The sequence below is a fragment of the Lissotriton helveticus genome, chromosome 6 (assembly GCF_964261635.1).
Source record: "Lissotriton helveticus chromosome 6, aLisHel1.1, whole genome shotgun sequence".
NCBI lineage: Eukaryota > Metazoa > Chordata > Amphibia > Caudata > Salamandridae > Lissotriton > Lissotriton helveticus.
The window spans coordinates 1,011,488,442-1,011,560,530 of record NC_136067.1 but is presented as its reverse complement, the minus strand read 5'-3'; the positions used below and the strand labels follow the sequence as shown (position 1 = coordinate 1,011,560,530).

The following is a 72,089-nucleotide window of genomic DNA, read 5'->3' as shown; positions in this document are numbered from 1 at the left end:
TCCGATAGGGCTGCCAGATGTTTCTTGCTTTCTTTGGGGGAGGGAAGTGTTCTCTAGCCTGGCCAAGTGTTCAGAGACTTTTAGTGGCCACTTGGGCGCTAGACGATGGACTAAGTAATATTAAATAAATAAATAAATAAAAGTATGTGGCTTTATTTATTTATTAATTTAATATTACTTAGCCTGTCGTCTATTGAATTCCACCACCCCCATCTTGCCTCACTGCTCTTACCTGTGCGAACCACCACTGGGGAAAACTACTTTGGTTGTTTTTAATCACCAAGGCACATAAAACAACTTTTATATTGTCCCTACCTTTTATAACTATGCACACTACCCTTAGGGCTCCTTGGTCTGATCTTAGGGGTGATTTATAAGTAATAAAAATAGAGTTTCGAGCTTTGGACGTGCTTTTAATTCCAAAGTCGAATGTGGACACAGTTTTATTTTAAATCCAGCCTCCTATGAAGTCCTGGCTTTAAAATGACATCAGACATCAGACATCACATTGTCCAAATTGTACACAAAGCTGGAAATAACAGGAAGGTGTTGATAAATTCTTTGATACGGGAGAACACATTACAAAATGTATCGAAGACTATATGCAGGGGACACACTGTTTTTAGTGTAACCAGGCGCTTTATAATTTTTTTTTTTTTATTATGATGAAACTTTGAAATCAAGAAAATATGATATAAACTGGTTCAAACTTAGTTGTAATAAAGATACATAGTTTCAATCATTACTAGAACTCTAAGCAGAGAGCAAGTTGGGATATATTTTTACCTAAACCCTTGAAACATGCTTAATGGTTGTAGACCACAGAAAATTGATAATCAGTATTTATGTTCCCACTCTCACTGTTCGAATAAAAAATTAATGAGTGTTTTGAGCTGCGCTAAAATTCAAACGTTGTTTGAAAATTAATACACTTTCACAGTTTTCCCATGGCTCGGAAGGTCAAGCATATCAAAATATAGTGTTTCATAAATTGAAATAGGAGGTATTACCACACATGGGAAATAGTATTTACCGCATGTAGTGATACATCACCTAATTCCAATAAACCGCCAAGGAGGCCGTAACAGTCAATGTTTAGTAGGCACTCCTTCAGTAGAATCAATTTGGTTTATCTGTCCACCATCCAAGGGCTCTCCACCCAGGACAGAACTTGTGTTTTTAAATTTTAGATTATTTCTCTGTATTGCACCATAGTGCAAGGGTGCCCGCGTTGCAGGGAATGATTGTTTATGTGCAGGACAGTGTTCCTTGACACATATAAAAAATTAATAATGGCGATTTGCTTTTTCTATGTGTGCTGCAGAATGCAGCATACGTAGGAAAAGCAAAAACAAGAATAAATCAAAGTATTTCTCCTCGTTGCGCCATTCTAATGCCTGCTATTGCATGGTGCTAGTTTTTGGCGCTGTCTCAGATATACACAGATTTACACAGCAACACCCATTGCATTCCCCTTTCACGTAAAGTGATGTGTGTAAAGGGGCCGAATTTTCAAGGTGGTATTAAGCCAATCAAAGTGGCTTAGCGCCACTTTGTAAATATGGAGATGGGCATAATGACACTAGAACGTCACTAAAAGTGACATTCTGGTGGCTCTATCCCCATGTAAATATACCCCGCGGACTCCAGTGATGGGCGAACAAAGATATTGACAAAAAAAAACTCACTTCACCATCTGGGAATAAGGCATGGTAGCATACATTATCAAAGCACACAAACACTGAGCCAGACACAAAAACGGATGAGAACAACAAAATGCACCAATACCCAAACACAATTAGCAGTTTTTCATGCAGAGCGTGAGGGAAGCATGCAGTGCGAAAGGGACAAATCAGCAGTAAAACAGTCAATAAAGTACGAAAGAAGCTGAGAGGGAAAGGCACAATTCACATAGAATGCCAGGAGGCCGTGGCGAATAGCCGAATGGGGGATGCAAAGCAGACAATGGGTAGAAAAGACGGCAGGTGTCAATTATGGTAATAAACAATTTGTTCAGAAATCATGCTTGAACTATGCTGCAATCCTTGAACGCGAGCTGAAAGTGCACAGTACGTGTCTGCAATGTAAACAGAAATACAATAAAAGTACAACAATATTTATTTTCATAAACGAGCACTTTAATGGCATGCTGGTCAATCAATAAGCCAAGGAGAGAAGACATGACATCACACATTCTTTGTCACAGGGTTGCCAACTTGCCAATTTTTTATTGGCTTGCCAGTGTTTTAATATTAAGAGACGTAAAAAAAAAAAAATAAGAGACCACTTACTTTTCTCATTTGAAATGCAAATTTAACGCTGCAAATGCACGAAGAAATAATTTCATAAGTATTTAAGAGCTGTCTTTGCCGTTCCTAAATGATTATTACAGCAAATCTCTCAAAAAGCTGTAGACCCTACTCTTTGACAACAAATGACATACCACAACCGACTCCCTGTTCCACCCCTCACCAGGCTCATGTTTGTTGCGAAGGAGGAAGGGTTGGTGCGAGGAGTAGAAACTAGAAAGTGTAAATATTGCTTTTAGAGCCTGTTTACTTTCTATTCTGCTGCCGCCGTCATCTCTCCCGAGTTCAGGGGTAGTAAAGACAGTGACAGGTACAAAATACCAAGTCAAGGGTACCTGCTGCTACCCTTCGCTATTAACCACATCGCTGCGGCGGCTATTCCGCCGCAGCGCTAAGGGGGCGGGGCGGCTGCGAGGCGGGCACATGCTGGTGACGGAACCGCTTCGTCACCAGCCGCGGTTGGGCTGTGCTCATGACGGAGCGGTTCCGTCATGGCCCCGCCCGCTCAATGGAACGCCCAGCGCAGGCGCGAATCCGCGTCGCGCAGGCGCGGCGAGCGGGCCATGACGGAACCACTCCGTCATCAGCACAGCGCCACCGCAGCTGATGACGGAGCGGTTCCGTCATCAGCATCGAAAGAGTTAATAGTTGAAGTCCATGACTTCAAGGGGAGTGAAATATATAAATAAATTGAAAAAACACCCTGTCCTAATGGTGGCGTGTTGGTTGCCTTCTACAATAGGTCCAACATCGAAATTTTTCCTGTGGACCAAAATTATTTGTGGAAGTTCACCAAATGCCGCACTAATTGTGCAATATCTCAAAGATGAAACAAGCTCGGAAAAACATCTTACTTAGTCACATGAATGTGAAACCTTTTTACATACATGCAAACATAGGGGCATATTTACAAGGGGATTGCCCCACAGGAATGTCACTTTTAAAGACCTTCCTGTGGCGCAATGCCCTGCTCCATATTTACAAAGTGGTGTTAAACCACTTTTTGTGGCTTTACAAGGCTTTCTAAATATGGTACCCTTTCACGCAGGCATCTGCATGAATAGGGCGTGCAACGGGTTTTGCTGTGGGTGTTCCACTGCAACATCGATAGTTTTTTACGCTGCCCCAGATTTACGAGGAGAAATTCTTTTATTTCTCCTTGTTTCTGCTTTTTCTATGTGTGCTGCATTCTGCAAAACAGAAAGAGCAAAAGCCATTTATGATTGTTCATGTGCAGGAAGGTGTCGCTTCTTGCACATAAACAATCATTAAATAATGACGATGAGCTACTACTATGTGTACTGCATTATGCAGCACACATAGAAGTAACAGATCGCCATTATGGATTGTTTATGTACAGAAAGGGACACCTTCCTGCATATAAACAATCATTCCCCGCAACACAGGCACCCTTGCACTATGGTGAAAGAGTGCATGTGTTGTCGTTAGGCAGCTAATTGTAGCGCCTTTGCTAGGGAAAACGCAGGGGTACACCATTTTGCTATAAATATGGCGCATCCCTGCGTTTTAAAATTTCTAGGCACTGCCAAATTTGGCGCAGCCCGTGCTCCAACATTTCCTTATACGGATGCCCGAAAGTGTTTTAGACCTTACTTAAACAAAACAAAAATCAATTTGAGGGGGTTTTGGAACGCTGCCACCTAGAGACGTTTTAGGAGTTTAGTGTCCCCTTATTCTGCAGCATACATAGGAAGAGGAAAAAGCCTCTTGTGATTGTTTTGTGCAGGAAGTTTTCCCTTCCTGCACAAAAACAATCATCTCCGCAACACAGGCACCCTTGAACCATGGTGCAAAGTCACCTGAGTTAAAGCATGGCAACCCATTGTGTGCGAAAGCAGGGGAAAAGGACAGGACTGCACCATATCTGAGAGACACGGCGCATTCCTGCCCTTTTCTTTTGCTGCAGGGCAGCACGCAAGAATGCCAACGGTGCTGCCAAAGTTATGTGATTAAGGCCCAAAGTCTATTTTCTCTTTCATTGCTGGACAAGATGTGGCAAATATGTATCCACATGTACACATAATCTGCATACCCCTTACTGGGAAACAAGGCTGACTTACCCTGAATTCTGCAATTGGGCTTAAAAGGAACCAAAACTTGAGAATTTTATAAGACGATTGGTGAGTCAGAGAGTCTGTCAAATAATCTTGTTGGCCCACCTGTTTGAAAGATGCAAAATAATCTTAATGTTTCTTAAAGAAGAATCTGTGATATATGCCCTTGAAGTTTCCACCATTTGCTTTTCTATAGCTTTGATAAAGGCAATAATATACCCTGGAACCAAATGAGATCCTGTCCATGTACGTGCACAGCAGTTTTTATAGTTCTTCCCATAAGTGGAAGGAAAGAGAACCAGTGGCAGAAAACCCTAGTTAGTAGCATACCTTTACCAAGGCAACCTGAACTGCTAAAGGTTGCCTTACCAAGCTGAATTCCATGCTCAGTTGTGACCAGCAGAAGGAATTCAGCAAATGAAACACTTTTCTACATACCTGACATTGAAATATGTCCAAACAATTACCATTTTGTCTCTCATATGTCACATAACCATTTGGCATGGTGGGTAAATAGCCCAGTTCGAATGGTTTGCAACAACCAATGTAGAGAGGTCTAGCTGTCTACTGCAAAATTGCTGTTACGCAAACATGAGAACTGCAGCTTTATTCTTCAGTTCTTCAAAATGTAATGTATGAGGGATTTGCAGAGCTTTGACTATTTACACTCAGACAGATTCCCAAGTAATTGTAATTCAAAATCACATTGATACTGTTAGCTTCAACATACCACCTACATTTGTCTTGATGCCCTTCCTAACGATCTTCTCTTTGGTTTGCTGAAATTCGCAAGGAGATTTGTTTTCTGTTATACTTATCTAACCTTGTCAATTCCATCATCAGTCCAATCCTGGTTAGACAGATTGTCACCAGATCATCTGTGTATTATATTAAATGTTTTGGAATTTGGCTTACTGGTTGAGGGGGATGAAACCGTACATTGGCAGAAACCACAATGTTTGTCAGGAAGAAAAATAATAAACTTCAAATTAACCTGTGCTTAACCCTCTAGTAGTTTGGCACAAACAGTCAGGCTTAACCTAGAGGCCACGTGTAAAGAATGTATGCAGTACTTCAAGCAGCGTAAGTTACAACACAGCACAAAAAAAATCCCACGCCGATTTTGAAAAACAGAGTATATGTTAATACATCATTTAAGACAAGAATTCCACAAATCCAATCAGTGGAACTGGAGATATGCAACTTTGAATATTTAAGTGAAAACAGTGATTTGAAGCACAAAGCAGCAACTATGGTTATCTGGTCGGGACGGATATCGGGACCCAATTAGGCCTGCTGAACAAAGTACCTTAAACCCTGGTTGCAGGGCATTGCAAGATCCCACATGGACAATATGTAGTGCAGCGATAGTTCCAATGGGCTGCGGTCAGACATGTGAGTTTCTGCATAAGGATGAGTCATGCATCGGCAGTTCTGAGGCGTTGCAGAGCAGCAATGCAAAGTCCTGTGTTGAGGATGCTTCATCCAGCGATGGTTCCGAAGAGCTGAGGGGTTCTGCGTTGGGGATGCATCACCCAGTGGCAGATCCAATGTGTGGCTGTTAGGTATTGCGTTGCACTGTGCCGGTTCTGCTTGGATGACAGCTGGCTGGCAGAGCACCTTTAGGCCCACTTCCAAGGGTCCAAGAGTGGGGCGGCCCCACTTGGGGAGTGTGAATCACAGCAGACAGATTCCATGTGATAGGTTCATCATCAGGAGGCCGGTCAACTAGCAAGATATCGGTCCAGTCCTTCTCACTCAGGTAGCAGGGCAGTATGGCGGCAGGGTAGCAGAGTAGCAGTGCTGCTTGCAGAGCAGCATAGCAGTCTTTCTAAGTCTTCCAAAGGTCCATAGGTATACTGAAGAATTGTTTTTGAAGGCCCATTATTTATACTTGATGCCTACTTCTAAGTAGGAGAAGCTTCTAGAGGCTTCCTCCCCCAGAACGTCATGTAGTTCCTAAAAATACATAGGATCTGCACGTTTGTAGGTACTATAAACAGAGGGATTGGTGTCTAGACTGATTCCGGACACCCCCAAAGCAAATGTCAACTATAGTCCAGCTAGCTAGTACTGCCACCATAAGCCCCCTTAACTTACCAAGGAACAAATAGTTTCTATCAACTATCGAACATGACAACCCTTGATCGTTCATGGATCGCGGCTACATTACAGTAGTTTTCGCTCAGTCAATCGTACTCATCAGGTCTCAGAGAGATACACAAAATAAATGTTGGATAAGTTTCTAATAAGTATTTATTGAACCAACATAATTCTAGTATAAAACATATTTGCTGCAACAATCAGACAGAAGCAAATGTAAAAGATTACAAGCACCCACAGAATAAATAAAAGGTAGAATTCTACCATGGTCCTAAAACAGTGAATATATGCAAGCATTTAAACATGACAGTAATCAAGCGTACTCCTTTGAGGCAAACCCTACCTACGTGAACCTAGCATTTATATGGGTGTAAAGTCAAGAATCCCCTAGCAAAGAGCCAACTCCTGGGAGAGAATGAAGGACCCCATCTTGGTGTTGAGATGGACACCACGCAAGGGATGTCAGACCGCTGCATGCTGGAGCTTCTGCGTGCAGGGACCTCAGTGTCAGTGTGGAAGCTTCTCCTCTAGTGAAGGTATGGTTCTTTTCTACCATAAAGATAGCCTCAAGTTTCATACCACAATCAGTATGTTGTGAGTATGATTATGTAAATTAGCCTAAATCAATACCTACAATTATGCAACGTAGTTCTATCTCCCTAGGATGAAGATGACCATGACATGTATACAGAGTATGTTAATCCTGTTATGTACATCATGTGCAGGGAACTTTTCTTAAGAATCCATATGCATAATAAATGAGGCGAGTTCCAAGGAAACCGATCGACATTTATTCAGCACGTAACTGGGTAAAAGGTCAGTGCTAGAACAGTTATACAGAGCAAGGTCATTTACTACTTAGGCCTAGTTTGGGGTACATAAAAAGAGGTGCATGGAATGTACTGCTTCCCTGGCCTGACCCCAGCTTGTCTTGGGACACAAGACTAGTGTCAAATCATTTATGAGTGTGCTCAGGCATATCCATTGTGGTGAGCAAGTGTGGTAGGTGGCACAACTGCCCCCTGTCACGGCAGGGTAGGACTATCCTGCCAACTCCTATTCCCCCTTTGTCTCACTGTCTGGGAGCAAGACGCGAAGACCAACTGCCAGCTACACCTTGCCATGTGACCCAGAATCCAGGCTGCAGACACCAAATGGGACAAGAAAGTGCCAACTATCTAAAAGCGGAATTTTAAGAATTGTGACTTAAAATCTACCTTCAATTTTAAAGAGGGTTTTAAGTTGGATCTTGATACCTTACAAATCTCTGAATCTTTCTGCTCCCCAACATTACACTCACCTCCACATGGTCGCTGCAGATGTTGGTCGCCTGTAGGTTCATGGCCAGGCTCTCTCACATGCCACATCAGGTAATAGACACCTCATTCCCCCTGCAGGGTTTTTCCTGCTTCTTTGCCACGGACTCGAGGGCCTGGCACAAGCGATCTTTGGCTACAGTAACTGACCTCTTCACAGATATCCACCTTCTCACTCTTGACCAGCTCATCTCAGACCGTGCTGTACAGTTCCCCACCTATAGACAGCTGCTCCACACATGCCATGTTCTCTTACCCACTAATGACGAGGAACCCACTCTGTCATGCAGATGTTTCTCCAATGGGCACAGAGGACATCTGATAACCTTGCTTTATCAGGCAATTTGGGAACACACTGGGCCCCCAGCGATTGTCTAGGAGTGCTTGCTTTAAGAGCATACAGTTTCCCATCCTCCACTGTGCCTTTCAGACCCCAGGATAGCTAAATGGTTTTTACCTACGGCACACCTTTGCTTCTCCCTCTGTCAGGAGGCCTTGTCGAACTTACAGATTGTGTTGTAGTTCTTTCCGGGCCTGTCTTCTTATTGGCACTCTATCCACGACACGCTGCAGGATGTCACAGATCTTACTGACATCCATGCCTGGGAGGCCTGTGCCCTGGCATTTTTCAGCACAGGAAGCAGCATAGGGTTGCATTGGATGCACTTTTCTGGTATGGCTCTTCTGCTCGCTAAGAAGGTGCTCACTTTGCATTGGCAATTCATGCAGGCCCCTCCTGCGGCTACGTGGTAAATAGGGTAGAGCCGAGGGGAAAGCTCTGCACTACGAAGAGGGTTGGCACCTCCGTAATATCCCATATCTGCTGCCTGGAATGCTCTCATTGACAACTTCCTACAATATATGCACAGCGACAAATAACCCCCTGACACCCGATGAGGCCTCTACAAGATTTCACTCTACACTAACTACTCCCCAGGTAACCCGTCCCTATCACCCGGCGGGTGGACCTCTGAGCCCCGTACGCCCACTTGCATGCCTGGTGCTCATCCATAGCAAAACCCCACCCTCAGTTTTGTATGAGTTTTACCCCTGACGATCCCAGCACTTCGCTTGGTTGCAATCCCTCTAGCCTCCAGGCCAGATCACATTTTTCCTTCCCAGTTTTTAGAGTTATACCCCAGTTGGGTGGTCGACTCATCGGCACGCAGCAGTACCACAAACCTCCACGTAGACCCTTACATAGGGAGAATATAATGACTGCCCCTCCACTGCATAACCTAGTGAGTTTGATACAGCTCTATGACTACTTGCACTGTGCTCATCCACGGTTACTGTACTTTAGCATGTTCATGTAATGCTGTCACTGTACGCGAATGAAAATCCAAATAAAAACAGGTTAAAAAGAGGGCTTTAAATTGCAATTCTATAGACATCAAGCTCTATATTTCTATCTGCTCCCAATTAAAAGTTATCACTTATTACATGTAATAAGGTAACCCAATGTTCTCATATGGGAAAGGCAGGGCTTGTAGTAGTGAAAAACAAATTTAAGAGTTTTTCACTACCAGGACATTTAAAAGTTAAAAATGCTTGTCCAGTTTTCTAAATACCATCAACTTTGCACAATGGTCTATTTAGAGACTACCCTAGGGGGTGACTTATATATATGAAAAAGGAAGGGTTAGGCCTGGCAAAAGGTTTATTAGGCCATGTTGAAATGGCAGTTTTAAAACTGCACACATAGACTGCATTGTCAGGCCTGAGACATGTGTCAAAGGCTACTTAAGCGAGTGGCATAATTAGTGCTGCATGCCTACAAGTAGCATTTGATTTACAGGCCCTGTGTGCATGTAGTACCACTTCACTAGGTACTTACTCAAGTAAATGTGCCAATTGGTTGTAAAACAATTTTATCATGTTTAAAGGAGAGAGCACAGGCACTTTAGCACTAGTTAGTGGTGAAAAGGTGAGCAGAGTCCTAAAAGCCAACAAAAACAGGTTCAGAAAACAGGAAGGTGAAGGCAAAAGGTTTGGGAAAGACCATGCAATAAGGACGAAGTCCAACAACAACTCCTCCAGCCAAGAGCCAGGTTTGACTAATCAATAGCTTAATGGGATTCCCTGCACAAGTGATAGAACATGGACGAAGGCCCTGCTATTGTAGAGTTATAAACAGAGTGTTGTGTCCTGGAGACAGAATGTTATTCCAGAGTGACATCATATTGAATGTGGAGGTAAAGAAAGTCAGTTGAAAAATCAGTACAAGCAGGTCTGTTGGCGATCTCATGCTGGGGATGTTGATGAAATGAAGTAGTTTTGTAAGGACATTGTGGTCAAGATTCGGACAGCTAAATTCATCAACCAAAATTGCGATTGCAATAGTTGCGAACCAGCTATTGCGATCGCAATTTATGTACCCGCAATTCATGAATGAAAAACCAACCAAATTGCAAATTCGCAAAAAATATATTGCGAGTTCGCAATTAAATTCACAGAATAAACGTGGAACCCCTTTGCAATTCTGTAATAGCGATGTTCCACTGATTCTGTGAATTATTTAGCGAACTCGCAAATAAATCGCAAATTCAATTCATCAAAAATCGCAAATTGCGAAAAAAAACAAAATCGCTATTAGCGAGGCGCAAATTAAGGAGAAGTCAAACCAGGTGGTAACCATGAAGTTGAATTGGAAAAAAAAAAAAGTAATATTGGGCGGGGCAAAACAAACACACTTAAGGAGACACAGTAGGAGCATGAGGACATTCACAATGCCAGGACTATATATCGTGGCAAGGCGGCTGAGGCTCCAGCGTGCAGCCCTGAACCAACGCAGGATTCAGGAGCGCATCTTCCGGCTGCGGATAACACTCCTGGGCCAGACTGATGAGGAGATCTACTCCAAATACAGGCTGAATGGGGCTATGATTAAGAAGCTCATCGATGACCTTGACCCCCTGATGCAGCACCCAACACGGAGGACCAATGCCGTGCCCACCCATGTCCAGGGGATAGTTGCATATGCAGGGGGGATCTCCCAGAGCACACTGTCCCGCTGCCTACAGAGTCTCCTGGACGCCATGCGGACCCGGATACACCATTACATAACCTTCAGTAACAACGAACAGGACTTAAGTCAAACAAAGCTTCAATTCTACAACATTGCGCAATTCCCCCATGTAATTGGATGCATTGACTGTACCCACATCCACATCTGCCCACCCGCTGAGACTGAGTACATGTACCTGAACCGCAAGTCCAACCACTCACTGAACATCCAGATGGTCTGCAATGCAAAGACAATCATCACTGACATAGTGGCACGCATGATTCCTTCATCTTCCGGCACAGTGGCATACACACCCTCTTGGCCAGGGGTGACTATGGTGAAGGACACCTCCTAGGTAAGTACACATTCCCACATACAGTACGTCGAGGCCAGGTGACAGCGCCTACGGCCTCCGTGAGTACCTCCTCACCCCATACCTCAACCCTGCCACACCACAGCAACGGCATTACAATGCTGCACACATTCGCACCAGAAATTGCATTGAACGGACATTTGGGCTGTTAAAGAGCCGATTTGGCATCCTACATAAGACTGGTGTGGCACTCAAATTCCAGCCTGAGGTCTGCTGCCGCATCGTGGCCATGTGTGCCATACTCCACAATATTGCTGCCAAGCGGAGGATACCTGTGGAGATCTCTGGCAGTGAGTCGGAGGGGGACAACCGCCCACCTGCACATGTGCATCATGCACGCGGGGAGAATCCTGCAGAAGGACACAGGCGCCGCAACCAAATCACAATGAACTATTTGTAGTGCACCCATACCCCTCACACAACACTGCACTCATGCATGCAAAATGAAATAATGACATGAGTCGGATTTACGTTTGAAATAAATTCTTATTGTTTTTGGCACAATAATATTTCTTAGGATTATTTTTTAACAATATATGTCAACTGTATTTCCTCATACAGCCCAATGACAGCGGAGCAGGCGTGCTTGTCTTATCAGCATGGCACTGCTGCTAGAGCACATAGAGTCACTAGCACCTCCGGCCGGACACACCCAGTCGCCTCTCCACGTCCTCCACGCCACTATTGGCCCGTGATGCTGCAGTGGGCCTGGTGCTGCAGCGGCGTGCGGTTACCACCGGCAAGGACAGGCTACTGTGATTTGATGTGCCCTCACTGGCATCATCCCACCCACTTGCTTGGCCATGGCCAGACGCCTGCAGACTCTGGACAGCTGTTGTGACTTGTTCCAAGGCCCTGGCGACGTCCTGGCAGCATTGTACCATCTGCATTTTCATCGCAAGGGAGCGGCACAAAAGTTGGGAGGTCGCATTACCAATCAGATGGTTGGATCTTGTGTATGCTGACAGGCGGGTCAGCAGCTGGCGGTGGCAGCAGCGGGTGATGTCCTGCTGGGACACCAGGATCTGGCTGTTCTCCCTGACAGCAGCGGTCATCACCTGCATGCTTTCCGTGACCTGGCTCACGTTTCGCGCTGCAGGTGGATGGCTGCCAAGTGCCGTGCCTGCTTCCGGTGGACAGCAAGCATCCAGCGTTCTATGATCAGCCCAGGATCTCGGACATGTTCCCCCCTGCCAGCGCGTGTTGACACATTGCACTGCTGCCTCATCAGTCCGCTGGCCTGAGATCGCACAGTGGCTGTGCACCGTGTCTGCCTCCTGGGTGGTGGTGTAGCCTGTACCACTGCCATGGGTGTCACATGGGGTGGTTGCTGTGCTCCTGTGGCTGCAGGGGTGGCCCTGTCCACATGGGGAGGTGGTGGTACTGCTGCTGGTGGTTGTGATGGTCCAGGTCGTGGGGCAGGATGGCCCTCTCCCTGGTGTCCTCAGGGTTCTCCTCAATGTGGAGTGCATCGCTGTCTGTGCTGGGTTGTTCTGACGCACCTGTGATGTAAATGGGTGCATGATTAATGATATATATCTTGCACATGGGATGTTGCAACATGCACGCAGGCTTGCATTCCCTGACTGGCTTTAGGGATATCTTTTACTTGACAGGTCTGGCTGTGTGTGGCTATCCGGGAATTATTGTCACACTACAGGTCCCACAATGCAATAGGGCATTTCAGGTGTGCATGGCCTGCATTACTGGGGTTATCAAATGGCTAGCTATGGAGTCATGGGCATTGTTAGGGGACGGGGTCGCAGTTGCATGGCACTTACTTTGGGATTGTTGGGTGGGTCGGGAGGTGTCCAACTGGGTGACCCCCACGCAGGCTGCAGAATTGAGTGTGTCCTCCACCAGGTCTTCGAGTGGAGTGTTGGGTGCAACTGTGGGGTCTCCTCCTCCGGTGGCATGTTGCTCCCCCAGCCTCTCAGCAATGCGTTCTTTGGCACGACCTCTGAGGTCGTACCACCTCTTTTTAAGCTCATATATGGAGCGCTGGATCACTCCAACAGAGTTCACCTTTGACCGGATGCGCAGCCAAATGTGCCTCTTGTCGGCCTCAGGCACCCTCCGGGACTCCTTGCCAATCAACCTGTCATGGTCCTTGGATACTCCCTCGATGAGGTACTCCAATTCCTGTTCCGAAAATTTTATTTTTCCCTTTCTGCCTGGTGCACTGCTTCCTGCTGCTTCCTGGGACATTTTATTTTGTTGTTTATGTCCTGTTGTGGTGCTGCAGGATGTGTCTTGTGGAGCTCTGGGCTGTGCTTCTTCCACTCTCAGGCTCTGTGTTCTGAATGAGGGAGGGAACTGCCTACTTCCTGGTTGTGATGTCATCATTGTGCTCGAAATGCGACTTCCCATTTTTGCGATCTCGCAATTAGCGAGATTGCAATTTGCGATTTCGGTAATTGCAAATTCTGCGATTTTTATGCGATTTTGCGAAAGTCGCAATGGGCAATTGCGGCCGATTGTGATTCGCTTTTTTTAGTCGCTTTTTTGATGCATCCCATTCTGCGAATTCTAAATTGCGATTCGGTATTTTTCGCAATTTATAATTCGCAGAATATGGGCTTGATGCATCTGGGGGATAGTTACATGTTGACGAGGATGGAATACCATTGCAGGGGTCAGGTTAAATCAGCATCTCCACCCCTGGTTTGGGAATTATAAAAAAGTTACTTGGAAGACTTTCTAGAAAGCATTAATAGCCTATTGGTGCAGACTAAGAACAGACAGCAGGTGTAAGCTGTGTGAGCCTGTAAGACATTAATTAGACTAAAGCGTCATAATGGGACCCAGCGCATGCTACTTGTGCATCTTTAACCAGGAGGAAAGCTTAGAAACTGTTGGCATCCCAAGGGTAATGATTGCAGATAGCTGTTAAGCAGAAAGTCTGCCCGGGGGAGGAAGTTGGCAAAAGACAGGGATTAAGGTTCCTGGAAGTGTGGGCTCGTTTTACCAGCCACGGCCATTATCCTGTGATCAGCCTATGCCAGTGAAGCTTCAACTGCTTGTAGACCGTGCACGAGGAAAACACAACACTGTGTGAGCTTTGTCAGGTGCACAAGAGTCTTGGGGGAGAGAGGAGCCTCCATGTGCCTGATCTCTGATTCCACATTTATGAAGCTATACGCATGAGTGAGAAGGCCCATAAGGAAGTATCCACCACCTCAGTAAACAATTCTCCCATAATCCTGTATAGGTTTTACCCCCTTGACAATAAACAAGTTATGAAACTCATCAGGGCTTGCACATCAGGGTCCCCATTAGACCCCTGTCCCCCTAAAATTATTTGTCTAGCCCCCAAGGTGTTGAAGGAACAACTCACACTAATTTTAAACAAAGTGCTCAACACAGGACACATTCCCACTGGTTGGTAGATGGCGTCTATCCTCCCCATATTAAAAAAGAGTAACTTGGATCCCTGGGAACCCAGTAGTTACAGACCCATCTCTAGGCTTCCATTTCCCTCCAAAATACTTGAAAAAAGCACTAAATGCAGAATCAATGACATGTATTAATAATAACAATCTTCTGGATTCCTCACAGTATGGTTTCAGAAAGGCACATAGCACAAAAACAGCTCTGCTTGCAGCCTCCGAAGAGATCAGAAGGATATTGGACAAAGGTGACCGACCCGGCCTGATATTACTCAATTTCTCAACGGCATTTGACACTGTCAACAATACAATATTGATCAACCGTCTAAGGACCATGGGAATTAGAGAAGCTGCCTTGAGCTTACTACAAGATTTTTTAACAAACAGACTAAACCATGTACTAATGGGCAATTGCACTTCTGAACAATTCAGTCTACCATGTGGGGTGCTGCAGGGCTCCTCACTGAGCCCCAACTTTTTTAATTTGTATGTTGCCCCTCAGGTAAAACTGATAAAGTCCCTGGGGTTCTCTGTGGTGTCATACGCCAATGACACACAAATTGTGGTGTCTATACCTAAAGACTCTACCGAGGCAGGCCTCAGGTTCAGCTCATGCATGACGCAAGTTGAACACTGGATGAAAACTGACTGCCTAAAGCTAAACTCTGGTAAAACTGAGGTGCTAGTTTTCGGTAACAATATATCTATCTGGTCTCCTAGCTGGTGGCCCCAGAATATGGGATCCTTACCCATTCCAGCTCAAAAGGGTAGAAATCTGGGAGTATTTTTGATGATAAGCTCCTCTTCGATCACCAAGTTAAAACTTTATCTTCTTCAGTTTTTTACACGCTAATACTGATAAGGAAAATCAGACTGTTCATCCCAAATGAACTTCAAAAATTGGTTGTCACCTCCCTTGTTCTGACCAAATTGGATTATGGAAATTCACTATTTATTGGTATCTGCAAAAAGCCCTTACAGAAACTGCAAGTATTGCAAAACGTGGCAGCAAGACTGATCGCTGGAATTCCTAAACATAAGTCAGCAACCCAAATCTTGAGCAATTTACACTGGCTACCTATTGCAAAACTCCTTGGGCCTTATTTATGAAAGCCTTGCGCCACCGATGCGTCACTTTTTCCCATGTAAAAAGTGACGCACCGGCGGCGCAAGGCCTTCATAACTAAGGCCCCTTGAGTTTAAAACATCATGCATAACTTTCAAGGCACTGCATAATTGTGGACCCAGCTACTTTCGTAGTAAATTAGCCTGGTACTCGCCAAGCAGAAAACTCAGATCCTCAGAAGCAAGGTTACCATCCATCCCTAGATCAAATCTCTCGGACTGTGGGGCAGGAGTTTCCTTCTGAAGGCAACTACTCTTTGGAATCCCCTACCTTTAGCCACCAAATGCTGCTCTAACTTTATGAATTTTTGGAAACAAGTAAAAACCTGGCTGTTCCCTCACTGAAAACTAAGAATCATTCTCTTCAGGCCTCACTCCCCTCCCCCTGTCTGAGCCAGCAGCAAGACACTCCTAGCATTCGAGCGTTATAAAACCTAAAATGAAATCAAATCAAGCAAGCCTGTTGTCAGTGTCCATGAGTGCTAAGCTGGACGCATGACTGAGGAGGCCTCCACAAGCCTGTTCTTGGTGTCAGCATGCAGGAGGCATATGTGTGTTGGGACTAGCAATAAATTTGGGCAGATCGCAGCTCTGCAAACATATTACTCACTGTAGAGACTTCTTCCAGGTGCTAATCAGTTAATTTAGCCATTTTCCACGAGATCTGTCCTTGATTTATTTTCATAAGGAACTGTGAAAGAGGCAGAGTCTTGGAGGGGGAGAAAATAGGAGAAACTGTAGAAGGATTATACCTTCTGTTTTAGAGGAAATTAGAGAAAAGTCCTTGGCAACTACAAGAAATTGAAAAAAAACTTTGTTATTTTAGATTGCTTGTAGTTTATTGTATTACATTTTTATTTAAATGTTTTATTTGAAGTTTTTTTTTACATTTTATTTATAGGTACCATAGCAAACCAAAACATGGCATCTCCTCCACCATTCTGATCAACTCCGGGTGATGCAATAGTGCCTTGGATGCAATAGAATCCCTTTTTTGGGAATTATGCACTTGCGGTTGGAGGTGGTAAGTATGACTCTGTCAGGAGGCAAGCCACCTTCCTTTACCTTTTGGGGGTCAAGGTAAGGAGAGTATATGCAAATCTACCTGATATATCTTTAGGAATGGGTCACTGATAATCGAACAATGTGTATGAAATGTCTTTGCAGATGCTAGACTTGCATTTTACTCCAAAAACTAATGTTGATCAATGAGTATCACAAACGTTTTCTAGAACACAAGGAACTTGCAGTGTTGAAAAATGAATTTAAGAGTTTTTCACTACAAGGACATGTAAAACTTAAAAGTACATATCCTACTTTTTAAATGCATTGTACCCTGTCCGCTCTCTCCAGGGCCAACCCTAGGGGCAACTATGTTTTAAAAAGGAAGGTTTGTGCCTGGCAAAAAGATTTACTTTGCCAGGTCAAAATGGCAGTTTAAAACTGCACACACAAGCTGCCATCGCAGACCTGAGAAATGTTTAAAGTGTTACTTAAGTGGGTGACACAATCAGTGCTGCAGGCCGACTAGTATCATTTAATTTACAGGCCCTGGGTACATGAAGTACCACTTTACTGGTGACTTACGATTAAATTACATTTGCCAATTGGGTATAAGCCAATGCTACCATTTTTAGGAAGGAGAGCACAAGCACTTTAGCACTGGTTTGCAGGGGTAAAGTGTGCAGAGTCCTAAAGCCAGCAAAAAGGAGATCAACAACAATGGAGGGGTAAAGCAAAACATTTGGGGAAGTCTACCCCAAAGTTGCCAGATCTAACATATATCATATGTATGTATGTGGAATTGCAACACTTAATTTTTTATATTCACTCATGCCAAACTGATTTCTATAGTCTGATTATATCTTTTGACGTGGAAATAACTGATATGTACATGTGAAGAAGGTGCCCAGAGCAAAAATACTTAGCCGATCCAGATACATATGTACTGTTTTTTATATTGCAAAATGTAACTACCTCAAATGAAAAAAGTGCCCATGAAGGAATATTTCCGAGGTAAAATTGAAAGCCATATCTGTGCAATGTTTACAATGAGTAAATGAAGTATGATATAAGAAGGTTCTCAATTATAACACACACACACTGCCAGGATGGCTACTTTGGGCCAACCCTTAACCCATAATCACAACCAGTATGGAGATTATAAAGTCGTCTCAGGTATCCAACTGTTGTGAATCAGCTGATATAGGTCAAGCCCTGCAGGTTTCAAATGAGTGTGTCTATGCTCTGTGTACAGTAGTGATACACATGAACATATATTTTTAATGTGACATCTAGCTAAACCTTAAAGTGGTTGTTATATGTTCATAAATATTCAGTTTCATCTTTTTGGACTATGTTCTGAATGTCGCATATATCAGAGGTAACTTATAGTAATTATTGTGCAAAAAGTAGGATTGGGCAAAGAATACAGGTTCATATAAGTTTTCATATAGAAAATAACCAAAGAGCTGGAGCCATATAGGCCTCAAATGTTGATACAGATTATATTGAGTTGTGTTTCTTATGAAGTGGTGAAGGAACAGTGTGCACTGACTTAATCTTGACTTATAACATACATTTACCATTTAGTGATATGGTTCCTTTACCTATAAAATCAAATTATAAATAATTAGCAACACTCATTTTTCTTACACCTATTTGTAAGACCATATTGGCACTTACATGTCCAGGAAATTGAAAATCAATGTAGGCAGGGCCTCTGCAACTGATGTTACTTGTGTCCTTACAGCACTTGTTGTGAGAACTACTGAAGTAGGGGTAAATAAAAGGTCTTTAACATGCCATTGCAGGCAATGTGCAGTCAAGTTTAGAATTATGTAATGTACATATTTCCAATTTGTTAACAATACGCCAGTAATAATCTAATATCTATTTGTAGCCTTACAATGAAATTGCATGCTCTGAAAGGATTTTAACAATGCCCTCAACTACTATGTAAGTTTTAAATAAAAAAAGAATGACCCAAAAGGGAAAGAAGATTAGAGGTATCATGAAATCATCAATTTAAACCACATAGGAATCGCAGACGACCAAAGGTGAACTTAGACTACCAAATATATGAAGTCTGTACTCATCATGTAAATGGTTGAAAAACAAATACATCCTGGACAATGTATCTGGGTGCACACGAAAAATAAACAAATTTGTAAGGAGAAAGAAATGTTATTATATCATGAGAAACTACTCTCAATTAAAAAAATTGATCATTATAAAACAAAGTGAATAAAAAAACAATAAGACAAAAATCATAAGTTGTACACAATTCCACATATTTGAATCTTGCCTCCAAAAGCATTGGTATCAAAATGACCTCCACGCAAAGAGGCATATGTCATTCCATGATCAGATAGATGAAATCGAGGCACCTCAATTTACCATTCAAGAGGAGAGGTGGACCTTTTCTTCAGGAGTTGGTGTGGTTTGGAAGGGAGGAGGAAGGGTAAATAGGTGGGTGTATGTGTGGGAAGAAGATGGTGTTGGAGAAGTTGCAGTGGTGGTGATGTGTGTGTGTTGTCAATCATCAATCGATCAGTAGTTACAAAGTGCAGCTACTCACCTGTGAGTGTATAGTGTGTGTCTGAAGTGTCATGATGATGTGTGGCTGTGCTTTATGGTGTGTGCTCTAATGTGGGTGAACCTTTTGATTTGGATGAATGTGTTTGTTTTGTCTATGTAGTTACTTTGGATGTGCATGTGTCCGTATGAGGGTCTAGAAGTGGTTTGTTTGGGTGATGGTGTGTATTTGACTGAGGGTGTATGTTTTGTTGATGGGGTTTGCTTGATGTTGTATGTTTGTCTGAGGGGGTGTGCTTCTGTGGTGTTGTTTGTTTGAGTGAGGGTGTGTGTGTGTCTGAGGGTGTGTGTTTTGGTGGTGTTGCTTGTTTTTGTGAGGTTGTGTGCTTAGATGAGATTGGGGTGTTGGTTGTGGGTGTAGTGTTGGTTGTGGGTGTAGTAGTGTATGAGGGTTTGGTAGTGGTTGTGATTGTAGTGATGGGGGTATGGTGGTGGTTAAGGGTGTGAAGATAGTTCTTGAGGGTGTGGTGGTGATTGTGGGAATTAATGAGATGATAGACATTATTGGTGGATGGATGTCTTTATCAGAGTCTTTGTGAATTGTGAATGGGTCTGTGGTTTTGGAGAGTGTGGTGCTAGTTTCTGTGTCTGAATGGGTATGTGTGTGTATGTTTCTTCTTTTTACTATGAGTGTCTGTGTGTGTGCCTGTGTGTTAGTGGTTGTCTGAGTGTGTGGGTGTGAAGGTGGAGCTATTGACTGAGGTTGGGACAGAGGTGGTTGTTGGGGTTATGTTAGTGGGCAGATGGGTTAGGGAAGAGGAAGGACCTTGAGAGGAAGGCGTCAGGGGTTGATTGGTGCGAGGCAATGACAGCTGGGGGGGAGATGTTCCATACCTCTTTGTATAGCACACACTGAAATGTGTATGCCATGCCAGAAGGCCAATAACTGGGTTAACTGTTGACTGACCATATGGATGGCACACAACAGTGCATTCTGGCCAACATAAATGAAGTATAGCACATCCAGAACCTCCTCAGAGATTGCTGCTGAATGGGTAGGGGCCGGAGCAGAGATACCTGGGGCAAAGGAGACGCCAACCCTTTTAAGGGTTAGATGTTGGCCTACATTGTGGAAAACGGGAGAGAGGGTGATGATTGCCTTTGTGATGATGGACAATGTTGTAAGTTCATGAGATGGTGTTGGGCCCATCTTCACTTCAGACTGGTTTGCCCTGGAGACCTCTGAATGTGCCTGGAAACTCTCCCGGGTGATTAGTTATGCTACACAAATCCACTGATTAATTGATTGATTGAGTCAGATGAGATTGAGTCCTCCTCTCAGGCCCCATCACCCTCTGTGCCACTGGGCCCTTTGGTCTTGGTTGTACCACCTTCAGACACCCAGCGGACATATGCCTCCCCATCTTCATGACCATCATCTCCTTTGCATGTTCTAGAGGGCGCTGATAAATGAAAATCAAACTTATGAGCCTATATGTACCCAACATTCATAACATAAAACCTTTCATAAAACATTTCCTAACTTGCAACCATTGTGCTGCTGTGCACAAATGTATCATGACATCATGTGCTTGTCAGATAAAGCCCATTAGATTTACACATTAACACGATTCACATATTTGAAGAATGCTTAGATACCATATGTAGCAGAGACAGTGTAGTTGACTCAACACTTTTCAAATGATAAAAAGGGCATACATTAATGTACACATGATATTTGAAACCAGTCAGATAGTGTATATTCACCCACCATTATCAGCATCAACACATATATTTATGGGTAAAGTTTACATTCACCGACAATACATATATAATGCAATTAGAGATATTTCCACACAAACGTTTGTGTCAATTTGTTAATGTGCTGTATATGTACACTACACATATGTGACTCCATACAATAAAGAGTACTACCATTTAAGTACTTGAAATTGTTATGTGATGTTGCCACCATCATATTGTCCAGTTTATGTAATAACTGTAGGCCTGTTTTAAAGAGACTAGAAAATCCTTATATAATTCACTATAAGAAGAAAATGGCATACAACACTTAATATCTACATTTCATAATGTAAATTATTGTTTTGTGTGTAGGTCAATAGATGGTAAGCCTAAAACACTAATAATAGCATTCCGATTGAAGTATATAGGTTACTGCTTGACAGGTGTCTGCCATATTGTCAAATTTACCATAATTTCCCTAGCAATTAGGTAACTTCATGTGTTAAACTTAATAACGCACACCCCCACCAACTATACATCAGTTCTCCATTCTTGCATGTTGGACACCCCTACCATCTATACATAGGTCCTCCCTTCATGCATATATTATAACACAAACAGTCATCTCATGCCACCCTGTTGGATGAGGACTAATCCACTTGCCATAACACCTTATGTGGTCATATACCATAAATATCATGTGACATGATTCTGCGGACAGCATGACCATTGCCAGTGCTTCATTGTTAAAGTAATGTCTGTGACACCTGCAAATATAGATAAACATGCTTCTTTAAATGGTAAATGTACTTTAGCAGTCAAGGTTAAGTCAGTGCACACTGTTCCTTCACCACTTCATAAGGAACACAACTCAATATAATCTGTATCAACATTATAATCTCCATACTGGTTGTGATTATGGGTTATGCGTTGGCCTAAAGTGGCCACCCTGGCAGTGTTTGTGTGTTATAGTTGGCCTGGACACAGTACATTTTACATTTATTATTCTTACACACTCATAAAGGATCTGTGCTATTATTGTGTTGTAACCATACTAATGTAAGATGAGAGCAGGAAAAATGTAGTATATTTATACTCAAACATTAGCTTTTTGTTGAGATCGGACACTTTTCCTATTCGGAGAGCTTCCATTTTAGTAAGAAAATGTTGGGATAACACAAGAGGTACGGGGGAAATGTATTGTGCTCACCCTTCAGAGAGGGCAAAGTAGAAAAGAAAATTATTAAAACAATATAAATCGTCCTATGGTAGCCATTTCATATGTGTGTACATGTAAATATGCATGTGCACTTGAAAGTTTAAGCGTCTCAAAGATATTGGAGTTACTTTGCTTTAAACTATTTATTTAATAGCAATGAAACGTTGTCATCTACATTTGTTAATTTTCATGCGCTTTTGTCATGATGATAAACGATGACATCACGTACACAATTTGGCTGACATTTTATATGGCCAAAATATATCTGATAAAGGAGATTTTAATATAGTAACATACATTTGAGTGCACATACCTCCTACTATGGCGCTGATGTGGTGGGTCATCCTCTATATACAAGAGCAGGTAAGTGGTACATTGCAATGTCAAGTACAAAAGGGTGGTAAGGGTAGTCTACCCCCTTTTATCAACTTGAAACCGCCAGCTCAGATGTGGAGGTTTAGCCGCCTTGGGACCGCCAACAAAAAGCAACTTCGTGATTAGGAGGGCGGGTGTGTGGCTGTAATCCTTCCATCAACCACTTTTTTGCTCTTATTCTGTCAAGGGAGAAGTCTGCACGCGACGGTGCTTTGAGGGCATGACAGACTTTTGACTGTCAAATTACCAACATATTAAATCAGGCTGGAGGACAGTTCCTACAACAGATGGATGGGCCGTCAATTTTTAGCAGTACGGACGCACATGCCACAATTTAAATTAGACCTTGGTCTTTTGTTCTGGAAAGGGGCTCTTATAGTACAAAAGTTATGCTAGCGTCACACATACACCTTTGCCCTGTGGCAGTAGGCAGCCAGAAAGTGCTCCAGTGCATGGTAAGACTGCAGCAGCACCATATCTTTGTTGATATGGACAGTCCTGTTTTCTCCCTCACGCAACGCAGTCCTACAACTTTGGTTGCTTCACAATGATTGATCACAGAAGCCCATCCACATTGGCCACACTTTGTGTTAGAGGCTCTACAGCCCATGTGACAAATAAGAATGGGGCACAGTCTGTGGGCTTTAAATTGATGGATTTGCTAAATCGCCAACAGACATTTCGAACTTTTGAGCCAAGTTTGGAAATATTCTGCAACTGGATGCTTCTTCAAACATCTGTCCCTACATTCCATATAGCATGCCACTTTATTCGTGACAGACAGTGTTACTTAATCATTTTAAAGAGGTGAGTTTTAAGTGATTTTTGAAAAAGCTTGAAATCCTGAATGTCCTGAAGCTCCACGGGAAGGGCGTTCCAGGCAGCCGCAGCTTTCACAGAGATAGACTGGCCACCTAAGTGCACCCTTCGGAACCGTGGGATGACAAGCCGACACCGAGTGGCAGAGCGGAGGGGGCGGTTCGGTGTATATAGGATGAAACGTCTCCTCAGATACGCTGGCCCTTGACCATGAATAGCCCTGTGAGATAAAATGAGGGCCTTAAACAGCACCCGCTGGGCCACTGGGAGCCAATGCAGATCACGCAAATGCTGCCGGACACTAGATCTCCTCGAGATGTTAAATAGGAGTCCGTCGACCTTTTTGTGCACCTTATGCAAAAACGTAAATTATATGTTATGTATATGTGAAGGTGCCGATTGAATTTTTTGTGCATTTGTAAAACTCCAGAAAACCGCAGCTTTTGCCTAAAAAGCTCTGTTTCGTTCCTTTTTGTTCATCTCTTCTTTTCACTGTATTGATCTGTTTGTGTTCGGGTACAGGCTTGTGCCCTACTACGGTGAACTGTTGAAGGAATCCTTTTGCCTGTATTTTTCATTAAGTAAAGATTAAGACCTCTGTCCGGCCGGACATGTCTAATTCAATATAGAATCGATTGTGTCTATATTTATTGCTTTTTGAACAATTTGTGTACATGGGACCACTGTTGTTTTGATAAATCAGTGATCCTTCCAGCATAATAATTATTTTTAGCTATCCTGATAGCAGCATAGTATTCCCTCTGGGCAGCAGGAAGAGCCGTCTTGGGCAAGGGGCAATATTCGCGCCTCCAGCTGCGCTCCAGTTTTTTACAGCCCTGTTTCAGTTCTTTCAGAGCGTTCGAAAACCAGGGCTTTGAGGGGGAGTGCACTTTTTGATACTAGCAGCTGGTTTGACGGAAGAACTAACCCCACGATCAATCCAGGAGTTAAAACTATGCACTGCCCCTGTCAAATCAGAACCCAATATTGGACGGGCCTAAAGTAAAGCACCGGAGAGTGCTGGGAGACTAATCTTCTGGGGGCGAATGCCAGGAGAAGAGACAGAGGTACAAGAAGGCTTCTCTAAGTACCAGGAAAACCTAATCAAATGGTGATCGGACCAGGTAACATATTCTGGATCAGCTGAGCTAAATTTAAAGATTTCAGCAAACTTCTCAAATCAAGGGCTTCATAAGCATCAAGGTGAAGGTTAAAGTTCCCCAGCAGTAAAAACTTAGCAAAGCGCAGGGCTCGCGGTATGATAACATCCTCCATGACATTGAGAAAAGCGCCAGGCGGACCAGGGGGACGATACACCAGCGTACCTCCCAGCGTGAAGTGGGGGGAAAGGGTGAGAGTGAAATGCAAAACCTCACCCTCACCCAGTTCTTCGGACACCTCGCTAGAGAAGGACCAGGTGTCCCTAAACACCACTGCTGACCCCTCCTCTCCCGGATGATTTTGAAGCCTCTAGAAATAGCAAGCTCCACCACCCGGACACAAGAATTATTTAGCCATGTATCAGTGATAAATAAAATATCAAGTCTGCCATGCAACAGAAGCTCAAAAATATCGGCAGCATGTTTGACCATGGACCGGGCATTTATAAGTGCCGCAGAAATCCTAGTCTTGTTGCTAGCTTGGGAGGCGGGAGCAGTAGCAGTCATTTGCTGAAAACAGAATTTGCAAGAAGGACACACTTTGGAAGAGCTGCCCTGAACTTCCCACTGCATATCGCCCTTGCATTCCACGGCATTAAGCACCATAATCTCCGCATGGTTATACACCATCTTACCTCCCGACAGCTCTAAGGAAGATCGGGAGCATGACTATCGCTGGGCAAACCCGGGGCGTGCCCGCTGCGCGTCCGGGATAGCATGTGCAATACATGCAAAACCCTCTCTCCCCCAGCTAGACCACTGCCACCAGTTGAGCCGGGATCCAGGACATCCCCCAAGATGGCTGCCTGCCCTCCACACAATCGGCACAGCAAGCCGTGGTGGAACGGGGCAGGGGAGGCACACCTTCTACACCAGAGAGTGGGGAGCACAGGTAAACAGTGCTGATGCTAGCAAGTTATGTTGACAATCATGAAAAGATATGTAAAAGTGAGCGCGAGCACCTTAGCGCGTGTCTCGAGCACAGTTAAAAATGCAGCAGTAATAATAACAGATTAAAAGAAAACAATCCAGATCACCGACTGCCACTGTAGTGCAAACGGGGTCAAGTAGGAGCTGCCACCACCTACCCTAGCCGCCAAAGGCTTCATTTTCAAAGGCTTCACTTTCAAAGAAAAGTTGGGAATCTACTGGCGACAATAGCCAACATCCCTATGAACATTCTAGCTTCCCTCTGGGTGGTAGGCACAGTCATCCTCATAAGTGCTTCAATCCGATCGGGTGACACCTTTCTCTTGCCCTTCTCCATCTGGAGGCCCAAGTATTGTACCTCATTCAGACAATACTATAATTTGTTTGGAGACACCTTGTGTCCATTCTCTGCCAAATGATTCAATAAGGCAATCATGTTTATCCTGCAGGCATCTTCCGTCTCAGACGCGACCAAGAGGTCATCGATTAATTGCACAAGAACAGAGTTCTCTGGCAACACGAGACTCTCAAGATTCTTCTTCAAATTCTGATTGAAGATCGATGGACTCTCTGTATACCCTTGAGGAATAAGACACGGTTCTCTACCCTAAATGCAAAAAGAAATTGGCTCTCCTCATGAAGTGGTATCAAAAAGAAGGCTTGACACAAATCAATCACCGTGAACCACTCTGCTTTGCATGGAATCTGAAATAATATCACTGATGGATTCGGTACCACTGGACAACATGGAACAACTATGGCGTTGACCTTTTGAAGGTCTTGCACAATCCCTGAACTTCCCACTTGGTTTCTGCAATCCCGTAATAGGCGAGTTACATGGACTGCCAAATATTTCCTTCAGAACTCCCTGCTTAATCATAGAGTCAATTACAGGCTTTATCCTGGCAATCATTTTTGGCGACAGATTATACTGAGATGTTCTTGGAAACCCCACATTTGGCTTAACCTGGATCTTAACTGGCTCAACTCCTTTGATCAGTCCGATATCCTCTCCTGTGAAGTCCCACACCTTCAACAAGAATGAATCTCTTAAGTCCAGAGAAAGCTCTTCCACAGTCACCACTGGGTACATCTTAATGCATAAGTGCTGGTTTGCAACCCTAAAGGTGGCATCATCGTCGTTCGTCTGTAATTCCACTCCCTTGGGGGTGCAATAAATAGTGCAGTTGAGCTTGCACAAAAGATCTCTTCCTAACAAACAGACTGGGCTTGAGTCGCATACCACAAACTGATGTGTGTCTCTAAAAGTCCCTATTCTTACAGGAATCGGCTCGGTCAATGGGCTCGTCATTTTCTTGTTCGCTAATCCTACAACTTGGATTGATTATCCCGAGAGGGGTAGGTTGGGAACTACTGAAGATCTAACAGTAGAACGGGTAGTACCAGTTTCAACCAAAAAAGGTAGTAGGATGATCGTCAATGTCAGCTACTACGAACGGTCCCCTCTGGTCTACCTCCAAGACTGCCCCAAGTGTGCAGTCTTCTTCCCATCTCAGGCATCGTCAGGCCAACGGATCGGGCCATACTCATCAGACCCATCAAAGAGAAGCACTGCTGGTATGACCGAGCTCCCTGCTGAATTGTTGGCGGCTGGGGAACCTGTGCTTGTGGAATCAGTGTCCCCCTTTTCATCGGTCTTGGCCTTGTCACTGTAGTGAACATATCAGGCACCTGCACCATCTCTACTTCCTGCTACAACTGATTTGCTGAGTTGAGTTCAATGGACACTCTCATTTCCAGTGCCCAACCTGGTAACACAGATGACATACAGTGGTCTTTTTCAGTGTCACCACATCCATTCCCGCTTTGGGATCTACCGATTTACTCTTTTCCGGATCCTGAACATTCTGTGTTCCTCCCTGATTACTGCCCTGTTTCCTCCCTAATGTCCCTCCACTCGACTGCATCTGGAGCCCCTATCAGCAACTTGCACCTGGACTAACATCAGCTTACCTTTAAGCTTCCTATGTTTTGAGTCCACCTCATCGCTACAGTATCTGGCATATCTCAGTTTCTCGTCCACAGGCTTGTTCTGCCAACAAATCAAATGCTGCTGAATCATGAGACTAATCTCTGGTCTGAAACCCAAGACAAACTTTGAAATGAACTGCCCTATATCTTTAGGGTCCAACGTATCTAGCCCACTGTACTGTTTTAAGACCTGCAACAGTCTCTCATAATACTCATATACGGTCTCCTTTGGTTCCTGAACTGTTTGATCTATCTTGACCCAATCAATATCTTGAGGCGCTACCTTGGAGTTCAGCCATGTGATCAACTGTTCAAATTTCTTCATGACAATAGGTGAAGGACCATTCGTAACAGGATCCCGATCTGGTTCAAAAGGAGGCCAATCAATCGCAACTCTACATGCTACCCACAAATTGCTCGGAACTACAATGTCAAACAGTGTATTCAAATTGATCCACAACGGATGTATGATATTACAACGCATGCTTTTACCACGCATGCCTTTACAACGCGGTATTTACAACGCATGCCTTTACAACGCATAGCGCTTTGGGGTGCTGGATAGTGAATAGTTTAATTTACTATTCCAACTCCAGTCCCCGTGGATAGTAGGGAAGGTGTTGGATAGTAAATTAAATCTATTCCCTATCCTAGAGCGCCCCCCAGCGTAATGCGTTGTAATGGTTTGCGTTGTAAATACCTCGTTGTAAAGGCACTACGTTGTAAAAGTTGCGTTGTAAAGGTTGTTCACCATCCACAACACCTGTGAGATCTTAACAAAGTGATCAACTTGTTTGGACCATTCAACGGGCTTCTCCCTCAACTTAGGGAAATCATTTTTGAACGCTGCTAAGTCACCTCTACTCCACGGCACATGCACGTATCCTCCACTAGCTACATCTCGCAACAGGTAATTCTCTACACTTAACATACCCCCTCCTGGAGGTGGTGTCTCTACTATGGCCTTTTTAGCACTTTTCTTTTTGGACTATCTTTCTTCCCACTTATCGAGCATTTTCCATGCGTGTATCCCTATGATCAGCTCCCGAATGTGATTTCTTAATCCAATGACCCTCTTCTCTTACAGTTCCTGATCACTGTACTGCAACCTGTGACCCCCTTGTAACATCTTTGTTTTGGACAAATCCACCTCGTACCTCTTCGCTAAATCAGACAGTTTCTCATTTGCTAACCTTGTCGTATGAGTCACTTCCTTTGCTATGACCAGTAACTCATTTGGTCTGTAATGCTCCACTCTCTCCAAGTGGAGCATTAGTAATTGCCTAATACAATAGAGACGAGCTATATAGCACATTTAATAACACCATAGGTGTGGATGTAGACACAGTGTTTAGTTGGGCATCACTCATTGTATTTTCACTGAATCAAACAAAGGAGTATAAAATGTGGTATGTACTATTTATCTTCTCGAGTACAGTGGAGCAATAACAGACGCATGCTGATTGTTAAAATGCATATCATAGTGATGGTACTTATGGCGATGGGTTAAATATAATAATTTTGTTTGTATTATGTTTTAGGTTTAAAGTATTTTATTCAGCACGACACACAAGGACAGACAAATAATAACAAAGACACAGCAGGGCGGAAAGCCAAAGTTCAAAAGCGGCAGCAACAGGTAACATCCTGTGGGTCTCGAGCGCTCAAGAGCAGAAGACAAATGTCGCCTCAATGTGTCAGAACTTTTCAACAAAACCCCCCCCCCCCAACAGCCCCCCCAACTCCCAACCACCCTTCACCCCCCCCCTTCCCCCCCCCCTCGTCCAGTGCACAGTTCCTAATAGCGACACACATCAGAGCTTCAGCGTCAAGGATGACTAGGCCATAGGGAGATCATGGGGCAGAGCCCTCCGGGGTCGGGAGCCTGAGAAGGCGGAGATACTTGGGACAGGTGAGCTCTCGAAATTCAGTAAGCAACAGGGAGTGAAAGGGTTGCCAGAGTTCTCTAAACTGATCCACATCACCCGCCACCGTAAGAGACATTTTCTCCATTCCCAACACATGCCATAACCTGTGAATCCAGCCAGTGATAGACGGTATCGTGGCCGTGTGCCAGTGAATTAAAATGTTCTGGACAGCGGAACCTAGAGCTATCGCTATCTGCCTACCCCTGCGAGATCGAAGGGGATACATTAGATCATTCGGGAGCCCCAACAGAGTATAGGCAGGGAAGCGGGGCAGTTAAATTTCGAAGCTAGAATCAATTTCATCCAACACTTCCTTCCAGTAAGGCTCCAGAAGCGGGCAGTCCCAAAGTATGTGAGTGAGAGTACCTCGATGCCCACATCCTCTCCAGCATGTATCATCTTTACCACGATCAAACTCACGCACTCGTTCAGGCGTGTAATACCAGTAGGTAGAAACTTTAGTTAGTGTATCAGTGAGCCCCATGTGGTAAGCTGAGTGCCTCGCTCTGTACGATATGTGTTCCCACTCTTTATGGCTTAGTGTCCTCCCCAATTCCCGTTCCCACCGCTCCCTCCCAGGGTGATAAAGGTGTGTTGCTGGTGGCTGCAGGAGTTTATACAAATCAGTGATCAGTTTGGAGTCCGAAGTCCGCGTCATGAGCCAATGTTCATAGGGGAGAAAAGGCCGGTCAGCCGTCCCTCTCACCTGCGGCTGAAGAGCCCAGTGGCGAGCCTGCATATAGCGAAGTCGCTCAGTCTCCGGAAGCGAAAACTCTTGACGGAGTTGGGGAAAGGGGATAACCCCTTCCGGGCCATACAGGTGACATAAGGCCCTACATCCCGCTTGACGCCATCTCGCAAAGGCCCCCGTTTCCATCCCCGGGGTAAAGTCCGGGTTGTCCACCAGCGGGGTGAGCGGAGACGGGAACGTGGTAAGACCGCGCAGAACGCCAGTAGCATCCCACGCTCGCAGAGGCACTCTCGTGACAAAGGAGGCGTAGAGGTTTTTAGGCCGGTGCGGGCGACGCAGGAAGGGGATCTCCTGTAAGGGCCTCCCAGCCACCGACTGATCTTGAAAGAGCCAGTGCTTATCAGACTCCCCTTTACTCCACTCTACAAGGTAGCGCAATGGAGTAGCTTGAAAGTACTTGCGGAAGTCAGGAATACCTAACCCGCCAGCTTCCGGGGCCAACAATGAGAGGGCCCTACGCATCCTAGGTTTCTTACCCTGCCAGACAAACCGAGAAACGTCCGCTTGGAGCTGCGAGATCCATCCTACCGGCGGTTGGAGCGGCAGGGCCCGAAAGAGGTATAGTACCTGAGGCAACACCGTCATCTTGACGGCAGCTATTCTGCCAAGCCAGGAAAAAATGCCTCGGTTCCACCGGCCCAACTCCTCCCTAATCTTGGCACCTAGAATCCGGTAGTTCGCCGACACCATGGCCGGCAAGGTAGGGGCAATCTGGATCCCCAGATACGGCACCGCTCCCGAAGACCAGAGCATGGGGAACCGTTGCTGCAAATACGTCCTAGTGTCCGATTCGAGCGAGACATCCAGCGCCACCGATTTCCCCATGTTCATCTTAAACCCCGACACAGTGCCAAAGGAGGCCAATTCCTCCATGCACGCGGGGAGAGCCACGCGGGGCCTGTCAATGGTCAAAATAACATCATCAGCGTAGAGGCTAATAGCGTGTTCAAAGCCCCCCATTCGGATGCCAGTCACCATCGGGTTATCCCGCATCCGCTGGGCCAACGGCTCCATGTACAGCGCGAAAAGCAGGGGCGAGAGCGGACAGCCCTGCCTGGTGCCCCGTTCAATACCAAAAGAGACCGAGGCACATCCGTTGACCCGGACCACCGCCGACGGGCGGTTGTAACAATTAAGGATCATGGAGCGGAATTTCTCTCCAATACCTGCCTTCATCAGCACTCGTTCCAAGTACGGCCAGTGGACACGGTCAAATGCCTTCTCCGCATCCACCGCCAACAGCATCCGTTCCCCAGGAATCCTGGAGGCCTTTTCAAGCAAATGGACTACACGTTTCGTATTGTCCACCGTCTGCCGTCCAGGGACGAAGCCCGCCTGATCGGGGTCGACCAGACCGGGTAGGTGGAGAGCCAGTCTAGCGGCCAGGATCCCCGTATACAACTTCAGATCGATGTCCAAAAGGGAGATCGGCCTATATGATCCGCACTGCGTCGGATCTTTACCGGGCTTAGGGATTACCGAGATGGTGGCTCGAAGCAGATCAGGCGGAATGGCCCCAGGGTCCGCAAAGGAGTTAAAAAGACGCGTCAGGATGGGAGCCAACGTCGTACAGAATGTTTTGTAGAATAGTGCGATGTAGCCATCCGGCCCCGGTGCCTTACCATGTTTAAGTCTGGCAATAGCAGATATCACCTCCTCAACCCGGATGTCTCTGTCTAAGTGGTCCGCCTGTTCCGGCTCCAGTGAAGGCAAGACAACCGAGCCCAAATACGCTTCCAGGGCCTCCTCATTCGGGGGATCTCCCGTACAGAGGTCTTCATAAAACCTGCGGAAGACAGCCGCTATCTGCGCGTCATCAGTCTCCAGGCGCCCCGACGGGTCAGCGATTTCTTTAACAAGCTGGGATTGCCGCGCCACTCGGAGCCTATGTGCCAACAACCGGCCACACCGGTCTCCACCGGTGTAAAAGGCGTGCCGCAACCGCAACGCCGCATACTCAGCCCGGTCAAGGTCCAGGGCTGCTAAAAGCTTCCGAGCCTCCTTGAGCTGCCGCCAAATGCGAGGAGCCCCCGTCCTGCAGTGGATCTGTTCCAGCTCTCTCACCCGATCCGTAAGTTCCTCTCTTTTGGCCTGCCGTGCCTTATTATCCGCCAAAGAGATCGCAATGAATTCCCCTCTGACAACAGCCTTCAGGGCCGCCCATTGTGTAGCCCGACTAGTGTCCGCATTGTCATTATGAGACTGAAATTCTCTAATCACTGTCTCAATGCGAGTCACTACCTCCTTCCTGTGCAACAGCGTGTCACAAAGGCGCCATGTCCGAGGGCGAGGGGCCGCCGGAGGCACACTCAGCAGAACCTCAACAGGAGCATGGTCCGAAAGGGAGATCACCCCCATCTCCGCACCCGAGGCCAGCGCCTTTACCGGGGAGGTAACCAGAAGGTAATCTAACCGTGCATACGTCTTGTGCGCGTGGGAGTAATACGAATAATCCCTATCAGTCGGGTGTAGCTGTCTCCATAAGTCAAGGAGGTCCACCTCTGCAAGTTGAGCTCTTCGATCAGCAGAGAGTTCCCCGACCTGAGGGGAGCGCTGCGCCGATCTATCTAGTGCGGAATCAAAGACAATATTAAAGTCCCCCCCGAGTACGATATGTCTATCTTGAGTAGCCGAGACCTCTTCGAACGCCGCCTGCAGAAAGCGGTCCTGCCGCTCATTGGGACCGTATAAAGACCCGATCGTAAACAGGAGACCCCCTATTCTAAACCGGTAAGCCAGTAGTCTACCTTTTTGTTCAGTGAATTTGTGAAGAATTTCCCCCCTGAAGTGGCGCGCCACCAGAATCGCCACCCCGGCCGTTTTAGTGGTGCATGAGGAAAAGAATTGTGTAGGGAACTTGTGAGACTTGAGTCTGTGTGTGTCCTGTGATAGCAAGTGCGTCTCCTGTAGGAGACAAATGTCTGCCTGTGTGTTCTCTAAGAGCGAGAGGACTGCCCGCCTCTTTACAGGATTATTCAAACCCCGAACATTCAGGGTCACCACCTTACATGTGGTGGGAGGCATGGACAACAGTGGAGCAGAAAGCAGCAAGATCCCCCGTCAGCAAGATTGGGAGGACAGAGGCTAAACATGGCAAGGGGCGCAGCAAAGCACAAAGCAACGAACAGGGACAGGAGAAGCAAACCGTGTCATGCAAACCAATGAGCTTACCACCCAGCCGCCAACCCACTGCCCTCAGAATGTCTCGCACCAACCGCTCCTCGCCCCTCCAATTCACCCGCAAAGCATGAAGACAAGCCAGACCACAGTCGTTATAGCTCAGTAGAAGCAACCCAAAAAGTACAGACACTGCCAAGATAACTAGAAACCCCTCTGTGCACTGGACGACCCCCCCTCCCCACTGCCAACACCCGGATCCCCCCCTCCTACCCCGACCCCAACCCTCCCAAACTTCTCCATGTGACCCCGTCCCGCCCCCACCCCAGTCCCTCCCCTCAACTGGAACTGGTACAACTACCCCGAACTCCCCCCCACCCCCCTTCCAGAAACCCCGCAAACCCAGTGTCCCAGTCCGGTCCTTATCGGACAAGCCTGCGGAAAGTCAAACCAGTGGACGTCCAGCCACCACGCACCTCTCCGTGCCCCCCGCCCCCCCTAGACCCCCAAACCTGCATATCCATAGGTGCGATGTCGATCTCCCCCCGGAGTTCATTCAGGCTGTCAGAGCCACTCCAGGCCTTATAGGATCAGCGGCTCCATCCCGCAACTCGGGATCCGGCCCCAACCCAGCCGCAGGGGAGTCCGGCCTTGTCGAAGAAGCGGATGACTGCCGGCCGGGGACTGTCTGCCAACCATCTCTGGTGAAACGATTCCGGCGGGGCGTGGGAGATCCGTCTTCAGTAGCAGTGATCCCGAGCACCTCACAGGTATCCTGAAGGGAACGCAGCTGATGTAGGGCACCATTCCATCGAAAGATGAGACGGAAAGGGTGTCCCCAGGAGTACTGCGTGCCATGTCCCCTAAGAAAGTCGGTCGCAATTTTAAAAGCCTTGCGCTTCTGGAGGGTGGACGCGGCCAGGTCCTGATAAAGGGCTACTCGATGGCCCCTGAATTCTAGGGAAGATCTCTTTCGGGCCTCCCGCAGTATCCGCTCCTTCAGGGGATAGTCCGGCAAGAAGGCCAAGATGTCCGGAGGAGGTGCCGAAGTCCGGCGCTGCAGGCCCACTCGGTGCGCCCTATCAATCCGGATGGGAAAGTCAGCCGACTCACCCAGCACCTCTCGGAACAGATCCCCAAGGTACGATGCGACGTCCTCCCCCTCCTCCCGAGACGGAATGCCTCGGACACGGATGTTGTTCCGCCTGGAGCGATTTTCGAGGTCCTCCGTGTGTGACTGCAGGTCCAGCTGTTGCTCCCGAAGACGAATTACCTCCTGCTGAAGTTGCGCAATTTCTTCGTCTCTGTTGTGGCCCGCTTCTTCCACCGTAGCCACCCTGTCACCTAGGCCGTCCACGTCCCTTCGTATTTCACGGACCTCACCCGCCACCTCCTGCTTGAGCGTTTGGAAGTCGTCTCTCAGCGAGCTGAAGAGTGATTCCAGGAAGGACCTCGTAACCGGCGGCTCCCCCCCCGCCTGCTCCCTGGGAGCCACCCGGAGGAGATGGGGACGGCTGACCCCGATCATGTCTTGCATTGTTCCTATTCAACATCTCAGGCAATGTGCGATCTCCTTTCCGCGTTCCTTTATTCTGCGCCATGATGGCCGTCGAGATGCTTCCCCCGGGAGTCCAATGTCTCAGCCCCCGGTATGATCCCAGGACCGGGCTAGCGGTCCCACACGGGGTCTCTCCAATGACCCAAGGGCTGGGTCACTTCACCGCCAAAGCAAGAACCGCAATGGGGCCCACGGCCTGCACCTCCAGTGACCAGCTGTCCGTCTGTGTCCGTAGGCCCACAGGGCCCGATCCCACACTCCTCTCAGCTCCACGGGCTCCGCTGTCTCAAGCCGACCGGCCCGGGCACCACTATGGACTCCCCTTCGAGCCAAGTCGCGGCGGGACCACCGGGTCACACGGATCCCGCAGCAATGCCTTGGCAGCTGTCGCCGCTCTTTACAGATCTATACAAGAGTGCGTACTGCGGCCGCCACGAGGCAGGCTAAGCCAAAGGAACCAGTTCTGCTTCGCGCCAATGTGCGGGCGCAATGGCGGGTCTAAGGCAGCAGTCCTCTACACTCGTCACCCGGGGGAGTCGGCCTCAGCGCTTCATCTCAGCGCCCTCCTGCCACAAAGCTCACAACGGGGCCCACAGATGAATCCGCAGACCCGACCAGGGCCCTCACTCCAGACCGGCGGGTCGCAAGTCCTCTGCCACACAGAGCCGCCGAGAACCAGGAAATAGGCCAAAGCCATGGCCCCGATTAGCGCAAGGCCTCCAATTCAGCCCCGCCCTCGCCGCTCACCGGACCGCTTCAAGAACCGGGTCCGCCAAGAAGACCCCCTCCGGGCTGAGCAGAGTTGCCCGGGACAGGCGCGGAGGGACCACAGCTCCTCCCGGAACCTCGAGGCGGCTATCCAAGAGGTCCGTGTCCGGGACTAGGCCCAAGCCGCGGCCTCCCGTAGCTGCCGGCAGCAATCGCGGCACCGGACCCTCTCCGTCTCCAAGGGCAGGCCCACTGTGCGCACCGCAGGCACCGGTGATGAAGTCCGAGCCCAGCGGGTAGAGCGGGGCTCCGTCGCGTGGACCTAGATCGGCTTCCAGACCCGGGCAGGGTCCGCCTCCCTCCCAGGCCGTGCACCAGGCCCGATCTGCTCTCCGAGATGGCGCCGCACCTCGGACCGTAAAAGCACCACGGAATGCGGCCACAAGCTCACCGCCGCCACTCCATGTTCGAACACCCCCGCTCCACGAATCTGAGCATTCCGGGGGGGAGAATCAGCTCATGTACGGTAGGATTAGGGCTTCAGGACGGCGGAGCTCACTTCGAGTGCGACCACTCAGCTCGCCATCTTGGCCACGCCCTTGTATTATGTTTTAGATGCCCCTGATGAAGGAATTTTAATCCCGAAATGCATTGGGTTTTTTAAATAAACATCATGACATGTGGAACCTACCGGTGCCTTGGAGCTTGATTTAAGATCCTTGAAGAAGTAATTGTATGGATAAAACAAATTGAATAAATCGCTAAAAAAGGATGAAGAATAATTGAAAAAAATGGATATAAGGAAGTTGAAATGTGGTTGAATGTAATTCATTGAATTCATACTGTGATATGGCTGTACAACATGGTGGAGCCTGTGATGGTTCCCCCCAGATTTGCCACTGTCTCCAAAGGCAAGTTTCCCTCAATTATCTCATATACTTCTGTTTTCAGTCTCACTACATCCAACATCTTTGCCCTTACAGCCGCCTTCAAAGTCCCTTAACTAGACGCACCATTCAATTCTTCGCTTCCACCGCTCTGTTCCCTACATTTATTCCCTTCAGCTGTATCCCTAAGGACTGGTCTATTCCCTTCGCTTCTATGATCCCAACTTCCTGTCATCTTATCATTTCTATTCCTCACAGGTGGCTCCCACATTCTTAGGTCTGACCTCGAATCGGCAAGGGTTCTCGGCCTCGCCGTCCTTATGTCCATCTATCCCCTTGACGAGTCTTTAGTGGCTGGCAATGGCATACTCGATTCTATGGGCCTTGGCAATTGAGCTATCCCGCTCACTGTATCATTCCCTTGGGGAACAGCATTTACAACGCAACTTTTACAACGCAGTACCTTTTACCACGCAACTTTTACAACGCAAGTCATTACAACGACTTGCGCCGGGGGGCGCTCTAGGATAGGGAATAGTTAATTTACTATCCAAAACCTTCCCTACTATCCACGGGGACTGGAGTTGGAATAGTAAATTAAACTATTCACTATCCAGCACCCCCCTTGCATTGTGAAAGTGCGTAGTAAAGGCATGCATTGTAAAAGCATGCGTGGTAATGGCATACATCCCATTCCCTTTGGAGCTAGTCCTCCCTCCTACTACTGACTGTGTTGAACTCCCATTTGTCACCTGATCTGGGGCGTACACTGACACTATGGGACCAATGGTGACCGGTACCATAAGAGCATCCAGCAACCTCCTAACATCTGTAACTCCCTTAACTTCCAAGCTCACTAGGGTCGGTGTTCCCATCGCTACAGTTGAGATTTTCTCAATTACTCCTGCACTAGATGGAACCTGTGATTCGCCCATTCCCTCTGTCGGAGCTGCCTTTCCCTCTCCTGATGCCGGGTTATCCGCAGGCGGCCTCTCTGATAGCAACCTTCTATCAAGCTGTCATCAGTATGGCTGTCACCTTCCTCTACACTTTTCTTTTGTGCATCGCCTGTCTTTTCCCACAATGGGAACAACTTAGCCCCCTCGATAGTCTGTGCCCTCCACCTTTTCGCGAATACATGCCATCTCGCATCTTGAAATACCCTGACTGACCTTTTCACTCTTTCCCTACTTCGCTCTCTCTTCCTCTCATGGGCTGCCCTAATCCAAGCATGTAACGCTTCAAACTGTGTTGGTCTAGGTAAAGGTAGCAAGGAAGCCGTAATTGTTTCCAATCGATACAACACTTCTAATCTAAAGGTACCATAACAGAGAAAAGTCAATTCCTTATTTCCTTCTGTCATTTGGCATCAATTCTCAAGCCAAAGTATAGTAAGCACCCTACATTCGTAGCCATGTAATGAGCTGGGGTATCCTCGGGCGGAGCATCTTCTCATCCTCAAGTAACCACACTTTTATTTCCTCTCCACATATCTCATAAAACTTTAAAACACTTCATGATGAAATCACTTTCCTCCTTTCACAGCGCACTTTACTTTCTGATGACAATCCACCAATACCAGCGAGGCTCCACACCAACCAACCTATTGCAGCGCGGCACCCTCTGACGTCACATTTCCTCCGCTCGCAGCAGTTTCCCTCCTTTACAATTTTCTCATATTCACTCACACATCCCTTTCATACTCTAAAATAACCGTTTGTCCCCAAACAACCAAACAAGTTACTTCTCTGACTGTCCGTCCACAGTCTTGTGTAATTATCACTTCAATCTGCTAACCGTCTGTCCAACCGGACAATCACCTCAGCTGATAGGTTTCAAACGCTCGATGTTCCACACACAGCAACCCACGACCAGCGTCGGTTGCTCACACACTCACACATTCGCTCCCTCTATCTCGGTCCGGGTAATCGATGACGTCTCACGACTCCCCAATCAATAGTAGACAATTACTCTATAGGTGTCTTCTACACCACAATCACGTAAGCTACTCGTCGAGCCTAAGATTTTCCCGGGCTGCGCACGCTCACAGCCTGATCTCACAATCACTCAACACTCACTCCAACTCTGCAAGACATCACACAATTAAATCATCACCGCAATCTAACAACACATAACCCTGTTCACACTCACTCTCCCACGAACTGCTGCTTTCGCTGCAACGTCACTCTCCTTCAGTTTCCACCAAACGTCTCAGTCCTTCCCTGGCGATCCTCCAGACAACCATCGCCTGACTTCAATGGGCTCAGGAATCTCTTATCCTAATCTAGATCTCCCCTTACTCTAGAGATAACCATCTGTCTCTGCTACCAACTGATAATACCTAATTTTTACCTTATCTTTTTATCTAATCATTACAAGTTATAAGAATCCTAGGCCGACTGGACCTTTCTATCTGCTAAGGATTTATAAAGGGAAAACATAATTGCAATGTGATTGAAGAGTGGCCGCTGGGTGGGGGGGAAGGAGGCCCCCGAGAAGGTGAAGAGCAGAGACCGGTCATCCACATTGTACACCGAGAGCCTGCCCGCCTCATAGTCCAGGAAGGGACGCACAGCCTTGGGGGGCACACGGTGGGCCAGGAGGGTGCGAGGGGAGGTGAAAGCTAAGTATTCACCATCTAGGAGCCCCACTGCCCAGAATCCATACGCTAGTGCGATCTTCCCCTTCCTGCTCGCAGCCTTGTCACACACACCCAGGGTCCAGCCCGTCTTGTCCCCCACCTCCACCTCCCAGTAATGCCTCCCGGAGCTCAGCCTCTCTCTCCCCAGGACATAGATGTATTTAGTGAATCTCTGGGGCATGTCCGGCAGATCCTGTGCTCTGTCTCCCAGCCTCACGCTCCTTCCGTCCTTGGACAGGACGAGCTCCCGATGAGCAGTGTCGGGATCCAGGGTCACCTCAGCTGCAAAACTGCAAGCCCATCTCCAATCCAGTGATTCAAATATTTTCTGGAGATTCACTTCCTTTGCCTTGTCTGACTCCTCTTCTGTCTCCTTAATAGTACTGTAAGTCGCATGCTGAGCATTCACATTGTCATTCCTGTTTAATATGCTCTTCACATCCTTCAGTAACTCCACATCCTGCTGCTGACACTTTGAGTCGATCTCTGAGATCAGGCTCCTGAGGAAAGATTGCTGTTCTTCCAAATTGGTCACTGTCTCCTTGATTTTCTGCAAACTCTTCTTCTTTTCATCCTCCAGGCTTCTAAGGTGACAAGATTTCTCTTTTTTCAAAAATGTCTGCAGCTTTACAAACTCATTATTGATTTGCGCTCTCTGGCTCTTGAACTTGGCCTTGTGCTCCTGGGCAGCCTCTCGAATGGGGAGCATCTTGTGAGTCTTATGGTCACGTGACATGCTGCAGACCACACAGATGGGCTCCTGGTTATCTTCACAGAACAGTTTCAGTTTCTCTTCGTGTTCTCTGCACAGATTCCCCTCCTGGGGGGTCGCACTCGGTACCTGAAGCTGTTTAAGGATTTCCACCATGTTCACCAGGTGCCTGTTGGGCCGGAGGGTTTTGTTTTGAGAGATTTCTCTGCACTGAGGGCAGGGGAAGTCTGTCTGCAGCCCCTCCCAGTACCGAGTTGCATTCGTGAATTTTCAAGTAACCAATATGGTTCAAATTCAAAGGACCACTGATTACAAAATAAATTTTGGGAATTTATTATAAAGCCAAAAATAACTGAACATACAAGCACCTCAGCACGAGGTTAAGAAAATAAATGAGCACTAATACAAACATAATCCTACGCAAGAGTCTAGTCCGACTCAGAATAAGAAGAACTATTAGTTCCAAAAGCAGCAGACACGCAATAACAGCTCCAATCTGTAATCTCGTAGTCATTAACCTAAAAGAAAAAGTGATTAATCTATCCCTACACTATCGCTAAAGTGGCATCCCTACTTAGCATTATTCCCAGGCAAGAGAAAAAAAGGTGTCAGTAGTGAGGACGTCCTTAGAAGTTCACTCACTTGCACAGGTAAGTAGCCATAGCTACAGAGCTCGTTCTAAGATGCTCCAACCCCTGCTCTACCTCTCCTCCCAGTCACCCTCTCCCTTGTTCTGCCTCTCCTCCCTCGGGGCACTATACCTAATACAAAATCACAAAACAGTAGAACACGCCCTGTTCACGCCCCTTCGGAGGGTCACCTTCTCATTCTTTCCATTGAAACTCTGACTTCGTCCAACAACCGTTTGGATGTCCTTGGGTCCCAGGCACCTTCTCCGCCGAAAGTATCATATCTGCATTCCTGTACACTCCCATGGCAGCTTCTCCTACCATCCTAACTACTAAAACAAAGGGTTATTCTGCCTAACGAGATGTATGTCCTTGCACCTGCAACAAAAAGCATGTGAGCGGAGCAACCTTGCACACACACAAATCTGCTAGCTACCTTCAATTTGAGAACCCTTTCCCAAGGAAAATACATTTCAGGCCTACAATATTCAGCTTAACGTAAGAAACTTACAGACAGGCCTTCTCATTGCAAAGCATAGGAAATCAATTTAGCCTCTACACATTTTCACATACATTTCTAAAATCACTTTATAAGCAATGATTTCATTACTCAGCATACATAATAAGCAAACTACATGTGCAGACTTTAATATGGTGCACTTTCAAATCTACTGCATCACCTTATACGTGAACTAATTCATTATGCATCATCTAAAACACCATTTTCGATTAAACACCACATTGATCTGCATGAATGACACAATTACATCTCCATTCACACTAATATTTGCTGTTTTTAGTACCTCATTCCTAATGACTACATGTTAATACCTTCCTTTAGATATGACTATCGGTGATTATGATGACTATCGGTGATTATGATGCACCCCTACAATTTTCAGAATAACATGACACTCTATCATTACATAACTGAAATGCCTACTGAAGCAAGTTACACTTAAACATCTCCTAAATTAACTTGTTGTTCAATCAAACAATAGGCAATATTTCTAATGTGCAAATGAAACACTAAGGCCAGACTTAGTCAAGGAGCAAACTGTGCCAGCCCCAAGCTAAAACTAGAGTCATTTCTGCAGGACCAATACCCCATCTCGACCCCAGCAGTGCAAGCAAAATAAGGTTAAAGACTTTTCAACGCTAGAAAATGTTTAACTCGGTTTGCTTTACGAATACTTCTGACAATACTCTATTTGCAGTGGAGAAAGAGGCTTCTCCAAATTATAGCTAATTAAAAGTATTTGCGCTCAAATAAAATCAAAGGTGGTTGGTGTCACTGGCAGCACTTCCCATTGAAATTGACATCACACAACAAATAGATGTTTCCCATATGATAAACTAATATACAAACAGAAAAGCCAAAACATTTCAATTTCAATAATACATGTGCACTTCTGTGAAAAATGCCTGTACAAAATGATCATCTTGTTTAAGCGACCAGAATGGGATAGACGTGAAGTATATTTTCTTTAAGGTGTTTACTTGATCCCAAAATAAAGAAAAATAAGCAACATTCTTGAACATCTTTGTAGTTCTCACAACTGCTTTCTATGTGTATAGACATTTGTGCAGTTAGGTAGTTGGTATGTATTTTTTGCGAAAAAATTAAGGGAGCCAAATGAAATTTCACGTAGGGTTCTCTCTGAGCAAAGGCCGGCCCTGCTCACAACCATTCACTTTTCCTTGTTTAATGATTGATGCAGTTTTAATGTCAACATTATTTTCCTTAGTGACCTTAAAAAGTGACAATAGTCCATGTTCCAGCTGTTAATTCTATAAATTTGACAGACCGCATGTATATTTTAGGCCAGTGAACTGCCATGTACAGTATAATGCACACAGCAAGCATAAACTCTTTATTTAAGGTTAGGTGATAGGATGTTAGGCTAGGGGACAGTTGGCAAGTTACAGCTTCGTTCAGTACTACTTTTGTAATGCACAGGACTTTTTAATGCTGGCTTTTTAAAGCCCATGTAATAACAAAAAACTACAAGCCCCATGATGCTAGTGATGTTGAGTACAAAGCGAGAAGTGATTGAACGTGTCAGACAAAACACCGAGCTTCCTAGTTCTGTTCAAATTGGCACTCACGCTGATGGGGGAAAGCTTGAGGTCTAGGAAAGATGGATGGTTGCAAGGCTCACAAACAGTGGCGGCTCATCCTCTAAGGTGGAGGAGCGTCACCTACTGCTTTTAAGGAATGGAACTAAAGGAAAAATAAAATGATAATAATTGAATGTTATTATCATTTTATTTGTTCCTGCTGCTTTGCGGCCAGTGTGGGTGGGGCTGCTCTGCTCTCAGAGCAGGACAGGGCAGGGAAGGGAAGTAGTGGTTTGCCCACTCCAAGAGAATATGAATGCTTGGCAGCCACTCTTGTGTTGGCCAAACAGTCAGGCGCTCTTTGCATGTTCTCCACACAGGCTGCATTACAGCCTGCATGGAGAACATGCCAAGGGCCCCATTCCCCGGCTGAGCGCTGAACCACGGTGCTCAGACCAATCACAGCACTGTGATTGGTCACAGGATCCAATGGCTTCCTAGTTCCTGTTCCGGCCGGGTCCTGACACATAGGAAAGACTGGAGAGACGTGGCGTTGATAAGGTACTTTCTTTTAAATCTTTTTTTTCTACATCCCCAACCCTGCCCCACATCCCCCGATCCGTGCCGGACGCCACTGTTTACAAATGTTTTTGCAGGTATACTTTTAATTGATCTAATAGTATTACAAGATTCCTTTGCCAGTGCAGTGATTCAGCGGTTTCAAATCACAATGTTTACGACCATTAAAAACCGTGCATTGTACCTTAAATCTGAAGTCACATACCCGAGCTTTTTCTTAAGAATGACACACCCTATTATTGGATCCCTGCACTTTGAAAAGTAGCAAGAAGTAACACAATTTCAAAATGTTTTGGTCTTCTTTATTCTTACTTAACATGGTCAGATGGACAGCAAATATGAGCGCTTGTGCTTGCTCGTGCTGCCTAAGTTACTTGTCTCTGCAAGCTTTCTCTTATGAGGAAATAATGTTGGCTGCTTTCTAGGAATAAAGAGAGATAATTGAGCGCTTCTGTCTTCTCCTGTTTTGCACTCGAGGATTGCTTTAGAGTCAAGACCGGGCTTGCTCTTGCATCGGAATTTCAATCATTCGTTGATAAACCTGTTTAGAATTGTGCTTTTCTTTGCACAGTTTGAAACTACAATTAAGACTCAAGTGAAAGTACGCTTGGTGAACATGAAGGCCACTTTTTCCAATATACCCAATGCCTTTGCATGGGAGAAATCCTCTCATACCTTTATTTTCTGAATGTTTGCACGTCATTAGAATACGGTAGATTTACTCTGCTTATTGCCTCATCAGTGGTAGTAAGTGTTATATAAATACAACACAATATCAGAGAGATGAGTGAGTTTTTTATTTTTGGAGGTGTGCAGGGCTTTGAAGGTGGCAGGGAGCTGTGAAGAGCACAACCCAAGGCCCTTAAAGCTTTTTATGCTGTTGCCAATGGCTATTTCAAGGCGCGAATTGTTTTTCGATTTTTATTGTATTTGATATAGACCTCGACTGAGGTCAACAAACATACAAACATGATTTTAAAACATTTAGCAGAAAACTCATATATTCAATTTTATGCATGTATGATGGTGAATCCATTCATCATAGTTTTTAAAACAAATTTAACTCAAATCTGTTTAAGAGTTTATACCACTTTGAAACAAGTAAAAGATATGTTCATCTGGTGATTATTTTTCATGATTTGCATAGACCTGAAAAAAATTAAATTAGATCTATTATAATAAATTGATCATAAAATCGACTTTTGATATTTAAAAGTTTAAAATCATTAGCATCATCAACTTTAAGACAGCTTTAAGAAAATCTTTAAAAATGTATAGAGTTGACAAACAAAATCGTCCGGTGTTAATTTACAGAGAGTGATTAGGCTTTGTACAGAAGGAGCATTGTATCGGATTCTAATAGGCCTTATATACCTCCACCTAGCTTCTACTAGAGTAGAATTTTAGCAGAGCGTTAAAACATGAGTTAGATCTTGCAATCATCCCTTACATAAATCACAGAGCCCTGTTGCGTTGTCTGAATTATGCCACTTTGCTGTATGTACATTCAGGGGGAGGATTTTCAACCTCAGTAAGAGAATACAGCGACGTATCCTATGGTGTAATAAAAAGTATGTATATTTCTCTGGGGATTTATATACTATAGTTTTTGTAAATTCTATATAGTGTTTTAATTGAAGACAGTGCTCTACAACCAGGTTGAAACTTAGTTTAGAGGTCATATTCTTTAAGAAGAGCTTCAGAAGTGCCGGAGTCCAAGTTTCTAAAAGTGCTACTGTGCAGTGGGATAGGCTAAAAGCAGTATTAAGGTTTTTGTTAAAAGTGTAACGCGACGGCTCTTCTCTAAAAGTTTCCAATTTTAAAACGTGCCTTAAAGTACCAGAGTCGGCGTGTAGAAGATGGTAAGTCCATCTTATTAGATTTGAAATGGCCCTTGCATAAATGCTGACTAAGGAGAATTGCAGACGTAATGCTTGGGCCGGTACAGCTTGATTTACTCTTATTAATCTCCGCAATGAGTTTCTTTCTCTCGTTTTTACTGATTTCCAGGTTTTTATGTGGATATATTCTAAGCCATAGGTTAAAATAGGCGGGATTTTCATCCGATATACCTCTAACATAAGTTGGAAATGTCTATTTCCAGAGGAGGAGTAAAGCCTCAACAATGCTCCTACATGGGCATCCGCCTTTTGACCCTATGTGTTGTAGATGAGAGGAGTTCTGTAGGGTTTGGGTGAAGATCTAACCTAAATACATATATTATTTAACTGACTCAAGTGTTTTTCTCCCCAATGTTCAATTAAAGTGTTGCGATCGCTTATTTCCCTTAAAAGGTCAAATTTTGGTTTTCAAGGAATTTGGGACAAAAAAATTATCAACTGCATAGCTATTTAATGCGTTTAAATTTCATTGGAGTCCTATTGGCGTAAGATCTAGAATTGCGATGTCATCCGCGTACATAAGAATATATATGTCACTGGATGCTAATTTCGGTGAAAAGTTTTTTGCAGATGTAAAATGCTCTGGTACATCGCTTAGATACAGGAAAAAATAGCAGAGGGGCAAGGAGGCAGCCCTGTTTTAGGCCATTTGACGTGGTGATTGGTCTCGTTAGACCCTTAGAACGCCCCCTCGACACCACATTTCTGTGTGGAGAAATATAATTACTGAAAGTAGATTTTGGGGGATTCCCAGCCTCACCAGTTTCTTCCAAAGGTTGGCCTATCTACCCTATCAAAGGGCGTAGTAAAATCAATAAAAGCACAGTATACAATTTGAGATTTTGAGACAACATATTTATCAAGAATTGTTTGTAAAATTGCAATATTATCTATAACTGAATGTTTTGGGCGAAATCCTGCCTGAAACATAGGGATTGCGCCACTGGAAAAGGCCCAGTCTTTAAGATGATTTAAAATACAGGCTGCAAAGATTTTTCCAGTTGCATCAAGTAGAGCTATTTGTCGGTAATTCTTTGGGTCAGTTCTTGAGCCTTTTTTAAAAATCGGGACCACAATGCTGCCTGCCATGATTTTGGGATATCTCCTGTTCCAAAACAGTGGAAAAATAAGGGGGATAGAAATTTGCTCCACTCCTCTATATTTGATTGTAGGACCTTGATTGGTATCTTGTCTGGGCCCATTGCTGCTGTAGAGCTTGCAGCCTGAATAAAATAAGCTATTTGCTTCTTTGCTAGAGCTATCATGTCATCCCTTGACTGATCCTTTTGTGGAGACTGCTGCTTCCCTTTCTTTACCTTCTGTTTATTAAGTTTGTATAAGTTTTGGATATATGTTTCCCAGGCCAATGCTGACACTGGGAGCACTTGTGTTGTTTTCTTAATAATGACAGTGGGAGCACTTGTGTTGTTTTCATAATGTCCATTTGTTTGGCAACTAGACTCCAAAATGCTCAGCTGTTTTTACTTTTTACTGCCAAATTAATGTCAATCCAGTCCTTTTCCTCTCGTAGCTTTTTTTCTTTTTTTCTGTTGTCATAGTTTTTTCAACTTTTTTATTTCTTTCTGTCTTGGCCCAGAAAAATGTAAAAGCTGCAATTGGATCAGGCTATTTAATTTTACAGATTTGTAACCTTTAGTTTTGGCTTTTTGGTGTCCCATTCTCCTCTCGTATCTATTTGAATGATCCAAGGCGTGAAATCTCCCCAGGACATCGGCTGTGCAACACCCCCACACTAGCCGGAAACCTGCTCTTTGCTGCATTTTCATTTAATTGTGGGCACGTTGTGTGATATCGGATCCTTACTGGGTGACTGTGTGAAGGAAGCTGATATTGTGTGAGAAACGGTGGCATCATGTGATTAGGAAGGTCTGACATGAGAAGGAGACATCCTCGTCATACTGGCCTGTGAATCATATCACTCTAGATGACTGCATGAAGGGCATGAATGGGCTCCTTTTTGTATGCATTTGACCAGCAAAGGACTAGAGAGACAAATTCAGATGAGGGGGACCTTTGTTCTTAGGGACCTCTGAGCTTAAACACCCTAATCTGAAGTCTTGTCAGTTCACACGTGTTTCAAGCATCCCACAGATGGGTGTGTGTGCTTGTTTACAAGATCCAATCTACTCTATGCCACTCTACTCTGCCCCACTCCACTTTATGCAACTCTACAACACTCCATTCTACTCTACATTCCTCTATCCTACCCCACTCCACTTAATGCCATTCTACTCTTTGCCACTTCCCTTCACTCTATGCTAATCCATGCCACTGCAGTCTACGTCACTTTCCTCTATTTCACTCTACTCTATGCCACTCTAGACACACCACTAACTTTTAGCTATGTTTAAGAGCTCCCCATGATGCTAAACAACATCGCTAAAAAGACATTGGCGAAGCCAATAGCTCTTGCAAAGGCGAGACCTATTGGATTTACCAATGCTTTTTATTCCTGTTCAGCCTCTCTTTTTCCTTAATGGTCAGTAGTTCTGCCTGAATCAATGTTTTACTCTTGGGAAATGACAGGCTGTATTGATTTACCCTCTTCTCATTCCTTTTAGCAGTGCAGCGATAAAATATGTTCCATTTCTTTTCATTTTTTTTCAGATTACACCACATGAAATACAGATGGCAGCAGAGGATGAAATAGGATAGTATTGATAGTTGCAAAGGCTTGCCTTGATGAGAGATAGTTTTTTGTGTGTTTTATTCTTAAGAAGAAAAAATACAATTAGGTTGCAGTGAGTGGCACTTTTTAGCACTCCAGACAAATAAAAGGAATCACTGATACAATATTGTCGTAAACAATATTGTTGACAAAAATATTGTGTCAAAAATATCGTTTACCACAATATCGTGCTGCTCTACTAATAATGATAACTACAAATATATTGTGTCAGAAATATCGTTGACACTAATATTGTCCAGAAATAGACAGCAATATTGATTTTTATAAGTTATACATACAGTTTAAAGTAGTATATGTTAAATATTTTAATATATAAATGCAATATGATGTAAATCAAATATATTCCACTAATATTTAATACTATATATAAATCTATACTGATATAAACACACAAATATGTATCTATATATAGTGTAGCCTAATTTGTAAAAATATTTATTTTGCATCATATTAATATTTGTATATTATATTTTAAATGTAGTACTGGAATATATATATTATAGAGTGGCTGTAACCAGAGATGGGGATTTGGGGGATTTTTGTCCCATAATAACTTTGCACCCAGTTGGCGAATGCCCAAGAAACCTTGCAGTCCTACTGCCTCATTTGAGTCTTGGTGTCCTGAAAGTTTCACATTGTTTCGTCAAGGGGGTGCAAAGAAAAAAAGAGAGGGGGTCCAAAACAGGATATAGACTTTTGTGTTTCGAATAGCATGAAAACCGTCAGTTGGATTTTTACGAAATTTGGAAGTATTATTTAATATGGAGGGCAGATGATTCTTTCAGGGACTGCATGTAAGTAGGATAAGTGTTTTATATGTTTTAAGTGTTTTTAAGAGCTATATGTATGGCAGCAGTAATACCGCAGTACTCCAGAGGTATATACTGATGATAAGTCATTAGCGAATTGGCTAATGACTGCCTTTACAAAAGTTAAAGGTAGCCATGTTGTTTTCAGTTCAAGTTTCCATGTGTTCTGGTTACACAATTCAATGTAGGTGAGCATTAGGTTTGGTATTTTTCCCATATCTATTACCACTGTAGTACAATGGTAATAGGTAGCAAAGAATATTTAAAAGTTTATTTATAGTTTTAAAAAATTGATATTGCCACAGAAGTACCGCAACACCAGAAAAATTAAATTAAAGAAAACAAAATTGGAAATACAATAAAACACACAATATTTTATAAATATAGTGCGCTAAAGTGCATCTTACATTTTACAAAAAACTGCACACAGTAGTGCAGTAATTACTAAAAATGACTGCGCTACTTTACAAAAAAGGCAGTTTAGAGTACACTGCTATAAAAATGTACAGAAATTTAAAAAAAAGTATTAACATTTCTTGAGGAATGTGCTACTACTGCGCTATCCGTATTAAAAAAAAAAATCAACTTATTATTATTTTGTTCTAGCTATTACCACTTTACTAAAGTGGTAAAAGTTAGGGCACAATTACCACACCTAATGCTTATCTACATCGGAAGGCATAACACAGAACATGGATGAAGTCTACCTAAAAACAACATAGCTGCGTTTTCTAAAGACAACGATTAGACAATCAGCTAATGAGTTGTAATCACAATGTACTGTGTACTATCACCAAATACCCCCATATATTGCTAAATAATGCAACAATAGATATCACTAACTTTAAATACTTTAAAACATATAACTTATTTACACTACATACCTAAAATACCCCAAATAATTATGTGGGCACTTTAATATGGAATCCTGCAACATGGTAACAAAATGCAACTGACGTTTTTGCAGAGCAGTAAATACAAATGTGTATGCAAAATACATTGAAATTAAGGGTGTATTGCCCTCCTGCCCCCCTCCCATTTTGGAACTCCTTGACTAAACCCCTGCAAAACCTTTACTCCTCCACAATAAAACAGCTGGGACAAGTATGCTCAGTTTCGGAGAAATTCAGTAAACAAGTCCTAAATTATTAATGGAGAAAATATTTTAAAATCCGTAGGTCAATAATATCTACACATATATAAACAAAAAAGGTAAACTATTAGTATTGAAATAAATTGGTAATGGGTTAGTAATAACAATCAAAAGTAATACTTAATTATATGTAACATCTTAAGCTAAAAGTCAGCAAAACGCTGACCGCACAATCATGGAACATTGTGATAAAACATATATGACTAATTTTTGCATTTGGTAAAACCAGCCATGAACCAATCACACACCCAGTTGTGATCCACATGTACTGTGGTATACCGTGAACTTAGCACAGTACATGATAGCAGAATATATAATTTTTTTTATATAATGTATACATTTAGCATTAGTCACACTATTTACTTATACACCCAAAAATTTAGATTTTCCTATTATAATATTTATTTTGCAGATATAAAATTGACATTGTTTCACCCACTTTAACCCTATGTTTCCTTTAATTTGCACACTCCACTTTATGCCACTCTAATGTAAAACAGTTCACGTTATGGCACTCCACTGTACGCTATTTATAGTTTGCTACTTCACTTTATGACAGTCCTCTATATGCCACTATATTGTATCTACTGTACGTTAGTTGACTCTACGCCACCGGACTTCACTGTACACTACTCCAGTCTACAACACTATACTCTATGCTATTATGCTGTTCACCACTGTATTCTATTACATTTTTGTGAATCATGGTTTCTGGACACCCTACACTGTACTGCTCACAACTGTATGTTATTCACAGTACGCAACTCTAGTTCACGCTATTCCACTACATGCTATTCGACAATGCTCCACTTCATACTACAGAACTGGAGTGTATGCTATTCCAGTGTATGCTATTCCAGTCTGTGGCACTCGATTTTACTGAAATGCAGTCTATGCCACGGTACTGCATTACAATCCACTGTATGCTCTTACACTTTACAGGACTAGATATTGTGTCACAGTCCTAATCAACACTACACTGTATATTACTAGACTCTACACTTTGATAATTATCCCTATTCAGTTCAACAACACTACTGTATGGTACTCAGTATTTGCCACTTCAATATACCTTTGAAGATTTCACACCACTAAACTGAATTTTATTACACTGAAGACTACTCAGTTCTACGCTACTCCAGTGTATGGCACTACAACTTTATGCTACTGAAGTATACGCCACAGCATTGTACCCTACTGCACTGTAACCCACTGTAGTGTACGCTATTCCGCTCAGCACCACTGTGCTGTACAGCATTCGAATATACACCGCTGCACTTTACGGAATTTTAATTTACAACCCTACACTGTACCACACTCAGCTTCACTGAGCCCAGTGTGCACCACTGTACTGTATGCCACTCCATTGTATGGTGCTCCACTGTACTCCACTACAGTGCTTGCTGTTCCACTTTATGCCACTCCACTGTACCAGAATACAGTGTATGCCACTCAACTGTAAGCTATTTCAGTATATGATTTTCCAATATATGTTCCTACACTACACTGTATAACACTCCAGTCTATAGCACTCAGGGCTGGACTGGCCGTAGCGGGCACCGAGCAATCCCCCGGTGCGCCACATGGGTGGGGGGCCGGTTTGGGGCCCCTGGGGCTGTTTTTATTACAGGGCCGTTTTTGCAGCATAGCTGCAAAATCGGCCGAAAACCAGCCCTGGCAAAGGGCTCGGCGGGACCCACAATTCCCTCCTCCCCAGGGGGGGAGGGGGGCGGGAGGCCTACCGAGGACTTTGCCAGGGCCGGTTTTGGTTCCCAGTCCGGCCCTGATAGCACTCTACAATATTTGCAAAATGTAATTCTACTTCACCACACTCCACTGTATTGTATCCCACTGTATACCACTGTAGTGCATACCACTTCACTCTGTAACACTCCAATATATGCCCCTGTACTGAATCCTAATTCACTCTATGCCATGCCACTGTATGCTATTCCACTGTATGCCACTCCAGTATATCTGATTCCCCTTTACTCCACTCCACTATACCACAATATACTGTACCATAGTAGACTTAACAACACTCTCCTCCAGTTTATTGTCTCACACTCTACTTAATAACACTCCACAAAACTAAGCTGGACACATATTCCAAAGATGTTACTTACATTAGATTCAGAAACAAAACACAAATGTTAAAGATAAGTTATAGTTAGGAAAGCTTTATTTATGTTTGATATACAAACCAAACTTATACTACACAAACATTAGACATTCTACATTTTTATTTTTACTTTTAATTTATTATTTTTGGACGGCTTCCAAATTAATATGTCACACTTATAACTCACATTTATACTTACGAACCACCTTAAAATTCATATAACTCTTGCACCTCTGTACACAGTCTTCTCACCTCACTTGCTACACCATATTAATTATAACTTGTCACTGTACCATGCACTATGCTCTGCCACATTGCATAATTTCATGATGTTCTTAACTCAATCATATTATACGCTTCAACTTCTGTAATATGCAAGCCTATAGGTAGTGCATGGAGAAGGGGTGAGTTATAATCAATGTAGTGCAGTGACTGAAGTGAGAAGACTGTGTATGGAGGTAGACGAGTTATATGAATTTTAAGGTGGGTGCGTAGGTATAAATGTGAGTTATAAATATGATTTAGAATAATTTGAATGTAGCGCAAAAATGATAAATTAAAAATATAATTTAAGAATGTCTAATATTTTTGTAGGTTAAGTTAGGTTTGCACAGTAAACAAAAATAAAGTTTTCCTAACTATCAGTAACTTTTGATTTTTTTTATATATTTAGGCGATGGTGTTAGGCTTTCAAAAATAAAGAAACTCTGCAGTTAGAGCTGGGTCTGCATTCGTCTGATTCCAGTTGTACATGGAGTCTTAACGGCGCAGCTTACAGCACATATATATCACAAAGGGCCACCTTGCAATTACAGGCCCATTAGCCTAATAGATGTACCCAAAAATATTTTGTAAAATCATTTTGACAAGAATTCACAATTGGATAGAGGATAATAATGTTCTGTCTGACTTACAGGCAGGATTTAGAGCTTCCACAAGCACCACTGACCAAGTTTTCAGATTCCTTCTGTTAATCTGGAAGGAAGTTACCATCAGAGGTGGTCATTTATACGTGGTGTTTGTGAACCTAAAGACAGCCTTTGATTCAATTGACCGGACTAAACTCTGGCTAGCCCTGAGCGAATTAGGACTACCATCTTATATAGTCAGAATACTGATTCGGCTTCACCATGACACATATGCCAAGGTTAGATGGAACTCTGATGGCAGCCTGACCAATAACATACTGGTTCAAAAAGGCGTACGTCAAGGTTGCGTCCTTGCTCCGACATTGTTCACCCTCTATATGAATGGCTTAATTGGTGAACTCTTTAATTGTGAGGGTGACCCTCCGAAACTGGCAGGTAGAGCAGTGCCGTGTCTGCTATTTGCAGATGACACCCTGCTTATTGGTAAAACCCCTAGAGGAATACAAAACCTACTAAATTCATTTGCTAAGATCTGTAAAGAACAGGGCTTAGAAATAAATTGCTCCAAAACTAAATATATGTCCTTTAATCCCTATAAATCTAGTAAGGGCAAACTTGCGCTGGGAACACATGTTTTGGAGCAAGTTAAGTCCTTTGATTACCTGGGGGTTCGCATCAGTGATCGGCTGACTTGGAATGCGCAGCTGGCAAAGAGTAACTTGACCCTTCAGCATGTAGATTGTGCCCTAGTACGCAGGGCTAGGGCCTCCCCCTACCGGCCCATTTCACCTATCCTAGAAATGCATAGGGCAAAAGGTTTAGGAGCGGCTCTATATGGGGCCGAGTTGTGGAATTGGAAAATCTCACAGACCTAACTACTTCTGAGAACAAGTTTATTAGAGCTATTACGAACTTGCCAGTGAATACACCACTTTTACCACTAAGATTAGACCTTGGCTTAAAACCTATTGAATACTTAGCCATTCTCCAGGCCCTTCTATTTTGGATAAGGGTGTGGACAAGTAACGAAAAGGTCCCACTGAAGGAAGCCATGATTGAATTGATTGCATTGCATCGGCAAACTGGTCGAATCAAGTGGTTTAAAAAGATTAAGGATTGGTATTTAAAAATCGGGTTGGGGCAGTTCTGGGAGGAACCTGGGACCATTACTAAATCCTTGATCCCTCTTGTTAAAAAAAGGTCCTGGGCACTGATGATCTCAGAAAACATTGAACATTTTGCACATAGCACTTTAGCCGTGAGGTTTTTAAATGTTAAAGACAGATATGACTTTGAGTTCTTCTTGGCCGACATCGAGCCACCACAGGCACGAGCTCTGTATACCCAACTTAGATATGGCACGATTCCTTTAAATACAAGGAGAAGCAGTTGGGGAAATATGGTGGTTAATGTATTGTGTCGATCCTGCCTTGCTGTCCCCGAAACACTTGAGTACTTTCTATTTTACTGCCCGTCCTTTGCTGATTATAGAAGAACCTGGAGAGCTCCTGTTTGTCGCATGCATTCTATTAGGTGTCATTCAGAAGCTATATGCATTTTTAAATCCGATACCACAAGTTGGTTAGTGTTTTCCATCTCAAGATTCCTGCTATTTGCGTGGAGGAGGAGGCTAAAATGTGTAATCTAGCCTACGAAAATGACTGTGTTTACATAGCCTTAATTTAATCTGTAAGTGTCTGCATTCTCATCCATCCAGCCAGGAGCCTAGGGGCACCGCGGAATAGTTCCAGGAGGTCAAATAATAGGACAAACAATAGGGTGTGGTGTTAATCCGGCAGTAGACTAGTGGTGTTTGCGAGGGCCTTGTGCAGGAGTGAAACCTCAGCTAGGTGGTGCGTCAAAAGCATGGCAGAGCAGGCTACAGGCCAGTGCCAGGAGCAATGTGCGGGATCAACAATGCGACGACACAGAGCCTTGCAAATGAGTGAGGCAGCAGGCCAACCACATCCAACAATGTGTGTGGGTAGAGATGTGCACCATGCTCCTCAGGCCGGCCAGCCGCTAAGCCTCACACCCAATATCGGAGTCACAAAAGGTAAGGCTGCATCCCCTCGGCCAGACACCCCCAACAGCCAGACTTAGTGTTCGGCAGACGCGGGATGCACCCTGGCACCAATCAGCACCATTCGCAGGGCAAGCCACTTTTCTTCTGTCGGATTACTTTCGTGGCCTATCTCGCAGCTTTCAGCAGGTGCAGGGGCAATGCGTATCTCACTCAGCTCTGCATTTCAGGTGAGCCACGTCTCTTCAGCTGGTTTGCTTTTGCAGCCTTTCTCACAGCTCCCAGCAGGCGAAGGTGGCAATTTGTGTCTCTCTCAGCTCCGCATGTGAGGCAAGCCACACCATCTCAGGTGAGGTCTCCCAGCAGGCCCACCCCACACTCCGTGGCAGGCATGGGCAGCAGACCAGGCCCCAGTCCGCAACTGTAGCCAATCTTACAGGCCCACTCACCGCTCCGCCCTGGGCGCTCAGTCAGCCGAGTGTGCACGTTCAGCTCCACAGTCGATCCAGGGTCCCTGAGCAGGCCCGTAGCCGCAGACCCCAGCCACACCTCGCCTATTGGGCTAAGAAATCAGCCATCATCCACCGGCGGAGTGAAGACGCGTTCAACGGTCTGGCTGCCAGCGCCTCCTCAATTTCACCGTGCACACTCCACTTTATGTCTGTCACAGCACACAGCTTCTTTGATCGGGCCAGCTAATGCTCAGACGCCTGCAGAGTCAGGTAGGTGATGGCACAGTCCGTTCTGCCTCACGCCCAGGGCCGGGGATCGCCTCAGCATCTACATCTGGGCTACGGGGGAGGAACTACCACAGCACCCCAAGCCTCCGACCAAAGCATAAGGTCCTCCACTACGAGCAGGGTGTGAGCAGTCAGCGCCATGCGATCCCCGGGGCAGCTCAGCTGTGCAGCATTCACAGTGGAAGGCCACCCAGGCAGTGGCTCCTCTCTCTCAGGGCCAGGTTGGCATGGCCCGTCCTCTGGATCGTGACTTCTTGAGGTCCGGCAGGCGGGACGAAGGGCTCAATCGGATGCAGTGCTCGATGGGCAATCTCATGGCCCAAGCAGCCGGCGACTCAGGCCCTCTGTAAGACAGGATGTTAGTCAGATTATGTCTCAGCCAACAGAGCCCTCTCAGCAAGCAGCCATCTTGCTGCTCAGCGAGACCACGCCCCCAATAATTCAAGGCAGATAGTAAAGTTGAATTGAATTGAAACTCTTTATTTCTGTAAAATATCATAAAAGAAACATACATTCAGGGTTATCATCATAAATTCCAATTTAAGAGGGAACAAGCCAGTATATGTTTAAAAGGAATACAATTAAGATATAACACTGGTTGTCAAAAACGGTGACAGCGTGCAAAAATCTACCTAAGGACAACAATTATCATATAACTCATAGCTTTAAAGCCACAAATGAGAGAAAGATCACTGTGCAAAGTGGTATTGTCCCTTGTCTAAAGTGCAAATGCATCCACTAAATGTTTCTGTGGTCATCAGACCATAAAAATAAGTTCATAGGCATTACAAGGCAAGATTAAAAAGTTGTTTAAAAATGTCAATACACCCAATAAAAACAAATTAATTCATTGGTACTATGGTTAACCTGAAATCAAGGGCAAAAGAAGACTATTTACATTTTAAAACTTTAAAACTAGTGACCATTGCAACGATTAATCTTGATAAGGTGGGTCATCACATCTGGAATTCTCTGGGGTGAAATGAGAGGGTTGCCAGTGACTTCCCTCTAATCGCCCAAAAGTGGCCCAAGAACTTTGCAGTTGCGCACACAAATAAGGGTCTTGCATCTGATTTCAGTATGCACATGGCCACTCTAGAATATCGGGATCCAAGTTGTCTGTAAACTGGGGTTAACTATTTACCCCTGGGTTTTGCATATGCTGTGCAGGCAAAGAGGAAATGGCCTATTGATTTGTGCTGGCAGGGGCAACAAGGGCAGCCCTTAGGCTGGGCTTTGTTGGACAGTCAAGAGTTTGTAAATGCATTAATTGCCAGACTACCATGCCTGAATTCTCTAATTTCATCAGTTAGTCTGCCCTGGTTACTATTAAAATGTGCCTTTTGCTCAAACCATCCCAATCATAGTAGATTGATATGTCTTCTGTTGTGGGTTGGTGGGCAGCTAGTAAAATTTGTACAGATACACGTCATGACTTCATCTTCACTCATGGATTCAAATCCATTGGTGCCACACTCGCATTTAATTTTCTATAATACTTATGGGTCAATGGTTGACTTGCTTGCCATTTTCATCCTCTGTCAGAACTTAGTAGATGTTCAGTTTGCTGTATGATAAGTGCATTACAGTCACTGCACATAACTGTGTTTTGGACATATCCTACGTTGTCACGGACTACCATGTTTCACATTCTACTTTTCTTCATAGTTTATGATGTTCTCTTTAGAAAGCTTTGGAAAATTTCCAGCATGTTTGCCTTATTTTCAAAGGTAGATGTGCTTGCTCAGTTCGATTAACAGCTTTGCGACATACTCAGGCCCTCCCAACTTGCATCAACAAACTGGAACGAGTTGGATTTAGCACAGTGAGTGTACTAAAGGTACATGAAAGAAATCTTCCTGAGCCTCATGTGGCTGTCATGGGAGCCATTAGTGAAGGTTCACTCAGCAAGCATTTGGTAAAGTTCAGGAAGAAGGAGGCGGATACTTGACAGGTGGTAAAGTGTAGTCAAACTCATTACTTCTTGTAGTGTATGAATGTGATGGGCCCTTGCATGGCGGCAGTATGTTTATGTGAGTGCAAGGGATCTGTTTGACTGGGCCTGTGGCTGACGGTATGGAAGTCTTGTGTGTATTGCATGAATGGCATGTGAATGGACCATAAAGCAGTTGGTGCAGGAAGTGGCTTTATGGCTCGCCTTCCAAAGGCTTGGCATCAATATTTATATACTTTGATAAGTATTTGTGCTTTGAAACCAGCGTGTCTCTGGTGCAGCTAAAACCAACCAGTGTGAGTGGTGGATTATCGTTATCAAATTATTGTCTAATTGTCCATTCCTTCGCCGTCATTTCTCTAGCTGGGGTACTTCGGAGAAAACTTCTCTTTCTTCTCTGCATTCTTATCCCTTTTTGATAAAGCGTTCCCCATTATAACAATGATTGCAAGCAATCCCAATCCAAATTTTAACTCCTCTCGCACCGACAATCACTTTATTCCTTCCACCAATCTCAGCGTGTCTCTATCAAAGGTCACCCTACCGCAGCACAGTTTCGCCATCCTCCTGCCAATCACAGTGCTGGGTTGCAATGACTCAATGCTCCAATCGCTTCTGAGTCCCTTTTCAATCTGTGCTCTGTTTGCCTGCTTCAACTACACAATGAGTTTCTGTACCAACAGGAATGCTACCCATATCCATACCACAGTGATCCTTCAACCTGCAAAGGTCACCACTTTACGTGCGCCTGCCTCCTGTGCACCTGGAGCGAATTGCCACCAGACTCGGTTAGGACATTCACACAAGACTGGATTATATTTCTACTTTGGTGTAACTGACAGCGCCTCACAGTACACCTCTCCTAGCAGGCATGTTTACCAATAAAATATTCAACTTGAGGTACCTCTCTTTGAAAGTTTAAAATCATAATCAGAACGACAATAGTTATCACTCTAATAAATCAGCCAATCAGAGCCTCTCAATATTTTCCCTCAATTATCGTCCACTGCATCCCCTTACTCTATGCTTACTACAACTCCAAATACGCACTGAGCAGCGCTCACTTAATTCCCCTATTTCGCACGCGATCCCTATTGATACTCATGTCGTTGTCCTTCAGCCCCCTCGTCTTTCCCGAACCAGGATACGGATGGGGTTGGGTCATTTTAAATCTTGGGGAAAACCATCTGGACCATAAAGGTACCGTATCTGGTTTCTACAGGCAATTCATTTATCGATTTATGGGTTGGCTCCGATCAGAACCATCACCTCTGCTACCAGATCTATCAGCGTGCAAATCGGTCTTAAATTCTAAATCTTGGAGCGCACCAACTGCAATGACTGCGAGCGGTGCAGCCCCGATATGGACTTTGGTGCTCCCCTACTGGAACTGTCACTCTTCTAGTTAGAGGAATACATATACTGAAGTTGAAACATTCTCATAGGAATGACAGACAAGGATTTTGGGTTCAATCTTTTATATAAGGATTAATTAGCAGATTACAAAAAGGTGCCATAAGCAAGTCTAGCAGTGGAGAATATAAACCATAAGTACAAGAACTCAGTACAGCTGTAAATAAAATCCGGCATAGATTTGCCTTCTATGATGGAGAAAGGGGGTCTCTCTGGTCGCAGAAACCCAATTACTTCTATAGAGCTTTAAACAACAACTTTCATACATTCTGTGGGAATACATAATTCTCAGGGTTTGGACCAATCGAAAAAAAGGTTGGAGAAACATTTTACTACAGAATACATTTGAGGATTCTCTCAGGATAGCAATACATTGAGACTCAGTCCTTCCTACAGTCTTACCTGAACAGTTAATCTGATACATTGTTTTAGCATGCATCTGGGACAACGACATGATGTGGAGGCAAGACTGAGGACAATGTAAACAGAATCAAATGTTAGGAAAAGCTTAATTCGTAATGCTTTTTATTGACAGAAAGTTAACTCTCACGGTACCCTATAAAGACTGGGAAACTAAAAGAGGTTATGGCCTATATGCTCATATTCCCATACCATATGTTCTCTAGGTTGTAGTCTTGGTAATTGTTTTTGTACATGAAGTTCATTCTACTTTCACATTCACAGTTGCATCAATTCTCAAGTCCAGTTGTCCTAGGGTGTGCATTTTACAATTGCCCATGATTGTTACCTATGGTGTCTGTGGCAGAGCTGTTCATTTTGTGATGTTGATATTTAAATGTTTCAATGTACAGCTATAAGGGAGTTGCAATAACAAAAGGTGACAATGGTATCTCTACTGTTTTTCAGCAAATAGTGTTCATTTTAATTATTGTGCCAAAACTCTGAGTTTACTTGTGTGTTCTCTAGGCAGAGGGGCACTGTTTGCTCTGTGTTTTGTTTTCAAAAAGCCTGGATTTGGGATAGTTAATATTTATTTTATTGCAAATCTTTTTGTTTCAGATTATGGCCTGCTCTGTGGGACAAATACTGGAAGTAAACTCTCCAAGCATTTGGGCTTAGCTTACCCTGTCAGTAGGTTAGATATCCTCCCTTAAATGAGAACTACTGAACAAGTGTATCTCTTTAATGAAAATAAGGGTAGCTAGGTAAGTGTTATTACAGGCATTTTATGAACAGCTGAACATGAATGGGCATTGTGCACCTCTCTCCCCTGGTTGCATGTCATAATGTTTTATACTGAAATATATTCTGACATAAATACTGTTTCCTAAATTGCTCTTAAAAGAATATCACCCCATTGGGAGTAGAGTTTCTGTTATCATCTCCAATGGGTTCAATATTTTAACAGGCTTTATTCAAGATAGTGGTACTCAATGTGCGTCCCACAGGCCCCTGGCTGCAAGGGAGACCTTTCCAGGTGGCCTGCAGATCTGCCCTTGGGAAACAGCAGCATAGTAATAAAGCTGCTCAAATTCACTGTTTTCCTTTTTTCCAGGCAACACCGTTTAGGGATTCTGGGCTTCTTTTCAATAGTAAGTTCATCTTTTTTTATGAGCAGCGCAGCCCTGCTCCTATAACAAGCTGAAATGACTGTAACAACAAAGCCCAACATCAGGAAAAAAAAATGATGTTGAAAGCGTACATTTGTTTGTACTGTTGTGGTTGTGGACTTTGTTTCTACAGTCAGTTAAGATTGCATCAAGGAGGGTCTGCTCCTAGGTGAAATATGTGTTGAGCGGACAGTGGAAGGGCATAGAAAAAGTATGGGGAACTGTGACCAGGAGTATAACTGGCTTAGCTTGGGTTAGTGGGTATATCCAGTCCAGATTTTTAATTTGCACTCTGGTACCTGCGATCATTTTTATGTCATTATATTTTCAGGTGTGTAACGAAATGTTCTCTTGTGGTTGATCTCCTCAAACAAGGAAATGGTAAACCTGAGAGCTTTGGAGCAGTCAGTTAGATTCTTGTACGCCTCTCTGGCATCATCTTACTGCTGTGTATGTTGCTGGTACTGCCATACATGCCAACATTTTAGAAGAGGAAGGTGGGCGATTAAAAAAAATAATCGGGAGAATATATTTTCCCCATCGCTTCCATTGCAGGAAAGGCAATTTCAGGATAGAGACAGACATTTTTTACTTAGAAAATTGTGTGTCTCCTTGCTCATGGTCTATTCACATGTATGGGTAATGGTCTATTCACATGTATGGGTACTGCATAGAGAAAATTCTAGTGCTTAGTGTGATTGAATATACTACTGAAGGTTATACATTTTGCCATTATGGCTGTTTCTAATGCTTCGAGTCAATAAATGTTAAGATGAAGTGTCACTCGGTGTCACACATAAAATATGAAAATGTCACCTGGTGGCACATTGCAAACATGGAAATGTCACACATATGCAGGCTGAAAACGTGGTAACCCTTTAATATGTGGAAATGCATGGTTTTAGTACGAAAGCTCAGTTTTATCACTACTAACTTCAGATGTCTGTGTGTAACTGGAGGGTAACTAATTCAAATCCTGATTGGCACACTGGGGAAACGTAATGTATATTTATAATGCTATTGGATCTCATCTTGTGTCAGTAAGCACTGTGATTATTCAAGTCATAAGCTTATAATTTTTTAAGCACAGAATACCATAGGCTACAACACAAAAAAAATGTACAGGGTACACATAGTTTAAGATAGGCTGCTGCAAAACGTGCTAGAAGATTTGAAAGAAAGCATTTTCTCATAATGTTTTGAAAAGGTGTATGTTTCTTTTCTGTCTCCTTAGTCGCCCACCTCACCTTGTCTCTCTGGTGTTGCTCCACCATCAATGCGGCCCTAGGGCACATCCCACACTTTTATTTTGGCCTCAGAAGGAAGTGGCCCTTAGGGGCCACCAAGGTTACTTACAACCACCCACTATGCCTTCCTAAGAATGAAGAGTCTTTCAGACAGTAGAGAAAACAAACTTACATTTTCTTAGCAATAATCTGTAGAGGAGTCCATCATGACCTGCACCCTAAGATGTCTGCCGAGGGACTGACCCCCAACAGTCCACAGTGAGTAATCATTCCTCTCAAGAAGCCTCCAACCACACCCACAATTGTAAACTACCGGCCTTGGCCGAACATGAACAAAAAGGCACAGTAGGATAAGCTAACACCAGCCACATGGGTACATGTTATCCGGGATTCAAGGCTACGGTGCTGGGTCTCAGCATCTCCTAATGTGGGAGCAGAAACTACACATTTGGATAGGTATGCGAGGGCAGAATGGCCTATTCATTAGTAAGTCGAGAAAAAGCCTTGAACAGAAGAGAAAATAATAATGAAACACAGTGTTCTGCTGAGGAAAGCAATACGGGTAATGAGGCCTAACTCAGGCGCAATCTAAGCAGCCTAATAGGGATTACGAAATACAAAATGGAGTTACATTCCCTAACTAAAGCCTGCACATTACGGGGATACCTCAGTGGGTTGCATAACGTGAATACAAATGGCATCTATTTAGTCACACTCTGCTAACCTAATATAGCATGAAACTAGTGTGTTGCAGGGATGGGAATTTGAAACCTAACACACCCTCCTTTTAGCATGAGTGGCTAAATGCTTTATTTTCTATCCGGTAGGGTCTTTACAATTCTAAGAGATGGGTAACGCATAAATACTCATGTGACAATCATGTAACAATGGAGCAGAAAGCAAAACACTAAGTATGGAAATCCAACTAATACTCGAAAATGCCCTAGTCTAGGAGCATAATATCTGGGATATCCTGCATCAACATAGTACAGACTTTAGTATGACACCCTGAGAACTTGAGGGAAGGGGCGAGCTTGCTCACAAAATAGGTGCAACATGCTGGAAGGCAATTAATACATAAGCAATAGGTAAAGATGACACCTGCGATAGCTATTAGGACAAGTAGTATCTTCCAACCCCATGATGTCAATAGACCACAGAGCCACCCTCTGAGGGACCATGAACCATTATCTTGTTGGTAGTCTGAAGCAAGTCTGTGTAATTTTTGTATTGCAGAGTATACAGTAGGGGAGCTATCAGGAATGTACAAGCAGCAGCTGCTGCCGATTACACGGCAGGCTCCACCCCTATCAGCCAGAATGACGTCTAAAATCATCCGATTTTGAAGAGCACGAGCCTCGTAGCCTGAAGCTTGACTGTAATAGTGGTTAGTATACCTGCAGTAGTGTTAATAACTCCCTCAACTACTCTGCCAATGCGACGAATATTACGGCTATTGAACATGGTGTTGCATGCTGATTTAGAATTCGAATGAATTTTCCTGATTCATGCCCTTATATAGGTACAATTAACATTGCCCTTATATAGGCATAGAGAAACAGTCCTTAGTTAGGCATAGCCCATGCTACCCTAATACAGGCATGGCTATTTCCATCTGTTCATCTATGTCACAACGATTTCTTGGAAAACCAAACTCTTAAGCAGAAGGGGCTTCCCCTAGCCTGGATAATGATTTCTCTAAAAAAAACATTATGATGCATGAACAACTATTCCTTAAGGGTTCATCCATGAAGTTCATATGCCCAACTTTTACGTCAATACTGGCATTCCTAAACACCTTCAAGGTATAAACATACCTTCACTTGCTACAGCCAAGCACGATGTGGTTCGGTGCAGTTCGACTACCTACTTGCACGACGCAGCTCGCTACAGCAAGTGCCGAAGGAAGCCAACTCTCCAGCTGACGCACTGACCAGAAGCTGTCATCCTACTGCCGAGAATCCAGCTCCAGTGTTTCTGACTCCCCTTGCGGGGTGTTGGGAAATCGAGACCCGTGAAAGAGATACCAACCTCTCTCATTCTAAGGAATGGAGCTGATTAGAGCCTAGAGAAACCTTTGGCAATTCTTGGCAGAACTAAACCTATGCTTTGGTAGGCGTATTTTAGAAGCATCAGTTGAGTATGTTAGCCTATGTTATTTATGTATGTATTTTTACATGTCATAGCAACAGACAAAGCTATTACAGTATTATTTTATATTACTGTTCTGGCTGTATACTTTGCATTCTGTCTAACGATTGTAGCAGTTCATATCTCTTGCATGAGAAATAAGACTGTTCAATAAATCCCTTTTTATTGAAATGCCCGTCCCTCTATTGCTATGCAACTCTGTAGAAACGAAGCATGCACAATTGACTAAGTGAACTAGTTATCTATTGTTTCTACGACTCTGAAGATATGTTTCGGTTTTAGGGGAAACAAAGTTGTCATGTTTATGCGGTTGAAAGTTTCTAGTGAACTCTGAGTTAGCTGGCACACACACAATTAGGTTTAGTATACTCGATAAAAACATACTGACCTCAGTCCTATGTCAAATCTATAGTGTATATTATTCCAATGCGCAGAGCATATTGGGAATATAGGAACTACACTACATGGCGCCCAATGGTTTGGTAAGGCACTAATTTAACGCTAGATACTAAAATAACTCAGTCGTGCTTTTCTCAGAGACCCCTTTTTCCGTAATACTCCAATAGACGTCTGGAGTGTGTAAGTGATAATATCCGCCATAGCTGAGTAGGATTGTGCACCTTATATTTGCTGCCTTGAACCTTGCTCTGCAGTTTTCATTAAACAATGTCGAATAACAGCAACAACACCGAAACCGGTGGAGCTGCGGCTGGTTTAGTCGACGAAGTTTTAAACTATACAGGTTTCCAAGAAACCGATGAGGATGCTATAGCCATTCCTCTAAATTTAAGGAAAGCCATCACTATAAATCTTATGAAACATGGCCTAACATCAAGAGGTGGTAGGGCAGTTTTTGTGATAGAGGCACATGCATTTTACCAGACAAAGGTATTCTATTCATGGATAGTCTTCCCAGAAGCAAATCCAGTAACACATATGTTTCAATTCTACAAAGAAGATGAACCACCGGATGAGTATATTCCTTTCGAGGATATAGAAATTCCACTCACATACCAGGAGCAGGAGCTCTGGTTTAAAGGCGCCCTAAAAACATTTAAATCACATTTTCAGGCTCGGTCCAATAGGTAGACCAGGAGCAACATTGCCGCTTTTAGCCGGCTATACACCACATCCTGACATTGAAGAGATGTCAGATGCGGAGTTACTAACTTAACTTAAAGAGATAACCACAATCTATAGTCAATTGGATCAATATGTCATGCAGACTTTTACAGTCCAACCAACAGTAGTTATTCCACAACAAACCTCTCACGAGGGGAATACGCTAAAAATTACACCACATACTTTACACTCAGTAATAGGAAAATTACCTACAAAACGTGAAACAAATTCAATTCTGGATAGCTCAAAAAAATTACTCAAAAAGCAGCAGTATTTCCTAATACTAGCCCTCATGAGAAACACAGAATTTTAACAATCTGTTTACCAATGGGGATCACACCACATCTGGAGGACTGCACCACTTGGGGTACTGTCTTTGCTGCTATCTACACTAAAACACATGGTGTTCCGTCCATGGCGGTAATACCAGACGTCCTGAAACTAATTCAAAATTAATACAGGGCAGAGCCTGATTTAAATTTGGGTATGAAACTACTGAAAGATTTCAAACAGGTCTCAGCAATAATATTAGCAAATATTAAAGGAGAAGCAGCATCAGTGGCGATCCGCCAGAAGTTGAGGGAATTTGATGTAACAGAACAACCACAAGAACTAGCCAGAATAATTGAAAAATCCTATGAAGAATTAGGCAGAGCAGTTTGGGTGGGAAACCAGTGAAACCACAACTGTCTGAAAGTCCTGAAAAGGTCTTTACTAAAAACACTCCTACCTCCTACCTCTTCTAAAAAGAAGTGGGAAAATAGCAAACAAACTTCTAAAGAGAAGTGTTATCAATCCCGAGGTAGGTCTCCTCAAAAGAAACCCTCTCAAAGGAGGTATAACCTCAGAAATAGGGATAATTTGAGAAAACCTGATAGATATCAAGATACTGATACACGTTCCTCTCGTACCTTTCGGACTTCATCACAGAAATTCAAAAGAAGAGGACAGTCCAAAGACAATAAACACGTTCAGAAAAACAAGAAACCTCAATTTACAAAAAGAAGGTAGCAGGTCTTAAAAGCAGACATGCCAAGGATCTTGAGGACACAACTCAAGAACGGAGAATGGGCTCAGACAATGTTGGACAGCGCAGCAGAAGTCACAATAGTTCACCAGAACCTGAAGGGTCCTCTGGAGACAGTGGACTTGAATGAAGACATTGAACTTGAAACTGCAGATACCTGGGTTAGCTCTCCATATAGGTTATATGAAACAACAGTCCGGATGGAGGGAGACATACCAAGAAAAGTGAAAGCACTCTTTTGGGAGCGACTTTCTAAGGGTTATGACATTCTTCTAGCTGAAAAATACTGGCCACCACAATTTGTCAGGGAGTGCCCACATGGCGAAGACATCATTATGCCAGCCTTCTCTAACCATATTCCAATTAATTTCAAATATACTTATGCCAGGAAATGGGCGCCCAAGCTCCTGCATTATATAAAAATCATGTAGGATGGGATGAGGACTGTCCTCACTGTAAAATCCAGTTACAAAATCAACGAACTGCACAAAGGCAGTACCCAGTTAAGCAAGAAGCTAAAAAACAGGTCAGAGAGATCTTAGATCAACTTGAATACCAAGGGGTGATTGAAACATGCACCTTGTCAATGAACAATCGTTTGTTTCCTGTCTCCAAACCAGACAATACAAATCGTCTAGTATTGGATTACAGACATCTAAACTCTTATTACAAAGCATTTGCAGTGCAAAATGCACACAGTACAGCATTAATGAATAACATTGTGCGTAAAACTATAAAACCTCATTAAATATTTCTAACGGTTTCTTTTGTCAAAATATTGTGCCTGAAAGGAGGTATTTGACCGCTTTCTCAATTATGGGGACACAGCGTCACTTGTGCCATCTCCCTGAAGGATTCAAGAATAGTCCTGGGGGGAGGAGCTTGAACGCGTCCAAAATGGCCGCGTGAGCTAGAGGCTCCCGAGACCCCCGCTGCCCCCGGGTAAATCCTGTCCGTAATCCTGCTGTTGGACCGAAGAATTCGGTCACGGATGAGAAGCGGTCCCGGGCGCTGCAATCTGCATCCCGACCGGCCGCCGCGATCTGGTGTTAAAAGGCCCGGAAGATTGCGGCCTAGCTGGACAGAAGCCGGGGTCTCGAGTTCAAGCTGGACCCCGGCCGCAGTGCAACAACATCAGGCCGAAACCGGAAGTCCCCGGCTCGGCCCCGTAGAAGTCCTGCCTCTTTCCCCACGTTTGCTGGGCGCTCCCCCCCACTGCCCCCCACGATACAAGGTACCTGGACCCGGGGAGGAGGCACGCTTACACCGTGGTGGGGCTGCTTTCGGAGGTGGCTGCATCTGGGGCCCCAGCATAGTGGGGGCTGAACTGTGGCCTGCCTGTGTTGCTCCGACTGGACAGGGGAGCTGAGTTATGAGCTGGGGGCCCTTTATTGGGGAGCTCGTGAAGATCGGGGGTGCTCCCGGCCACTGTGTGTGGATCGGGTGCGGTGGAGGCAACGCAGGAGCAGAGGGGCATGCCGTGGCTGTGTTCTGGTAGTGGGCATGGCAATTCTCCTACTCTGAGGCCCATGGACGTTGGCTGGAAGGCTTTCGCAGTGTGCAGGTATCCTGTTGCCTAGCCGTCGGGCTGGGTGTTGGAGTTTGGCGCTGTTTGGTGGCGGTTGGGGCGACGTGAGGGATCACCGTCCCCCTGTAACTTTTGTTTGTGCGGTTGGTGGTGGGCCACGTTGGTTTACCGAGGGGGGCAGCGGTCCCGCCTACGCGGTGCTGCCCGTGATCTAGTGCCTCCATCACGGGATTTCTGCAGCGGCCGGGCCCGCTCTTCACTTGGCTTCAGAATGGCGGCAAGACCTGAAGCGGAGAAGCGACAAGCCAAGACTACTAGAGGGGCTAGATACGTACAAATCAACAAGTTGGATCGTTACACGCAACCCAGGGGGTCGCCCCCCACGTTTGGAAAATTGCAAGACGGGAGTGTGGAGGCATCGGCTTCTACGACAGAGCCAACGCTACAAGATGTGATGGCCATGATCGACGAGGTGAAAACCTTCCTCGGGCAGAAGATGGAGTCCCTGGATCATAAGCTTGACACGGTCACGATAGAGGTTAATCTAATCTGTGCGGACCTCACCAAAACCAGTGAAAAGGTAAAGTCACTGGACATCAAAACCTCCAGTCTTACGGGTGATGTGGCTTTGTTACAACAGGAAGTTCGGGATCTTAAAACCTCTAGTGAAGTTGTAAGTCGCAAGTTGGACGAATATGAAGGGAGAGCCCGTAGGAACAACGTGCGCATTATTGGTGTGCCGGAAAAGGCCGAGGGCCAGGCCGTAGACCTCTTTGTCAAAGACATTATACTTAATCATCTGAAACCCAAAGGCCTGGGGAATTTCTTTATGGTGGAAAGAGCGCACAGGATACCGGGAGGGAGATTGCGACCTGGAGCACCGCCCCGGCCACTGATTGCACGGGTACTTAACTTTAGGGACAGAGACGCTATCCTGCAGGCCTCCAGGAATGGGGGTCCTCTTAAGTATAAAAACAATACCTTTAGTTTTTTTCCGGACTTCACGCAGGCGGTACAGAAACAACGGCAGCCCTTCATGGGTGTCAAAAGGAAACTTCATAATAAGGGACTGAAATATGCCATGATGTATCCTGCCAAGTTGAGAGTTGAACATGAGGGCAAGGCGTTCTTCTTCGACAATCCTGAAATTGCCTCAGACTGTTTGGAAACTCTTTCATCTCGAGATGAGCAGCGGCGTCGGAGTGGAGATGAAGATGAAGGTGCGCAGGAGCAAGAATAATGACTGACATTTTTGCAGGTTGGGTTGGACCGCGGTGGGGAATGTACCCTGGCTGACCATTGTCCGCAGATAAGTTGGGTGTCGTAAGGGCTTAAACAGGTCCAATGGTAATCTGGGGGTCAGGCCAGGAATCGGAGGGTCGTACTCCTCCTCAGATTTCTTTTTCGATAGTTCAGTAGTTAGATTATGGGGCGACAGGCACACAGCGAGTTGGGGGCGGAGGAATACCGTGAGCAGGGGTGCAGGGAGGGGGGTGGTAAGTGGGGTTTGTTTGGGGGGGTTGTTTTCTTTTTGTAATGTTTGTCATTGTTTATCAAGGCATTGAATTTGACAGTGTTCAGTGGTTGGGGGTGAATGCTCCGTTTGTGTTTTTGATGATGGGGAGTGGGGGACTAAAGGTATTGAGTTGGAATGTGAATGGGTTGGGTGACAAAATCAAGCGTAGTGTGGTTCTTCAGTATTTTAAACGGTACGCTCCCGCGTTGGTTGTACTACAGGAAACTCATTTGGTTGGAAATAAGTGTAAGGCGATGCATAGAATGGGCAACAGATTAGTGGCGCATGCGGGCTTTACTACTGCCTCTAGGGGGGTAGGTATCCTTGCTCGTAAGACACTCCCTTTGGTGATTGATTCTGTATTTGAGGATGACAGGGGCAGATATGTTGGTGTGACAGGTCGCAGGGAGAGACATGTTCTATCCTTATTGTCAGTCTATGTGCCTCCAGGCATGCAAGCTCTTACTTTTGCAGATTTGGGAAAGGCTCTGCTAGATCTCCCGAGTGGCCTATTGATATTGGGGGGTGATTGTAACGCGGTGGCCTCTGGAGCTCTGGATAGACACCCCCCGCGGGATGTGGGACGTGCTCATAGATGGCTGCCTGACCTCCTCGAGGCCATGGGTTTGGTTGATGGTTGGAGACTGCTTCATCCGGATCAAAAACAGTACACCTTTCACTCTGGTGCCCATGGTAGCCTGTCTAGTTTAGATTACTGTCTTGTGCCTGCTGTTTATGCACCATATGTATTGGAGGCGATGCACCTTGCCAGGGGAATATCTGATCACTCCCCGCTTTGGTTACGTTTCTGTGTCGCCTTGTGATCTGAAGGTAGGGTGGCCCTCATCAATCCCTGGCATCTGCGTAATCCCAAAATTAGGGGGAACCTCATCAAGGCATTAGACGACTATTTCCTTGAGAACGAGGGGTCGGTGCCCTCGTCAATCACGCTCTGGGGAGCTTTTAAGACTGTTCTTAGAGGTCAGGCTCTTTCGTTGATAGCAGGAGCGAAGAGAGACCGAAATAAGACAATTTTTGAGGTGAAGGCTGAGATTGGGGGCCTGGAAGAGGAGCTGGAGCAGGAGGTAACTCGTGCTAAGCTACATGTTCCTAAACTTAAACAGCATGAGTATAGAATGTTGGTTACAGATAGCGCTAAAGCCCTGAGTAGAGAGCAGCAGGGTCGGTTGTATGACGTCTTTGATAAGGCTGGGAAGCTTATCGCTTGGGTGGACAAGAAGAATAGAGCAGACCGAGTTGTCCCAGAGATTGTGACAGAGGGCGGGCTACACCTCACGGATCCCCAGGCTATAGTAGATAGCTTTCGGGATTATTTTCGCACTGTGTACACCTCGGTCTCGGATCTCCCGGTGGAGGACTCTCAGTTGATGCTGCGAGACTTGCAGCTCCCGTATTTGTCCAAGGAAGATCGTGAATTTATGAATGGTGCCTCACCGTGGGTGAAGTAGCACAGGCTGTGCGCTCCTTAAACTCCGGTAAGGCGCTGGGGCCTAATGGGATCCCAATTGAACTGTACAAACTTCGACCTGACAAGATTGCTCCCTACCTAACACGTATGTTCATTAAGGCCCTGGAGAAGGGAATATTGCCCTACGATCATAGAGTAGCTTCTATAGTGGTCATTCATAAGGAGGGCAAACCAAAATCATGTTGTGCCTCATATAGGCCTATCTCATTATTAAACACGGAACCCAAGATCCTCGCTAAGATCCTTTCCACTAGATTGATTTACCGCATCGCTGCAAGGGAGATTATCCTGCTGTGCTGCAGATCCTTGTTTCCCATTGTTCATGACGAGCTCAGCTCGTCATGAGCACAGGAGCAGTGTACTGCATGATGAGCTGAGCTCGTCATGAGCATGGAAGGGGTTAAGGTGATCAGCGAATTGATACACCCCGATCAATCGGGTTTCATTCCCCATAGGAATACGGCCCTTAATCTGCGTAGGTTGCATGGGGTGATCGCCAGAGCTCACACCCTGATGGAACCCACTGTAATAGCATCGCTTGATGCCACAATGGCCTTTGATACGGTGGAATGGCCATATCTGTGGGCCGTCGTAGCTAAATTTGGCTTCGGCTCTGATTTTATCCTCTGGGTGCGCTTGTTATATACGGAACCCCTTGCCAAAGTGGTGGTGAATAACCAGGTCTCGTCGCCATTTTGTCTTGGACGGGGCACCCAACAAGGTTGTCCCCTCTCTTCCCTCCTATTCTCATTGGCTATGGAACCGTTGGCCGCCTGGATCCGCTGGGAGCCATCAGTTCGGGGTCTCCGGTGGTCGCCACAGTGGGAGGATAGGATCTCTCTGTATCCAGATGATATTTTACTTTATTTGGCCTCACCTAGGAAATCCCTGGATGCTGTTTGCGATGTGTTGGCCTCCTTTGGTAGGAACTCGGGGCTGACTATAAATTGGGGTAAATCGCTTCTATTCATCCTTAGTGGGTAAAACCCGCTTCCCCCGTGAAATTGTCCGATCCAAATAGCTTCGGACGGGTTTAAGTATTTGGGGATATTTGTCTCCTTGAACCCCGCAGTCCCTTATGCTAGGAATCTCCTCCCCCCCTTGGTCAGATTGAGAAGCGATGTGGCCCGCTGGAAAAAACTCACTCTCTCCCTGTTGGGGCGAGCGACTCTCTTTAAAATGATGTCTTTGCCTCGTTTTCTTTATGCCCTTCAAAATACATTAGATGTAGTGCCAGCGAGCTACTTTCGAGAGGTCGAAGGGTTACAACTTAGTTTGTTATGGGATGGTAGGCCCCGGATTGCATTGGCTAAACTGACGCTTCCGTGGTATGATGGCGGGATCGCACTCCCTGAAATCAGACGATACTATTGGTCCTCACAGTTGGCAGCCATTAACCTTTTTACTTATGGGCCTCCTTCAGACCCCGGATATGCGATGGATAGATGGATTCTTCCTGGCGGCATCTATAGTCGGGCGCTGTATGCTGGGTCGGCGGGGAATACGAAGGTCTTTGACAAGTGGGATCTGATTGGGATCTCGACTATCGGTGATGTTTGGGTTAAGGGGAGGATAAAGACGTTTGAGGAATTGCAGTCTGAATATAGATAAGGGAGAACTGAATATTTTCGCTATGCACAGGTCAGGCATGCGTTGACGGCGGCTCTGCCGTCGGAGGCGGACCTGCCCGAGTCATCTCCT

The 72,089-nt window shown here is 44.8% G+C and overlaps 1 pseudogene; it reads right to left on the bottom strand.

Annotated features, from left to right (window-relative positions):
• Positions 1-38,811: 38,811 nt before the first annotated feature.
• On the bottom strand, positions 38,812-40,044 carry LOC144762588 (E3 ubiquitin-protein ligase TRIM39 pseudogene; annotated as a pseudogene).
• Positions 40,045-72,089: the final 32,045 nt, after the last annotated feature.